The 64,619-nt window shown below is 59.4% G+C and overlaps 4 protein-coding genes across 7 annotated transcripts; 3 read left to right on the top strand and 1 right to left on the bottom strand.

Moving 5' to 3' along the window:
* Positions 1 to 4,312: 4,312 nt before the first annotated feature.
* On the top strand, positions 4,313 to 22,242 carry ALKBH5 (alkB homolog 5, RNA demethylase). Its single transcript, XM_019981363.2, has 4 exons — positions 4,313 to 5,823; positions 13,200 to 13,280; positions 19,727 to 19,882; positions 20,628 to 22,242. The coding sequence occupies exons 1-4, from the start codon at positions 5,054 to 5,056 to the stop codon at positions 20,803 to 20,805; spliced, it is 1,185 nt and encodes a 394-aa protein (XP_019836922.2). The 5' UTR covers positions 4,313 to 5,053; the 3' UTR covers positions 20,806 to 22,242.
* An 8,639-nt stretch (positions 22,243 to 30,881) lies between these two features.
* LLGL1 (LLGL scribble cell polarity complex component 1) lies at positions 30,882 to 45,746 on the top strand. Of its 2 annotated transcripts, none has more exons than XM_019981331.2 (23): positions 30,882 to 31,041; positions 34,195 to 34,292; positions 36,097 to 36,178; positions 36,269 to 36,399; positions 37,435 to 37,593; positions 37,687 to 37,849; positions 37,930 to 38,062; positions 38,352 to 38,406; positions 38,497 to 38,651; positions 38,726 to 38,949; positions 39,114 to 39,181; positions 40,103 to 40,256; positions 40,339 to 40,443; positions 40,817 to 41,109; positions 41,248 to 41,392; positions 41,468 to 41,621; positions 42,964 to 43,259; positions 43,650 to 43,914; positions 43,996 to 44,110; positions 44,315 to 44,424; positions 44,616 to 44,736; positions 44,880 to 44,966; positions 45,179 to 45,746. In XM_019981331.2, exons 1-22 carry the CDS (start codon positions 30,961 to 30,963, stop codon positions 44,956 to 44,958), a joined length of 3,186 nt encoding a protein of 1,061 aa, XP_019836890.2. In that variant the 5' UTR covers positions 30,882 to 30,960; the 3' UTR covers positions 44,959 to 44,966; positions 45,179 to 45,746. The 2 variants fall into 2 exon arrangements, with proteins under 2 accessions (XP_019836890.2, XP_019836889.2); XM_019981330.2 differs by having other exon boundaries at positions 37,927 to 38,062.
* On the bottom strand, positions 45,707 to 57,902 carry FLII (FLII actin remodeling protein). 3 transcript variants are annotated; one of them, XM_070773169.1, is made up of 30 exons: positions 57,694 to 57,902; positions 56,074 to 56,184; positions 55,614 to 55,685; positions 54,453 to 54,533; positions 54,051 to 54,136; positions 53,807 to 53,968; positions 53,551 to 53,654; positions 53,153 to 53,328; positions 52,910 to 53,067; positions 52,270 to 52,354; positions 51,650 to 51,797; positions 51,352 to 51,488; positions 50,999 to 51,211; positions 50,685 to 50,864; positions 50,001 to 50,083; positions 49,812 to 49,886; positions 49,530 to 49,613; positions 49,254 to 49,425; positions 48,655 to 48,759; positions 48,373 to 48,564; positions 47,917 to 48,105; positions 47,694 to 47,833; positions 47,371 to 47,602; positions 47,103 to 47,257; positions 46,950 to 47,010; positions 46,745 to 46,873; positions 46,509 to 46,615; positions 46,312 to 46,417; positions 46,140 to 46,205; positions 45,707 to 46,055 (listed from the first exon to the last, which is right to left on the bottom strand). In XM_070773169.1, the coding sequence occupies exons 1-30, from the start codon at positions 57,754 to 57,756 to the stop codon at positions 45,921 to 45,923; spliced, it is 3,807 nt and encodes a 1,268-aa protein (XP_070629270.1). In that variant the 5' UTR covers positions 57,757 to 57,902; the 3' UTR covers positions 45,707 to 45,920. The 3 variants fall into 3 exon arrangements, with proteins under 3 accessions (XP_070629270.1, XP_070629271.1, XP_070629272.1); XM_070773170.1 differs by having other exon boundaries at positions 51,352 to 51,485; XM_070773171.1 differs by having other exon boundaries at positions 55,614 to 55,723; positions 57,694 to 57,845.
* A 519-nt stretch (positions 57,903 to 58,421) lies between these two features.
* MIEF2 (mitochondrial elongation factor 2) lies at positions 58,422 to 62,667 on the top strand. Its single transcript, XM_019980838.2, has 4 exons — positions 58,422 to 58,570; positions 60,092 to 60,249; positions 60,404 to 60,584; positions 60,972 to 62,667. The coding sequence occupies exons 2-4, from the start codon at positions 60,103 to 60,105 to the stop codon at positions 62,024 to 62,026; spliced, it is 1,383 nt and encodes a 460-aa protein (XP_019836397.1). The 5' UTR covers positions 58,422 to 58,570; positions 60,092 to 60,102; the 3' UTR covers positions 62,027 to 62,667.
* The last annotated feature ends 1,952 nt before the right edge of the window (positions 62,668 to 64,619 follow it).

Here is a 64,619-nt window from a genome sequence, read left to right as displayed (position 1 = left end):
GGCTCAGCTGGTAAAGAATCCGCCTGCAATGCAGGAGACCTGGGTTCGATTCCTGGGTTGGGAAGATCCCCTGGAGAAGGGAAAGGTTACCTACTCCAGTATTCTGGCCTGGAGAATTCCATGGACTATACAGTTCATGTGGTCACAAAGAGTTGGACACGACTGAGCGACTTTCACTTCACTTCACTTTCTAGGTTGGTCATAGCTTTTCTTCCAAGGAGCAAGCATCTTTTAATTTCATGGCTGCAGTCACCATCTGCAGTGATGTTGGAGCCCCCGAAAATAAAGTCTGTCACTGTTTCCATTGTTTCCTCATCTGTTTGCCATGAAGTAATGGGACTGGATACCAAGATCTTAGTTTTCTGAATGTTGAGTTTAAGCCAACTTTTTCATTCTCCTCTTTCACTTTTATCAAGAGGCTCTTTAGTTCTTCACTTTCTGCCATAAGGTTGGTGTCATCTGCGTATCTGATGTTATTGATATTTCACCTGGCAATCTTGATTCCAGCTTGTGCTTCATCCAGCCTGGCATTTCACATGATGTACTCTGCATATACGTTAAATAAGCAGAGTGACAATATACAGACTTGACCTACTCCCTTCCCAATTTGGAACCAGTCTATTTTTCCATGTCTGGTTCTAACTGTTGCTTCTTGACCTGCATACAGATTTCTCATGGGGGAAGGTGGTCTGGTATTCCCATCTCTTGAAGAATTTTCCAGTTTGTTGTGATCCACACAGTCAGAGTCTTTGGGGTAGTCAATAAAGCAGAAGTAGATGTTTTTCTGGAACTCTCTTGCTTTTTCGATGATCCAACAGATGTTGGCAATTTGATCTCTGGTTCCTCTGCCTTTTCTAAATCCAGCTTGAACGTCTGGAAGTTCTCTGTTCAAGTACTGTTGAAGCGTAGCTTGGAGACTTTTGACATTACTTTGCTAGCGTGTGAGATGAGTGTTTCCCCATCTATTGGCCATGAAGTGATGGGACTGATGCCATGATCTTAGTTTTCTGAATGTTGAGTTTTAAGCTAGCTTTTTTACTCTCCTCTTTCACTTTCATCAAGACACTCTTTGGTTCTTCTTTGCTTTCTGCCATAACGGTGGTGTCATCTGCATATCTGAGGTTATTGATATTTCTCTTGGCAATCTTAATTCCAGCTTGTGCTTCATCCAGCCCAGCATTTTGCATGATGTACTCTGCACGTAAGTTAAATAAACAGGGTGACAATATACAGCCTTGACATACTCCTTTCCCAATGTGGAACCAGTTCATTGTTCCATGTCCAGTTCTAACTGTTGCTTCTTGACCTACATATAGATTTCTCAGGAGGCAGGTAAGGTGTTCTGGTATTGCCATCTCTTGAAGAATTTTCTACAGTTTGTTGTGATCCACACAGTCAAAGGTTTTAGCGTAGTCAATGAAGCAAATATTTTTCTGGAGTTCTCTGTATTCTTTTCTGGAATACAGTTGTTGAGTGACTGGAAGATGAGCCTGAGGGAGGCGGCAGGAGTTGGAAGCCCAGTTATGCTCCTGAACACAGCTGTCAGCAAAGATATCCATCCTTACCTCTCCCTGCAGGCCCCTGTCTCCCAACCTTCCCCCACTTTGGGTAGTCCCAACCCCAGGTCCTTGTCATGGGAAGGGCCACAAAAGACTTGAGAGTGGTAGAGAGAGAGGGATGTCCCACATGTCAGTGGCCGAGGAGGCAGAAGTCTGGGAAAAGGTTTCCCAGAGAATGGGATGTTGGGGTTGGGTTTTGAAGGATAAGTAGGAGTCTGCTAGGAATAGATGGAGGAGAGGAAAATGAACATTCTAAACAGAGAAAACAGTGTTTATTCCTTACTGTATCCTTCAAAGCCTAAGACAATGCCTAACACAGAGTAGGTGCTTACAAAACATTTGTCACGTGAATGAAAGAGTAACTGAATGAATGTTGATGGAGAGTGCTAGTGCTTTGAGGAACTTGTTGGGGAGTGGAGCACTAGGCTTGGGAGAGGAAGACTGGAGGGGTGTGTGGGGTCATAATCGGCTGGCGCCATAGTGTCAGAGGAAGGATTTATTTATTCATTCAGTACCTATTAAGCACCCACTGCATACCAGGCAAATGCCAGGCACTGGGAGTTGCTCACAGTCACTCATAGTTAGTGGCTCTGCCCAGGTGAGAGGCCTCTTGGCATGTGAGTGAGGCCCCAGCTGAAGTGCATGGGACAGGGAGGAGCCTCCGGGCCCAACCCTGGGCACACTGCAGATTTATGTGGTAGGTGGTGACAGGTCTGAGTTTTGAAAGGTTTGTCGCACAGAATCAGATAACCAGAACACCAGAACTTTGGAATTTCAGGATCTGGGTCTTAAGGGTGAGGCTCCTGTTTTTACAGCTCTTCTGGTGCTTCTGTGGCGGCAGCAGCAGGTCGACTCTTCGTCAGAGCTAACGACCCCAAGAGGTAGAGTGGGAAAACTCAGGGGTGGCAGGAGAGTCAGATCACTCTGTATCCCCCAGTCCCAGGAAGACAGGAATTCCAGGTGGTCGTGGGGAGAGCGAGAACCGAAGAAACCCAGCCCCTGGTGCCCGGCCTGGTGTGGGGTGAGAACAGGAGACATGTCTGGGAGGCGTGGAAGCCTGACACACTCTCATCCTGTCTTCCTGGGGTAACTGAGACCCCACAGGTGAAAGGGGCCACTAATTGGCCTGGCCTAGAGGCAAACACAGGCAGTCTTGTTCCAGAGCTTCTCCCTTTCCACTGAGGCTTAGATGGGAGAGAGAAGGGCCCTGACTGCAGAGCATGAGAAAGCCACCCAGAGGGGGTGTCTGGGAGCCCTGAAAGAGGAGGTGACTCCCACATTTGTCCAGTGAGTGAAGCACTGGGGGGCTCTGGCAGGACTTTCTGACGACTGAGGTAGTGAACTCCCTGCCACCAGGTGTGTGAGCAGAGTCCAATGCCCCTTCTTGGAGGGTGGTTGAGAGGTGGGTGCTGGGCTTCTGAAGGGCCTGAGCCCTTGCAGCCACACTGCCAGTATGTAGGTAAAGGGGCCCTACCCAAGCCTTCACCTAGAATGGCCCAGACACGACTAGAACCCGAGCCTAGCTCCCTGGCTCTGGCCTTGCCCACTGGCCACCTTCTCACCACGTGCATCTGCCTTCCTGCCACTACTACAAGTGATGCCCACCAGCTTGAGTCAGAAAAGGCCAGGAGCCATTCTCTACAGGCTCGGTGCCTGTCCCGTCTCCGTTACACCTGCTGCTGCTCTCAAGGGGGTTAGGGCCAGAGTCCCAGGTGTCCAGGCCTTCCCATCCCACTGGCCCTGCTGGCCTGGCCTTGCCAAGTTACCCCACGACAGGCCCCACTTCACAGCAGAGACCGTTAGGCCCTCAGTTTAGGACGTGGAAACAGGCCCCCAATGGAGGCCAGTGGTCCTCTCTGCTTAATGGACAGGATATGGGACTGCATCTCAGCCGCGCACCCACCGCACGTGTGGGCACTGATGTCATTCCCGCCTCCAGAGCTTGTCGGGGTCCTAAGCCGGAGGTAAAGGTCCAAAAACACGCCTGCCGGGTCGCAGGGTCCGGAGCTCAGGCCCTGACCAGAGGGGACGGTGGGTGGAGAGGGCGCAGGGACAATGGGGCGGGCGCACAACGGTCGGAAAGGAGAGACTACGAAAAAAAAAAAAAAAGAAAGGAGAGACTACGAAACCCAAGATGCATTTCATTCCAGAGAAAATCTGGGGATGCTGCTAGAGGAGTGAACCAAGCCTCCAAAAACTACAATGAAGGCGCGGGTGGGAGGGACTGGGCCCAGGAGCGTGACCACGCGAGTAGGCCTGCGGGTCTGGCGGGGCCTGGAGGGTCTGAACAAAGGGCTAGGCGCCCGGTAGAGCCCCGACTCCCGGGTCCGAGGTCCGTGCTCCAGTCCCGTCTCCCCGCCATCCCTGGGGCACCCTGCCCAGGAGGGCCGCGCACGCGCCGCCGCCTGGACGTGACTCGGGCAACGTCCACGCGGAGAGGCGGCGGGGGTGGGGGTGGCATCTGCGGCGGCGGCCGTCGGACAAGGGCACTCGGCCGGAGCTCTTGACCCAGCAATCCGAGTGTTCCCTTGCGCGCAAAGGGCTTCACTTCGGTCGCGTCTCCACTCAGGCACTCTTTTAGCCACCCGGTCATCCTTCAGGGGTCCTTGCATCCCGCTCGCGGCTAATTAGGGGGATGGACGCAGTAGCCAAGGCGACCGTCGGATGGACAGGCACGCGCGCCAACCGACTTCCGGAAGCTGCCGTCTGGTCCCGCCCGGCCCGTGGCGGGTGGCCCAATGACAGAATCAGAAGCGCCAAAGGGGCGGTGCCCGGGCAGCCTTGCTTGTGGCGGTTCCCCGGTGATTGCGCGCTGGGGTTTGAGGCGTTTTTGGTCGTTCGGACGATGCCGTGACGCAGCGCGGCGACAGCGTTGGTGGCGTGAGCGCATTCCTGTGGAGGGAGCCCTTCGGCCGCGTGGGTGGCGCGGCGAGGAGGCAGGCTGCTGTTTGGGGCGTTCGCGGACCCCTTCAGTGGGTGGGGGAGGGGCCGCGGACGGCAAGCGGCTTTCGTCTGCGCGTGCGCCTACCTCTCCGCTGACCCGGCCGCACGCACGCGCATGCTCTGTGCGCGCGGAGCCGCGGTGGCCGGCTGTACTGCGCGTGCGCTCGGAGCAGTCCGCTGAGGAGCGGCGCTGGCGGACGTCGGGCGGGCGGCCGTGACGTCGTGAGGAGCGCTTTAAAGTGCGGGCCGGGCTGGGCGTCTGAGGGTCCGGCCGGGAGTCGGGCCGAGCCTCCGCGGCCGCCCTGCGCGGCATGAGGCCCTGCCGGCGCTCCTGCCCCCCCAGACGCGGAGGAGGAGGGAGTCCCGTCGCCCCCGCCGCCGCATGACCCACAGCCCCTGAGGCCGACCCTCGACGCCCCAGCCGGGCCGCGCGGCCTCGCTCGCGGGCTTGGCGCTGAGGGCCCCGGCGGCCAGGGGCCCGGGCGCGTCCCCCAGAGCCATGCCCGGCCGCCCCGCCCGCAGCGGAGGGCCCTAGAGCAGCGGCGCGGGCCATGGCGGCCGCCAGCGGCTACACGGACCTGCGGGAGAAGCTCAAGTCCATGACGTCCCGGGACAACTACAAGGCGGGCAGTCGGGAGGCCGCGGCCGCCGCCGCCGCCGCCGTGGCTGCTGCCGCCGCCGCCGCCGCCGCGGCCGAGCCCTACGCGGCGCCCGGAGCCAAGCGCAAGTACCCGGAGGACTCGGACCCCGAGCGCAGCGACTTCGAGGAGCAGCAGCTGCAGAAGGAGGAGGAGGCACGCAAGGTGAAGAGCGGCATCCGTCAGATGCGCCTGTTCAGCCAGGACGAGTGCGCCAAGATCGAGGCCCGCATCGATGAGGTGGTGTCCCGCGCCGAAAAGGGCCTGTACAACGAGCACACGGTGGACCGGGCCCCGCTGCGCAACAAGTACTTCTTCGGCGAGGGCTACACGTACGGCGCGCAGCTGCAGAAGCGCGGGCCCGGCCAGGAGCGCCTCTACCCCCCCGGCGACGTGGACGAGATCCCCGAGTGGGTGCACCAGCTGGTCATCCAGAAGCTGGTGGAGCACCGCGTCATCCCCGAGGGCTTCGTCAACAGCGCCGTCATCAACGACTACCAGCCTGGCGGCTGCATCGTGTCCCACGTGGACCCCATCCACATCTTCGAGCGCCCCATCGTGTCCGTGTCCTTCTTCAGCGACTCCGCGCTCTGCTTCGGCTGCAAGTTCCAGTTCAAGCCTATCCGGGTGTCGGAGCCCGTGCTTTCCCTGCCGGTGCGCAGGGGGAGCGTGACTGTGCTCAGGTAACCGCCTGGGAGGAGGGGGCTGCCACGGGAGCCTCCGCTTTCCGCCTCTGACCCGGGCTTTTGTGTGCGGGGCGGGGGTGGGGGTGGGGAAATGGGGTCTGCGTATAAAACGCGGGCGGTAAGAGCCGCGGAGCTAGAAAACTATCCCCAGGGCACCTTTGTTGAGATCGAGGACTTGACCCGAGAACTAGTCTAAAGGCATTTTTCCAGAAGGCTAATTTTAAGAGTCTCTTAACGTTCCTCATTTGAACAAGTCACTTTTCCATTTGGGGTCTCCAGCTCCAAGTGTGTGTGTTTTTAAGAAAATTTGTTGGAATTACTGCCTAACAGTCAGCCCAAGTCTGCCGTTTCTGGTCTGTCAGAGAACGTGTTCGTGGATTCCTTAACAGAGGAGATCCTCACAGAGGAAGGCCCCAGGAGGATTTAACTGATGGTGCTCTCCATTCCCAGGAGGGGGAGTGGCTGCCCTGGAGCTGAACACATCAGTGGTTGGGCCAGGAGAACAGACTTAAAACGCAGCCCCCCTTGGCTGCAGAAGAGCCCACTGCTGCTTTGTAAGATGTGCCTGTAATCAGGACCAGATGAAACACAGTAAAGCTTGTCTTTTTGCGTGGTGTTCGGCTGTGTAGTTGTGTCAGCACAACTTGGGCTCTCGGCCTGTTTTCATTCCGGGATCCTGCTGAGAATTACCTCGTTCCCTGGTCCCCGGGAGGAGATTGCCTGCTGGAACACCTTTGCTGTTTCTATGAAGCAGAAAATGTATTTGAAAGCTGCCTCTTTCCGGTACTGAAACAAGCACATCTAGTGATGTACATAAGTAATCCCCAAAACCTCTTAGGAGATCTAGATTGCGGCTATTCAGAGCGGCTTGGTTGACCACCAGATTCTAGTACAGGATCAGGACACACTGTGGTTTTGTTGTGAGCCGTTTTACCTCTGAAGTTCAGTCAGTGCCATAAGCCACTGTCATAGGTAGAAACAGGGTCATTGGAGTTCTCTTAACATCATGAGGCAAGTCTTCTGTGTTCATTGAGGGGAGCAGCAGAGCCGAGTGATACCAAGGTCTCCCCAAGGGAAAGTTGGGAAAGTTAGCAGCAGAAGCAGTGCTTTGGCTTCATTGTGCATCAAAAAATAGAGGGCCACTTACCTCTCAGGTGCCCACTTGTCACCTGGACCCTGAGCTTCTTAGATCTGTGTGGTGCTTCCAGATTGAAGTCTTAGTGGAGCCCTGTAGGATGGGATTTCCAGGGCAGACTCTCCCAGGTGGCCTGCTGTGTGAGGCAGTTTGGTGCCTGACTTCACTGAAGGGCTCTCTGTCCTAAAAGGGTTTCACTCAAGGGCCATTTGGTCTCTTCATGGGATACTGGTGTCTCACATAATCACAGAATCTATGGGTTGTCAGCTCAAGGTCTCACAGTGGTCTGATGTGTAAAGGGTAGGGGCACAAGAGGCAGTTTGTGACTTTGAGAGTCCCTTTTCCTCCCACACACGCACTCCCTGTATTGAAGAGAAGTTTCAAGTTCTTAAAGTGCAGGTCTGTTAGTGATCAGCAGCAGGATTGCATCACCAGGAAAATTTTCTTCATCTTTTCCTTAGAAGAGTATACAGTCTTGAGGCTTTCCCAGTCCCTTCCTCCTGGGTTCTGACTTGGCTGAAGAGTCAGCGTGGGAGGCTCAGCCCTGTCCTGAAAAGTGCTGCCCCAGGGCTTTGAACCCAGCTGCCCTCTCATTTACTTTGGCATCTTGTGGGCGTTCTCCAAGCCGGCTTTTACGCCTGTGAGTGGGGTTGATGTCAACTTCCAAGGCCTGTTAGAACTAAATCTGGTGATTTAGTGTCTCCTAGAGGGCCCAGCACTGGGTGGGCCCTTACCTGGGTCCTTTCATACACAGGATGACAAGTGTTCCCCTGCTTCTTGTGGGAGAGCCTTTAACAGGGTTCTTCCCCTCATGGAGCTCTTGGCCCGGGGGAGGCCACAGACGGTTAGTGACCGCCCAGGAAAGTAACTGCAGGAATCTACTCTGGAGGGTGAAAGCTTTCAGGAGGAAGTAAGCGGCAGCTTGAAGAGTGACTTGGAGGTGACTGGGAGTAAGCCAAGCAGAGAAGGTTTGGGTGGAGTGAGCGGTTGGGAAGTAGCTGTAGGTGAGGAGCTATGGCTCGAGGCTGACTAGGGGCAGATGGCCCTCATTATAGTTCTCAGAACCAACCTGGACCTGAGGGCAGGGGCTTTGGTGCGGCTGCCTCGATGAAGCTCTTAAGTCCAAGCTTCTCGGCAGCACTGCTGTTGGCATCTGGGCTGGTTCGTTACTTGTTGCTGGGGGCTGTCCTTTGTGGTGTAGAATGTTTAGCAGGATCCCCGCCTTCTGTCCACTGGGGCTGGAAGCACCTTCTGTGACAGCGAAGAACATCTCTAGATGTTGCCCTATGTCTCCTGCGGGTAAAATGTTCCCCAGTGGAAAGCCACTACTCTTGGGCTCTGGACACCCCCACTAATTTAAGCCCTCCAGGCCCTGCTCGCTTAGCTTTCTCAGCTTGCTTGCTGTGCAGGTGGGTGAACACCTGCCTGTTGGTGGTGCCTCTTCAAGTCCTGCTTGGGCTCTTCCCCAGGTTGGTGGGAGAGGAGCTTGCATTCACTTCCCAGTGTATCCCAGCCCAGAGCTGTGAGCTGCCCATAGGAAGGGACTGGTGAAGACAGTGGTTCTGTACAGATGGGGAGGGTTCTAGTCACTCTCATCTGACTCAGACTTGTGTTGTTCATGGCAGTGGGGGGTGTACCCGTCCAAGGCAACGTGGCAGGAGTACAGTTTTGTATTTAACAGTTGTTGGCATGGATTTCAGTGTGTGGCAAACATTGATTCAGCAATGTCCAAATGTGGGTATTTAGAGCAACGCCTCACAGACCCTTCTGGAAGTGCTTTTGTAACCTTTCCATGTTGGGCCTCAATAGGTCCTCTCTTAATGTGGTTTTCTAGGGAAATAAATATCTTTTATATTTTCTTTTTATATATCAGTTCATCCCATATTCCTTCTCCTGTTCTCTGTATAGTAAATGGCAGATTAAAACAGATTTCAGTTGGATTAACTGGAATAATTACAAGCCTAATTGCTTACTTGCGCTATTTTTAATCACTGCTTCTTGGGTTGTGGTTGTGGTGGCCACGTGCCCAAAGACCCAGGCCTGTCTGAGGTGGCAGGGTCGCCCGGCCACAAGACATGCTGTGGTGAGCACAGCCTGTGACCTCTAGATAACAGTTGATGTTGGGTGGAGTGGGTACCCTGTCAGTTCTGGGCAGAGGACTGATTTTGTTAAGCTGGTTGAAAGTAAAATTTAGCTTTCTGGCTTAAAATAGTCAGGAATGTAGGGCAGATAGGTCTGGGCCACATCTCTTGTGTGGAGTCTTCTGATTCCATGAGAGGGGGAGGGACCTCAGGGGGAAGTCAGGGCTGTTTATTCTCAGGAGGAGTTCTGGGCCAGGTGTGTTGGCTGGCCTTGGTTCTCCCAGGCCTGACTAGAAGGCAGAGGGCAGCAAAGGGAAGGAAGCAGGTGGGCTGGTGACAGTCTCAGTCATGAAGCTCAGCGGAAGCTCTAGAGAGCCATTTTCAGCTGGGCAGTTGGTGTGTGGCTGATGCTAGCTACTCAGAGGCAGGGGTTCATCTTTGTGCACTTCTTCTCTGGGAGTGGTGGGAACACCTGTATCCTTTGCCGAGGTCGGTGAGGCCCACTCAGACAGACTGGACCTTGTCCCTGGGAAACACAGATGGGCTTTTCTTCCTCTCCCTCCTCACCGCGTTCCCACCCAAAAAGCAAAAACCGGCATAGTGGTGACACTGAAACCAAGAGTTTGATATGAGTTCCAGTGCCACCACTTTAGCTGTTGGCCTTTGGGCAGGTTACTTAATCTCTCTGGCCCTTAGTTTGCCTCCGCATTGTAGGGCTATTGACATCCTAGATCTGTTATGGAAGATTGACTCTCTTTCACACTACTGAAGCTTGAGGTTTTGGTAGAGAGTCTGGAGATGAGCTGCTTCTGTGCTCAGCTGTGTTCTATTTATACCTTGATGTGTACAGAATTGGGACTTGGAGCGGGTTGACTGCCTTCATTCTGGGTTCAGAAAGCCCCAGGACTGCTTCATCGTAGTGGCTGTGTGTCTTCTAGGGGTTCAGGTGTGGTTATAACTTGAGCCTGAGTTCACAGTTCTGCTTCTGTGCCCAGGAGGCTAGCCTGCTGCCCCTCCCCTCCCCCCTCCCTAAGCCTCAGGGAGGTCTTGTAGGCCTCTCACAGGTGAGGCAGGTTCATGAGGGCTGCCAAAGCAGCTAGCCCCCGTTGGAGGGAGGCTGTCATCAGGCAGTCCCTCCATCTCTGGTTCTGTCTGCCCTGAGCAAAACCGTAGTAGATGGGCAATGGCAGCCACCTTGGAACTGTGCCTTAATAAATCTGTGTGCAAGGCTATCCCCTTGAGGAGAGGCGTGCAGTCCTGCACAATCCCTTATAAAGAGTCTTCCAGACTCCTCTGACCTGCACCTAATCCTCTGAGGAAGGACTAACTTAGTGCAGTCTCTGAGTCTTCAAGGCAGCAGAAACATCGAGCTCAACACAGATGTCATTTACCATCTGCTGCAGGCAGAGATGTGGAAGGCCTTTGCAGAGCTTTGTCTTGTAGGGAAGACAATTGCCACAAGCCCGAACAGTAGTAGTTAAGAGACTTGGGTGAGCGGTTTGGGGAAACCCAGCCTAGAGGGTTGAGCAGAGCTTCCCAAGGGAGGAGAGACTCTTGAAGAATCACTCTAAGGTGCAGCGTGGTGGGTGGCAGCCAGGCTCTGGCTCTGTGTGCTGGTGATGCACTGGTCACTGCTGCGTAGAGAGGGCTGTGAAGGGCCCTGTCCAGGGGCATACCATCCCGAGGTGCTTCCTCCTCTCTCCCTGTGAAAACAAAAGGGTGGGAGGCGCCAGCACTTTTCTTCATGCCAAGGGTAGGACTGGACCCAGGGCATATTAAATTTCAAGTTGGTGGAATGGGACTTTCAAACAGTTTCTCTTGTAGCCAGTAGGTTCCTTGGCAGTAAATAATCTCCTTTGGTCTCTGCTGAACCATTTCTGCTGAAATTCAGACCGAAGAGCTTCCATTGATCAGGACTTTGAGCCTCCTACTTCCAGTGGAGCCTGATACTGAGGAGGGGTCAGTAGGTTGTGTCAGAAGTTCAGGAAAACCAGTGCTAGTGAGCTGTTGAGGTGGAGTCTGTGCAGTACCGCCTCTGTCCTAGTTCTGAGGTTGGGCTGGGTGGCAGGAACCTGGCCTGGCTTGCAGAAAGAATTTCTGCAGCCTTTGGGAGGTGGGGACAGGTAAAATTTGATCAGCATCTGGATTTGCAGCTTCTGTGTTATGGGATGCAATTCCTTGTTGAAGATGGGAAGTCAGGGCCCTTGGCAGCTCCTGTAGCCAAGTCAGACAGGTTAGTACCACTAACCTGTTAGCACAAGTTAGGTCCTTCCTATTAGCACAAGGAAGGTTGCCTGCAGGCAGTACTACAGATGTTGGCCATAGAGATGTGCCTTGGATTGCTTTTTGGAAAGTCCTGGATTTACATGGGACTGTCTCACAGCCCATACCTGTGCTTCCCCAAAGTGAAGTGACAAGAGAGCACAGGACAAGGTCTAGAGCTCCCAGCTCTGGGAGGGGCCCAGGAGGCCTCTGCTGCAGGCAGAGCCTGGATCTAGGCGGTCCAGGGCCCCTGGCTGGTGTCAGCTGCTTGGTAAATGTGGGGTGCCAGGCACCCCACATTGTCTAACTGAATTCTCACAGTCGTCCTGCAGGTGGACCTCCCACTACTCCTCTCCAGGGTGCCAACCAGGAAGACCTAGGACGTAATTCTCCTGGACGAGAGGAGGCACTGACCTCTTTTTAAAATCTTAGCATGAGTCACCACTAAGGAGTCATAAGTCATAGAACACAACCACACCAGCACCTGAGAACCTGCTGCTGTCCCTGCACATGGAGGCACTGAGGGTTCAACCCAGCATGCAGCTCAGCTGAGGTGACAGAGCTCAGGTTCTTCCCAGGTCCCTTCAGCTACGGCATCCTGTATGGCATTTCTCTCTGGGCCTCCAGATATTAATAGGTGTTATTTGAGAGAACGTTCTTTGGTCAGTGCTCAGTTAAATGAAGTCAGCAGATTCTTTTGCGGTAGTAATTCTCAGATCCTTTAACGTACCAATGCTTTTTTAAACTCATTAGTGTTTTCAGATTGATTTGACTGTGGATATTTGTCTGTAGTTTCTCCTGGGACTGTTATTTACAGAGAAAATGGAAAAACTGGCTGAGGAGCAGCTCAGAGGGGAAAATTCCTAACATAAGGGTCCTTTCCTCCCACCTTCAGCATGGCTTCAAATCAGATCTTCGTATCAGGCGTGGTTCTTTCTTGGACTTCATTTGCTCTTGCATCCAGTTCTTGCCCAAGTTGGGGGAGCCTGGCCATTTTGAGAAGTCCTTCAGAGACCTGCCGTGTTTCTGACAGCTGAGAAGGAGCTGACTGACTGCTGAACACAGGATTGGTGGGGGGGCAGGCCAGGGGACCCTGAGCAGGAGGAGGAGGCCTGTGGCTGAGTGTCTTTTTGGCTGTGGCACTCCTTGTGCTCAGTTGGGTAACTTGGGGTTGGGGGTGCCTTTTGGCTGCCGGGTCCCCAGTGAGGGCATGTGCTCAGGGAGCCGAGTTTGCTTCCAAAGTTCCAAGTTGGAGAGACATTAGCTGTGAAGAGGACAGCCATCTACCCACACTCACTGGTCTGAGCAGTTTTAAAAATCATGTAGCTTGATGAAAATAAATAGATACTTGAGTGTGATGGGAATTCTTAAAACATTCCAAATACAGCTGTCATCAGGATTTTGGATCCCCTAAAAAAAAGGCTGTGGAAAGCTTTTTTTTTCTAAGTAGACAAATTCTCTTTTTGCCGTAGTTCTCTCTGGTGACTCAGTGCTATCAGTGTCTGCTTTGGTCTCCTCTGCCAGCCCAGGGGTGGGGTGGGGGGAGGGGATGCGGTTCTTCTCCCCGTGGTCTGGCCTGAGTCATTCTGCCTGCCTCCAAAGCCACTCAAGGTGTGCCCTCTCGGGGGCCCTTTGAAAGGGCTTCTTGCTTGTGCAAGGAGATTTCCTTCTGGGCTTCTGCTTCAAGACCCACCTTTACCTCATCCCAGGTTTTCCCTTAATGATTTCTGGGCAGAAATATCATGAATCTTAACACATTATTTCCTTCTGTGTAGATCCTTGAACCTCTTAAGTAAGGGGGCAGAGGGTGGCCATAAGACCAGGACCCTATTTCTGCCCCCCCACCCGTGGGATCTTTGGTTCTCCATCCATGCTCACATGCTATTTCTTTTCAGTGGATACGCTGCTGATGAAATCACCCACTGCATCCGGCCTCAGGACATCAAGGAGCGCAGAGCGGTCATCATCCTCAGGAAGTGAGTGCCCTGGTGTCTGGCTCCCTCTGTCAGTAGCCCTCAGTGTGAGGGCTGAGCAAAAGCACACACTCCCAGGGTTTGTGACCTGGGTCTTGAGACAGGGTTTGGGGAGTATTCCTCCCGACCCTGCCTCTCCCACCTCTTCCTTTCCCTTCCTCCTTGGTTCCGATCTGTTGCGTGTGCGTTTCACTGAATATTTTTAGGTGTGCCTCAGCAGCTTGCTGTAAAGTTGCCTGAGTTTTCACTTCTGTGAGGAGAAGGGAGTGAGGAGAGGGGACGAAGGTAAGTGGCTGGCTGTGTGTTCAGCAGGTGCGTGCCTTGTGGCTGTCCCTACTCTTTGGCCGGGGGTCAGGGAAGCAATGATCAACATGGCCAATCCTGGCATCTCCAGCACTTTCGTGTGTGTGTTCACAAGCGGTGCTTGGACTGAGCTGTGCAGACACTGGGTCAAGACAGTCCTCCCTGGATGGAGGCTGGTATCTTGAGAGGCTGGCTGATTGCTCAGGTTGTGTGGAAATCAATGAGCAGGGCGGGGCCAGTGCCTAGACCCAGGCTGGAACAGAATGTCCTATAACTTGTCTTATTTTTTTAAAATTAACCTTATTTTTTAGAACAGATTTAGATTTATAGAGGCATGCAGACAGCAGAGTGCACTCTGTCCCCTCCTGGTAACGTCTCATGTCAGTGTGGCACTTTCATCACAGTCGGGAAACCAGTAATGACCTGGACGATTAACTCAAGTCCATCCTTTATTCACACGTCCCGGTTCCTCCTCACGTCCTCTTCTGTCCCAGAAGGACATTTGGTGGTCATGTCACTTCTGTGTCACACCTGCTGTGATACCTTTTCAGACTTGCCTAACTCGTAATAACACTGACCTTATTCGTGATAACAATGACCGGCCAGGTATATGGCAGAAGGCCCTCAGCGGGGGAGTATGCAGTGTTGCCTCATGCACACTGGTTGTGGGTTTGGCAAGGAGGCCGCAGAGGGGCAGTGCCCTTCTTGTCACATCACTACCCGGGCACAGGGCCTTCCATTGTCCACACTGACCTCAAGCGCCTGGCTAGGGTGATGATGTTGGGTTTCTACCTCTACAGTCACTGCTGCCCCCCTGTCCACGCTGTCCTCTCAGCAAGGACGTCGCTATAGGTGGCCCACACGTGAGGAGTGGGGGCTGAGTGCCACCTCCTTGAAGGCCACTCGGGATCTTCTGCAGGAGATTGTTCTGTCCCCCTTGTTTACTTCGTTCTCTCATTTCCTGATGGCAGCATGGACTCATGGTATCTATTCTGTGCTCAACTTGTTTCCCCTTTGGCCACTGTGCATCCTCACTTCCTGGCCTACCATCTTTCTCTCTAACTTGAGTTTGTGACTTCACCATCTTGGCCCTTTGGGTCCAGACTCCAGAATATTGTGATGGTGACGTCTTCAGCGTGGTTCTGCCACTTTGCCAGATCAGAACATTGAGTCTGTCATCTGTAGAATGGAGCTGTGGACGGTCCTGCGGTGCAGGTACAGCCCTGGGTGCCAAGGGGAGCACCAGACAGCGGTCAGCCTGGCAGCCTCTCTCCTCTGGCCTAAGGATATTCCCAGAATCCATCGGAAGAAGGTTTTTCATCTGTCTTTATGCTTGCATTTCCTGTGGTTCCCAGTGTATTCCAGAATCCATGACCTGAAAATGAGGCAGCTGAGTGTCGCTCCTCTCTGGCCTCCCTCCCCAGTGATTTCTTGTCAGATGTGCCTGGGACCTCCAAGAACAGCCGGAGATAGGTTTTGTTTGGGAACCGGGGGTGGGGGGGAGTGGAACCAACACGATGCCTCCCATTGTCCCTCCCAGCCCATCATGATAGCCTGTACAGGGAGCTCTTCACTGGAGGTGCGGGTGAAAGTGGCCAGAGTCCGAGTCATCCTTCCTTGGGTGGTGGCTCCCGTACCTGGCTGCCCGAGCTGTGTGCTCGGGCTCGGTGGGCTAGGAGTCTGCACTCTGGCCAGCTGAGCCCTTGCCAGTGTTCTGACCTTGGAGAATGGCTGCTGTGGGTAACTGGGGCTCTTTGACCTTCTGACCTGAGTGGGCCCAGGAGCCAGCCAGGGACTGGGCTGGAGGACAGAAGCACAGACCTTGGAAAGGGGGCAGAAAGGGATGGGTGGATGTGCAGGGCTGCTGAGGTATGCAGTGGCCAACTGTAAGCAGCTAACCTGGGGAGCAGAGAAGAGGAGGCCCGCGCTGTCACCTGCTGAGTGAGAGTCAGGTCCTCTCAGTGTCTGGGCTGTTGACTGCTCCTCGCTGCCATTAAAGGACCCGCAGCTCCAAGGATGGCCTGTGAGCTGATGTCCCAGGCTCTTGAAGCAGCGGCCTCTGTTGGGGTTACTTTCCCTTCGAACACGGTCACCTTCTGATCCACAGCCACCCCACTCCCCACGCAAATGATCCACATCTACACACTGAAAGTTGGTTAATCTAGCTGTCCTTCAAGACTCAAAGCTCAGCCATTTTGACACTCGGAAAGCAAAGGAGGCTGGAAGAGCCGTGTTCATCTGGGCCCTGGCACTGAGGTAGTCCAGAGGACAGCTCTTGGCAGTGAGGAGCAGCACCAACTGGAAAAGGACAAGGTGGCAACTTGATGGAGAGGGGAGCATCCTGGCTTAGGCGCTGCCAGGGGTCACAGATGTGGCCTTGTTGGGTGTCCTTGAGTAAGGTCCCCTCGGGTGGGCTCTGGGCACTGAGCCCCGCCCTGTTCCCTGTAGGTAGGTGGGGGAGCCAGCACTGCCTTCTCCTGGGTTTGGATAAAGATCACACAGGCTGCTGAGAGTGGGCCTGGGGGCTCTGTCACCACTTCAGGCTGCTCAGCACTGGGGTAGTCTTTCTAAAGCCCTCATGGGGGAGATGGGCAGATGGTGGCCAGGTGCTTTCTGATTCAGCAAAACACGGCTCCTTTGCAGGTGGGTAATGCTGAGTCTTCACTCAGGACGTGGTGTCGTAGTTTCTTGCCTGGAGGCTGGGAGTGACCTTAGGAGAGCCTCCCTGAGTGCATTCCTCAGGCTGCAGCTCAGTGTGATAATGTGTTGGGGTCACAACAAGTAAATGGCTGAGTGCGGCTTTGGACCCTGGTTTCCTGGTGCTGGCTCTTGTGGCCGGCGGTGGTTTGCATAGTGGAGCACCCTGAGCCCCACCCTGGGGTGGGTGCTGTGAGTTGAGAGAGTCTGGAGCCTCATACAGAAGGGCTTTCTTGCCTCTGCTGTACTAGTAGAGAACGGGGGGCTGAGGGTATTTTAAGTGGCAAGGGGGCTACCCTCCAGGATGTGGGGTAAGGTCACAGCTGCAGGTCAGTCAGCCCCTCAGTGCCCCCAGGCTCCTGGCATGTTGCTGTTTCCTAGCCCGCCCAGTGCAGGTTTCCCAGCTGATGGGTTGGGGTCATGGCAAGGATGTTGTGCTCAAGTCAGGTGCAGCGGGAGGAGGGAGAGCCCAGGCGCAGGGAGGCCTGTGTCTTTAGGAAGAGGGCAGGAAGCCCTTACCAGGGCTTCAACTAGGGGATCACTGCACGCCTGTCATCTGGGCCCTGTGGCATGGCTGGGCTCTGTGGAGCCCTGCCTCCTGGGGCTCTGGCTTAAGCTCGTGTGGTGTGGTGTGGTGGTTGCTAGGCTGCATGACTGGAGGAAGCTGCCCTCAGGGCCTGGATGTTCTATAGCCCTGGGTCCAGGGGCCAGTCTGCTGGAAGCCCAGGACCGTGTATGTGCTTGGGCTGCTTCTCTCTTTGGGGAACTGCTCAGGTATCCTTCTGGCCCCCTGACCACAGCAGGCTGCTGCAGCACCTGTCTGAGGACTGCTGGTGGTCCTGCTGGGGGAGGGACAGGGCATGGGCTAAGTCTGATGCTTAGAGCGGCCAGGGCACTCGAAGATGAGGAACACTCAAGACGTACCTGCCTTGGTACCCCAGTCTCCTTGCCCCCTTGGAAAGGCCAGGCTTTGTGGCACAGGTCACGTTGGGGCCAGAAGTCACAGGTGGTTGGCAGCGGGGCCTGAAGAGCAGACTGTTTCCCCGTCTCTGAGAAGCCGTGGTCCACCTCCAGGGACTGCTCTCAGCTCTACCACAGTGAGGAGGCCCACCTGGGCCTCAGAGGAACCCGGGATAGCAGCTGTGGACTGAGTCCACTGACTGGGTCTCTGATTTTGCGTTCTTCCCGAATCTGAGGGCAGTGCCTGGGACAGTCAGCCCTTTCCTTTCCTCTCAGGTCATGTGTTAACGTGTTCCATTAATGTTTGGCCATGCTCCGTTGGTTCTGGCTTCCCCCGTACCTACAACCAATCTATGCTTTGTCTTGGGAACTCTCCTGACACACCTGGGGTGCGTTGCTGTGACCCCTGGACGTTGACTCAGATCTATAAGGAAGATCTTTGTTTCTTCTACCACTGGAGGAGGCCCAGACCTCATAGCTAGAACTGGGCTTTCTGCCTCCAAGCTTGTGGCTCTGTCCACTGAATCCTGGCCTGTGCCCTGGCCTTGGCTGCCCTTTAAGAGGGGTGGGCTCTGAAGGTGGGCTCTGGGCTGGAGGTCTGGCTCTAGCCTGGCTTCCTGCAGCTTGGTGGCTGTTGGAAGTAGAGCTCCTCCATTGGTTGTGAGATGTACTTGTCATAGCCTCTAGGGAGTGTCAGGAGCCCTTCAGGGCCCCAAGCTCGTAGATCCCCAGAGTGGCTGGGGAGACTGGCTCCTGGTAGAGCCACCTCTGATCACCCCCTCCCTGTGGGCTGATGTGACAGTGGTGGAGTGCAGGTGTGGGAAGTTGCCCTTTCCTGTTCTTCTCTCAGGCAGCTAGAGAGAGAGCTGGCCCGTGGGCCCACAGTGAGGGCCGGCCGCCGTAGTCCCAGCAGCTCAGGAAGGTAGTGCCCACAGGCTCAGTGACTGCCAGCCCTGCCTGCGTGGCAGGGTGTGCCTTCTAGCCCCAGAGGTATGGGCCAGACTCTCCTCTGGCCGTCTGCACTCACCTGACGAAACTACCCAGTGGTTCTGGGCCCTCAATCCTGCCCACACAGGCTTTCCTGCCCGGGGGTGTGCTCCCAGCGCCACTTCTTCCCAGTGCCCCTGGCCCTGAAGGAGGCAGCTTGTCTTGGGTCTCTGGACCCTGAGAACTGAGAGAAGCCTTTGCTCAGAAGGGGAGGGATGTGACTAGCTTGACTCTGAGGGCAGCTTCAGGGTGCATCTTCCTCTTGCTACCAGGTCCTGTCGCCTGGGGTCCCCAGAGGGGAGGCTGAGACTGGTGGGCCAGTGTAGCCACGCTCCTCTGGCTTCTCCATCTAAGAGGCCAAAGCAAAGGGACAGGGACACTGGCCCTGCCTTCCTGTCCACCAGTTTGAGTCTGATGACATCAGAATACTGGTTCCCTGATGCAAAGGCGTCCCCTGCTGACCTCCAGAGAGTTACCCCAGCCCAGGTTTGGAGCCCTGTGGCTCCTACTTGCCAGGCCTGGAGTCACACCTAGACTAGCGCTCTCTCAGGACTTCCAGGACACATGACCTCCCTCCTCACCCAGTTTTCCTGTCTATTGTGAGGACTGGATGCAGTTGTTCCCAAGAACCCAAGGCAGCTCTCACGTTCCCTTCTGCTCTCTTTCCCCAGTGTTCTCGGGGAGGCTGTCCTTTGAGTCCTGCCTGGCCACAGCACCTTCTTCAGGACCCAGTTGCCTTTTGTGCCCAGCAGCCCATGGCAAAGGTGCCTTCAGGGCCTCCTGCCAGCTGCACCCCCGGCTTCTCTTGCCACCTGACTTGCTGGCTGTCTCTGATCACACAAAAGACCTCGGGCTTCTCAGAGGCTTCCCATACCAGCTTCCCCCTGGCCTGACATCATAAAGGACTCGATCGCTGCCCTGGGCTGCCCCCCACCCACCTTCTCCATCCTTTCTTCCTGCGTCTTTGACTAGGCAGTGTGTTCCAGTGCTTGGTGGAGGCTTTGCCTTCAGAATCCCTCTGACCTTGGCTTGGTCAGTGTTCAAGAACCAGCAAAGGCTACCAGGTGGCTGTGGTGGGACCAGAGCTATGAGTGAATGTGGAGCTGGGCCTAGGCCTCTTTGGGCTCTGCCTCTGTTCGCTTCCAGCCCTTCCACACGCTGGACCTGGGGACCTTCCTGTCGGGTCTCCAGGCAGGGGTAGGCATGTCTGGGAGTGTGGGATCCCCAGTCCTCTGGCAGGTGCAGCACACATCCCCAGAGGGTCTCTAGGCCTGAGAGGGGTGAGGTGGGGCCACCCTGTCCGGCTGAGAGAGCCTTGGGGTCCTTTCCCTGGGGCAGCAGAGTCTTTGCAAGTCAGCCAGACCAGTCCCTAGTTGACCCACGAGGAGACCAGAGCACAAAACAGAGAGTGCTGGCCTCACTTAGCCTGGCCAGAGTTGGTCTGATGGGGCCACGTCCTCCCCAGAGGCCCACGGGTGACCCCACGTACGTTTCCTTTGCAGGACGAGATTAGATGCACCCCGATTGGAAACCAAGTCCCTGAGCAGCTCCGTGCTGCCACCCAGCTATGCCTCAGATCGTCTGTCGGGAAACAACAGGGACCCCGCTCTGAAACCCAAGCGGTCTCACCGCAAGGCAGACCCCGATGCTGCCCACAGGTACTCAGCTGTGGTCCCTCAGTGCAGGCCAGCAGAGTGGTGCCACCGCCTGACTGCAGAGTGAGATGGGTGGGTGGTCTGGGGTAGGTGGTTCGGAGCCTGCCATCGCCCGTTTTTTCAGAGCCTTCTGTCCACTTTGCTGCAGTTGGTGGTGTTCCCAGCTAAGCCCTGACTACCTTCCTGTGGGGATGCTGCAGGCCTCCCCTTGCTCAGGACACGCTAAGGTGCTCCTGTGGGTTCTGTGGGAGTTCGAGGGGAAGTGAGGGACTTGGAAGTTTGCGGAGCAGGGTTTCCTCCCAGTAGGGTTCTGAGGAAGCTGTTTACACTGAGACTGGAGGATGGGATGGTATGTAGGAAGGGCAGTACGGTCAGAAGGTGTCATGTAGGCTGAAACCACAAGACAGGAAGAGCTTGGTAGTTCCTCGGGGAGTGGGGCTGGTGAGCAGAGAGGGAGAGTGGGCGTTGAGGAGGACTGAGAAGCCAGGGAGGCAGCAGGACCAGGCAGGGTGTCAAGGCTGCGATAGGAAGGCCACCTTGTGTCCGGCAACCTTCTCAGTGTCCTGGGGTACAGACTCAGAGCCCAGCAGACCCACAGGGTGATTGGGGAATGTCTTAGAAACCGGGTTTGGGGGCACTGGCACCTCGTGGGGCCAGGGCTCGGGGCAGTGCTTCTGCCAGTACTGCCCCCACAGAGAACTGGCCAGCTGGGGTGACTGGGTAACACATCCCCGACATTTCCCCACAGGCCTCGGATTCTGGAGATGGACAAGGAGGAGAACCGGCGGTCTGTGCTGTTGCCCGCACACCGGCGGGCAGGCCGCTTCAGCTCCGAGAACTACCGGCGCAAGTCCTACGAGCCCGGGGAGGACTGCTCGGAGGCGGCGGGCAGCCCCGCCCGCAAGGTGAAGATGCGGCGGCACTAAGGCCAGCGCCTCCGGACTCGCGTGATCCTCACTAGCTGCCCCTCCTTTTGTTCTGTTTTGAGGGTTCCCCCCCTTTTTTTATTATTCTATTTTTTTCCCCTTGGTTTGTTGCCTGTTAAGGCTGAAGAACGGGATTGGCCAGGACCTGGTTCTCTTGTTCTGGGTTTCCTCCTGGATGGAAAAGCTGTTGGCATCTGTAGGCACAAAAGCGCACACTGGAGGGGCCAGTAGAGGCATGGAGAGCTATGTCAGGCTGGGTTATTTAAAAACAGCGAAATGTTTTGGTTAAAATTCTTGTTGCTTTAAATGTAAATCTTCTCAGTGTTGTAAATGAAGTTCTGTCTCCCTCTTCTCCCACCTATGTCTGCACTGGGGTGAGGTCCTGCTGGCTCTGCAGGGGGCCTGCTGCCCTCCCACAGCTCACCTGCTCTCCAGGCCCAGCAGCTCACGTGGATACCCTTCCTGCCGCTGTTGGGGGGATGACGCGCAGAAGCCTGGATGGTGTCAGCCCCTGCTGCCCTAGAGCTGTTACTGGCTGAGACCTCGGGCTTCCTGCATGCCCTCTGGCCTGCTCTGCCCACGGGTCCCCGGCTGCCAAGGAACCGGCTGCAGTGGTCCTGACCTCTTGCTGGGAGCCCGCCTCTTTGCTGGTCGCTCCTTTGAAGCATATGCGTGCGATTGTACGGAATAGTTATAGACCTGCCATGTTAGGCAGTTTTAGGAGTTGTTTCTAGCTGGAGGGACTGGTGTCCTTCCAGGCCTAGCGTTTGGGGTATGGAAAGTTGTTGTGGTGTGTGGTAGGGTTTTGTTTTCTTTTGTTGTGAGTTTTCATTTTTTTTCCTTTGGCCTCCTGGCTTTTTCCTTTCCTTTTCTTTTCTCGTCCATCGACCAGCGTGGGCCTTCTCCCTATGTCATCCCCCTAGGAAGGGCCCTCCTGCAGCATGCATCCAGGGCCAGAGGTTGGGCCTACAGATGGGGTGGGAGCCTCCTCCACCTCAGGCATCAGACCTGGGGAAGGGGCTTTTAAAAAATAGTAACAAAAGGGGAAAAAAGTAAAGTTTTTGGCAGTTTTCCACCCACTCATCGTTTAGGGCTGCAAGGTTTTGCTGATCGCGGTTCCTTAGGAATGTTTGCCAGCAGGCCTAAGACCCAGGCTCACTGAGAGCGGAGCCCCTCCCAGTCCCTAGGCTGCCCCATGCAGGGGCTGGTCCAAGAGGAGGCTGCAGAGCGCTGGGCAGCCACCATCAAGAAGCCCCTTTTGGGGCCAGAACTCCTTTGCCAGCGTGGATTCCTCAAGTTGGGACTTCGTAACTAAAGCAGTTGCAGTTGTATTTTTTTTACAGCTTTTTTCCCAAAAATGATTTGTAGTTGTGTGTGCAGCACTTTGCCCTGATATGTGTGCTCTACAATAAAAACCAAATCTAATATATTTTGAAACAGTTGTCTGATGCTGTTGTAAGAGAGGATTTGCCTTTCTTCCTTAATCCCTTTGTTTTGCCCTGAAACCCTGAAGGGGGTGGGAGGGCAGAGTCCATTGCCCACCAGGACTCCAGAGGAGGTGAGCAGTTGCTGACCCAGGGCTGAGGACTGGCTCGCCCACTGTCTTTCTCGAACTGCTGTGAGGATGGACTTTGTAACCCATGTGTCTGGATGCTCGTTGTGGGCACCATGGACCAACAGGAGCCGGGATCCTGCTCTGCCAAGTTGCAGATGCCTGTCTTTTGGAGTGATCAGAGAGGCTGCAGGCCAGTGGAGGAGGAATAGCATGAGCAAAGGCAGGGAGAGCCTGGCCTTTGTAGCAAATGCACTAGTAGTTTCATTCAAAACTGTCAAGTTCCTGCGTGTGCTGGCCAAGCCCTCACTGTGGCCCCGTGGTGAGCACAGCCCTTTGAGCCCCTGCTTTCAGGGTGAGAGTGTAGAGCTGAGGGTGCAGATGCCAGGGCCCAGGAGCTTCTAGTCCCTTCAGATCCTGGACCTGGTTTCCAGGTTCTGGTCAGGGCTTTGGTCTAGTCTCCCTCATTCACTCCCAGTGCCCAGAGTCACTCTGCTTGGCCGAATTCTTGCTGTGAATACCTGGCAAGCCACGTAGTTCCTCATTTAACAGGGAGAGGAGAGTCTATAGGGAGCAAGTAAGTGGCCAGGGCTCAGGCCTGCAGATTGGTGACAGGATGTGAAATGAAGATGGGGTGAGCAGAGCTTCCCTGTGGTCTGTGGCCAGTTGAGCCTGCAGGGGTAGCTACTGGGCTGGGCAGATGGGCCCTGGCCGAGCTGTGGAGCTGAGAGGAAGGTCATCCAGAGCACATGGAAGGGGCAGCTCCCTGACTCTGCCTGGGCTTGACTCAGGGGTCACAGGATGGGTGCTTGTGTGGAGGACTGCGAGAGACTCCCCTCTGCCACTGCGACAAAGCCAGACCTGGGTCCTTCCCAGTCCCTGAGTAGTGAGGCCCTTTGCCTTGCAGGACTGAGGGATGAGGCTGGAGGATGGAGGGTTCAGCCCTCGGAGGTCCTGCTATGTCTCTGGCTCTGGTTTCTGGTTTCTGAAGTCTGGTTTCTGTCCCTGTACAGTGGTTCTGTGGCATGCCATCTCTGAGACTGTACCCAGGCAGGTTGGGGGCCTAAATCCGATTCCCTGAATCAGACTGTCCCCAGACCTCTGCTGGGGCACCAGTGTCTGGGCCATGTGCCGAGTCCCATCTCTGCCCCTGCCCAACCCTGTGTACAGTAGGTGCTCTAACAACATCTGACTCCAGCCTCTCCCATCTGGGCAGCCCATCCCATTTCCACAATCCTGTTGTGTGGTGAGGGAAACTGAGGCCTGAAGTCACATCCATTCATTCAGAAAACATCTGCTTGTCTGACTGCTGAGGGTATGAGACCATCTGATGTGTGTCACATACACGCGAGGTTTCTGTAGGTCGTGCCAATAGGTGTGTAGCACCTACATTACCAATAATAGAGCACACAGCACTTGTAAGCTCTGTTTAGCCAGTTGTTTCTCACAGGATGCTTGTATTTGTTGTTGCAGAACTCTTCTATCTGGAGCTCACCCGTGGTAATTCAGCCACAATATGGTGAATGGAGTTGTACTCCATCTGCCTGCATTGCTTTCCTGTGGCTGCAGGAACAGTCACAAACCTGGTAGCTTAAAACAACAGACATCGATTTCCTCACAGTTTGGAGGTCAGAAACCCAAAATCACTACCCCTGGGCTAGAATCTGCCCATTCACATTCAGCTGTCTCCAACAGCGCCTCATGGCTGTCGACATTGCTTAACTTGTGGGCACACAACTCCAGTCTCTGCCTCTGTGGTCACATGGCCACCTCCTCTTCTGTGTCCCACACTTCCTCTGCCTCTCCCTCATTAGAGCCCATCTGAATAACCAAAAATAATCTCCCCATGTAAAGAGCTATAATCACATTTGCAAGGTTAAAAGAAATGTAGAACAATTTACATTCTGGGGATTAAGGTCTGATCACCTATGGGGGCCATTGTTCAGCCTGCTACACCTCTCTTCCCAATAAGTGTGTCATTAAATTTGATATATGACCTATGACTTCTCATCATTGAACAAACTTATTTGGGTTGAAATGTTTGAGTCTCAACACTACATTCCAATTTAATCTGCATCATCAATACTTTCTTCATTGAAGTCTTAAGTTTAAACCTGTGCTGTCTAACATGGCAGCTGCTTGGCAGCCACTGGACAGCCTGGCTGCAGTGTGGCTGGTTTGAACTGAGAGGAACTTGAGATGTCAAATATACACCAGAATCTGAAGAGCTGGTGCAAAAAAAAAGATGTAAAAAAATATTAGTTACTTTCTACTGATTACATTGAAATGATAGTATTTTGGACCCACCTGGGTTAAATAAAAATATGCTATATAATTTTAACCTGTTTTTTAAGTCTGGCTGCTGCTGCTGCTGCTAAGTCGCTTCAGTCGTGTCTGACTCTGTGCGACCCCATAGACGGCAGCCCACCAGGCTCCCCCGTCCCTGAGATTCTCCAGGCAAGAACACTGGAGTGGGTTGCCATTTCCTTCTCCAATGCGTGAAAGTGAAAAGTGAAAGTGAAATCTCTCAGTCGTGTCTGACTCTTAGTGACCCCATGGACTGCAGACCACCAGGCTCCTCCACGGGATTTTCCAGGCAAGAGTACTGGAGTAGGGTGCCATTGCCTTCTCCATAAGTCTGGCTACCAGGGAATTTAAAATTATATATGTGGCTTGCATTGTGTTTCTATTGGATGGCACTGGTCTCGAAAATGAAAACCAGCCTGGCTGTGGTGGTGGCCCGTTTCTGTGGTGTGAAAGTGAAAGTCACTAAGTCATGTCCTACTCTGCAACCCCATGGACTATACAGTCCACGGAATCTTCCAGGCCAGAATACTGGAGTGGGTAGCCTATCTCTTCTCCAGGGGATCTTCCCAAACCAGGAATTGAACCAGGGTCTCCTGCATGGCAGGGGTAGTCTTTACCAGCTGAGCCACCAGTATGCCCTTCTGGCAGACTTCCAGCTGTCAGCGGGGTGGCTGTGAGCATTACTACAGTGTTCCCATCACACAGATGCAGTTAGTGAAGGAAGGGCAGCAGACGGGAAAAATTAATTAAGGAAGGAAGCACTTAGTTCTGAACTTTACCTTTGTTTTTAACTTTTAAGTAACAGCTGTGTTTGACAACTGACTCACAAAAATTCTTAAAATGTAACAATTGGCTGTTGGGAGCGGCTTCCCATGGAGAGTTTTGAGCAGAGGAGCATTTGGGCAGATCTGGGGTCCCGCGGGCTGCAGAGCTGAGTGGTAAGTAGGCGTGGATTAAGAGATTTCAGAGGCTGGGGCCCTCCAACTGGGTGCTCCCTGGCGCACTTCCCCTGGTGCCCACAGAGCGGCAGCAGAGCCCCAGTGTTGGTGCCTCCAGTGGTCAGGGGTGGGGGGGCAGCCCTCCCTTGGTGTAGAAGGAGAGCTGAGTCCCCAGGGGAACAACGAGGGCTCCCTGCTGCTGCTGCTGCCTGGCTCAGCCAAGGCCCCAGGGGTGGGTATGCAGGGTGGCCCAAGGTCTTGTGGGTCAGGGTTACCCCAGCTCCATGGACCTCCAGAGAGTTGTGTGACCCAGTGCTGCCACTCCAGGCTGAGACCCAGAACCTAACTCCCTACTCCCACCCTCTCTGGACTCATTGTGAGTGAGGCCCTTTATGATCTGCCTGATTTAATTCTCATCTCAACCTCTGATATATCTTATCTGGGGCCCAGGCTCAAATCCTGACATTGCCATGTACCTCTGGGCAAATTACTTAACCTCTCTGATCTTGGTTTTTTCCTACGTAAAACAGGCATAGGATGAAAGGAATGACCATGGTGCCTGGCACAGATCAAGTGTTCAGTGTTAATAAACGGTAGCAATTAACATTTGCCCCCATCTTGCAGATGAGCAAACTGAGGCCCAGAAAGATGAAGTGGCAGAGCAGGATTAGAACTTGGAGCCACAGAGACAAAGCACAGAACTCCACCTTCCAAAAGGTCTGTGACAGTCCCCTGGAACCTCAAACCTGACACCCCTACAGGGAGAGGGCTGCTGCTGCTAAGTCACTTCAGTCGTGTTCGACTCTGTGCGACCCCATAGATGGCAGCCCACCAGGACTCCCCTATCCGAGCTCAAACCCACCATGAAGGATGAGGGCTATCCCAGCTTGGGCTCCCAGTACTCTCAGTCAGCCCCCCAACCCTGCTAGAACCCTCGCCCACCCCACCCCCAGCCCAGATTCCACTCCTGGAATCCTGGGGCCTGCCAGGCCCCTGGGGGAGCCGCCAGGAAGAAGCTGCTTGTGTGGTTTGGGCAGAGGAGGAGGGTCGCGGCCTCAGCTGGGATCTGGGCCAGCTCCTGGAAGGCGGGCCTGCCTCCCGCAGCCAGGCTCTCCAGACCTTCCTCCCATCCTGGGCCGCCCCTGTTTGGCCTCCCTGGGGGGCTTTCTCACCATCCCTTCTCCTGCCGTCTCTCAGCAGGTGGCCTTGGACCTTAGCTTCCATTTCCTGTCTATAAAAAGGGTTGTCCTTGTGACTACCTCCAGTGTCACCGCAAAGATCTGAGCAGATAAAGCACAAATGCAGAGTCTATTGGGGTGCCTGCCTCTGAGGACACCCTGGATGCACGCCAGCCTGGCTCTGGGACACCCCTACTCTCCCTACATCCATCAACCACCAAGTCCTATGACCTTTGACTCCCAGTGTGGGTTGTTATTTGCATTTTATATTTTTAATGCAACATTTCAACCACACTGAAAAATACTTAAGCCACATTACCAACCACATGTGTTAACAGTTTGTCACACTTGCTTTCTGACTTTTTAAGATTAATTCATATATTTTATAAATGTGTTGAGTATCAGCTGTGTGCCAGGCACTGTTCTAGGCACTGGGGACACAGCTGTGAACAACAGCATTCAAAACCAAGCCCTCAGGGAGCTCATTCTTAAACTAGGAGACACATAATATATATAGATGGTGGGTAAGAAGAGGCAGGCAGAGAGGAAGAGGCAGGCAGAGAGGAACAGGCTGGGGAGGCGGTGGAAATCTAGAGGCCCTGGTGGCATGAGGCGGGGAGTGGGTTCCTTGAACAAGTGTCATCAAGTCAGGACTAAAAGGAGGAGAAAAGTAAAGTGAAAGTTGCTCAGTCGTGTCCAACTCTTTGCAGCCCCGTGGACTGTAGTCTGCTGAGTTTCTCTGTCTGTGGAATTCTCCAGGCAAGAATACTGGAGTGAGTTGCCATTCCCTTTTCCTGGGGATCTTCCCAACCCAGGACTAGAACCCAAGTGTCTTACACTGGAGGCAGATTCTTTACCATCTGAGCCACCAGGGAAGACTAAAAGGAGGGGAGGGATTTGGCAAAGCATCTCAGGCAAGGAAACAGCAACTGCAGGTCTTCTGAGGAAGAAGCCCACCTGGTACCTGTGAAGACTGGAGAGGCGGCCAGTTCTGAGCCGGCTTGCCAGGGACAGATCCTGCTCAGCCTTGGGCTCCACTCCTGCTTAAATCAACTCATTGAGTCCTTACTGCGTTTTACAGATGGGGAAACTGATGGCCAGGTAAGATGGCTTACCAGAGGGTACCCAGTTGGCAAGAGGATGTCTTGGGATCTGAAGCCAGACCTAGGTCCCACCTCAGAGCTGGGCGGGACCCTGGGGTGGCCGAGGAGAAGGAGGAGGAGGAGGAGGATGTAGGGAGAGGCCACCCCACCCAGGAAATGCCGAGAAGTCCCAGCCCGTCCCTGGCCCGAGGCTGACCTGAGGCTGGGAGGCTGCAGGATGGACCAGCTTTCCCTTCCGGTGCTGACTCAGGTGCCCTCCTGCTCCCCCACCTCCAGGACAGGTATGGGGGTCACCCAAGGTCAAGAAGACCCTGTGTGCAAGCCCTTGCCTGGGCTCCCCTGAGTCTGCTTCCTGCTCTGAGCAGGCTTGGCCCTGCTGCCCCGGGGCAACCGTGGTGATCACAGGCTGGGCCCAGGCTCTCGGGGTAGGGGAGGTACAAGCAGTCCTTGGTGCCCCAGACCTGCCCTGTGCCTCTCCTAACCCTGCCTCATGTCTCAGTTTACCCATTTAACTCCTTTCAACCTGATCCGATGGGGCCAAGCTGGGGCCTCAGAGTCACCTGGTAAAGGGCTGTTTTAAAGTCCAGACTCGGGCCCCATTCCACGGGCATTCACACAGGTGTCGGGAACCCCCTCTTGCCTGGGGCCCTCGTGTCTCTCCCTCCTGCCTTCTCTACTGTTGAACTGCCCCTTTCCACGACACCTACCCCAGGTCAGATGCCTCTTCTGGGTTCCCAATACCCCCGGCATTCCCAGTATAGCACAGCAAACTCCGGGTTGCTGTGGTCTTCACTCAGTTCTGTGTCCCTCTAGACTGTGTGGAGGGGGAGGCATGGCTGCCCTTTCAAAGACAGAAATGGAGACTGAGAAAGGGCAAGGACCAGGGTGACAGAGGGGCGGAGCTCAAACAGCAATTACCAAGAACTCTAATGACAGCTGACTCCCACATGACACTTCCTGTCTGCCTGGCACAGTCTGGTCTCAGGGCTTTACAAATACTAATTCACCTCTTGTTCATAATGACCCTCTAAGGCAGGTAGAGGCTGAGCACCACAGAGTTAATGCTTTTGAACTGTGGTGTCGAAGACTCGAGAGTCCCTTGGACAGCAAGGAGATCCAACCAGTCAATCCTAAAGGAAATCAACCTTGAATATTCATTGGAAGGACTGATGCTGAAGCTCCAATCCTTTGGCCACCTGATGTGAAGAGCCGTCTCATTAGAAAAGACCCTGATGCTGGGAAAGATTGAATGCAGGAGGAGAAGGGGACGACAGAGGACGAGATGGTTGGATGACATCACCAACTCAATGGACATGAGTTTGAGCAGGCTCCAGGAGATGGTGAAGGACAGGGCAGCCTGGCATGCTGCAGTCCATGGGGTCACAAAGAGTCGGACATGACAGCCACTGAACAACAAAAACAAAGGCAGGTACTAGGATTACCCACGTTTTTTACAAATGAGGAAACCTGAGACACAGTTTAAATGTCTTGCTCTAGGTCACACAGCTTCTAAAGGCAACTAAGGATGTGAATTAACACCTTCCTAACACTTCTCTATGTGAGGCCTTCACTTTGCAGAAGAGGCCACTTAGGGCTCAGGCAGTCAAAATCAGCCGAGAGTGGGAGGGCACGCACCAGAACCCAGGCCTCAGAGCACCCGAGTTGGGTGCGGGCAGGGTGCGGGCAGTGGCCGGAGAGGCCTGATGCTTCTCAGTGCAGCCAGCTTGCACCTTTGCCTGTGAGCATCTGTCTTAGCTTCCTCGTCTAGAACACTGGGCTTTCCTCCTTCCCAGGACTGTTGAGAGCACTTAATCAGCTGAAACCAGGAGAGGGTTGTGAACAGTGCTTGCCACACCTGCAGACACTCAAGCCTTGTTCTTATCATCTTCCCTCCTCTCACTTTCCTGCTCCCCGGCTCACCCTTTTTCCAGATCCAATCCCAAGGAAGGGCTGAGCAGGGCTGACATGGGTGGGGTGTGGGGGCTGGGCCTGTGGCTTGGCAGCTGCCTGGGGTCACAAGTCAGGCACGCCTCCCTTGACACAGCTGGTGGGGTCTGGGCCAAGTCTGTCAGCCCCACCTAAGCTTCTGGGACCCTGAGCCCAGAGCAGCCTATTCTCAGCCTTGGAAGGGAAGGTTCAGCCTTCAGGCCATTATCCAGATGAGAAAAGGAAGCCTGGGAGGTGGGTGGCGATAGGCCATCCTCTCTCAGAGTGGAGGGGTGCAGCTTTGTTTTAACAGTTCTCTGCGCAGGGAGGCCTTCCCTCCATCTTGGAGAAGGCCGGATCCAATCTCAGGACCAAATGCCAGCTCCCGAGGAAAGGTCTCTTCTCCCAACTGGGTCTCCATCCTTCTCTTCAGCTCGTGGTGCGCCTCGTGGTGGCCCCCGTGAGGCCACCAGAGCTTCTTAATGGAGGCCACCAGAGCTTCTTAATGTAGGATCCTGGAGATGCAGGAGTTCCCCAGGGGCTGGGGGCGGAGGAGGGCATTCCCGACCGACCACCCAGCTGGGACAGGAGCGTGGCGTGGGCGGTACTCTGGCCCGCTGGGGTATGGTCCACGTGGGGTCCCGGGAAATCCGTCAAACAATACAACTGAGCAATCACTGGGCCAATAGCGCAGATGGGGAAACTGAGGCTGGGGGCTAGGGAGTCACCCGGGTCAGAGCTTTCCTGGCTTTAGGGACGGGGCTGCCTCATAACCAGGGTGTGCTCATCGCTGGTTCCTGGCAGGAAGGGAAAAACCTTCTCCGCGTTAGGAAACACGCGCTGCCACTCAAAAACCAGTCCCCAGTCATCCACGCCGAAGCCCCGCTTTCGGACTACAAGTCCCGGCAGGCCCCGCGCCGCGGCGCACGCGCGGCGGGGCGTGCTCGCGGGCGCCCACTGAGTGCCAGGGAGGGGCGGGGGCGGGCGGTGTGAGGGTCGTCCATTGGCCGAGCGGCGCGTCCGTCGGACAGCCCCGCCCCGTGCAGGCCCTGCCCCGCCGCGCCCGCGCCTGGCTCCCGCCCGCCCGCGCCTCAGGACCGGCGGGGCCGCGCGGCGCATCCTGCGGGCGGCGGCGGGCGGCCGGGCGCAAGATGATGAAGTTTCGGTTCCGCAGGCAGGGCGCAGACCCGCAGCGCGAGAAGCTCAAGCAGGAGCTCTTCGCCTTCCATAAGGTGCGGCGGCGGGCCGGGGGCAGCTGGCTGGGGGCGGGGGCGGGGGCCTGGCCGGAGCCACGTCGGGCCGGGGGAGGGGGCGCACGCCGGGCCGGGCCGCCCAGCTCCGCTCCGCCCGAGCCGCGCGCCTGCATCCCTGCCCTCCGCTTCCTCCGCTCATGTCTCCGCGCCTCGGACTTCGCTGGCCTCTCCCCGAGGGGCCTCTCCGCCTCCGTGCGGCTCTCAACTCTCGCTCTGGTTCCACTCTCTGCCTCTTTATCTCTTTCTTGGGGACCTCGGCGCCCCTGCGCAGCCTTTGGGCCCGATTTGTTTTGCTTTCGCACCCAGGACGGTGGGGAGGAGTGCTGAGTTGGGGCAGATGTTGGGGGGTGGGGCTGGGAAATCCCTTCCCGGTTCCTCTCCTCCCTTCCCCCACTGCCTGGGACTCCCGCCTGAGCTGTGCCCGGCCTGCCCGGGGCTCCAGGGGGGATGCCTGGCCGTGTAACCCACTGCACTTCGAATCCTGGGGTCTCAGTTTCCCTTGCGATGAAATGGGGCCACGGTCTTCCCTGCTGCGGACTCTATCGCGGGGGCAGCCGACCCACCGCTTCTGGAGCCTTGGCGGAGGTGGGGGTGGAGGGCTGCTCCTTCCTTTCTTTCCTGGGTAGGGCCAGAGGGGCCACGGGAAAGGGGCTGCCTTCAGCCCCGCCTTCCTGCTCTGGTGTGTGGTTGAGAGAGGCCCGGCCTGCCGCTTGCTAACTCCCCCCAGGGGTGTCACTTCTGGCCTCAGTTTTACACCCAAGCCCTCTGATCACATGCCCCCTTGCTGCTCTTGGGGCTTCGAGTCGTTATGCTCACATGGGGGTGACAAAATTGAGGTTCACAGAACTGACGACCTGGCCAGAGACAGAGTGAGCGGGGGCTTGGTCTTTGTGTGCCCTTGTCAGTGGGGTTTGACTTCAGCTTGAGAGCCAGGGCCCCTTGCAGGGGCTGCTGTAGATTCCGAGAGGCTGGCAGGAGACCCTGGTCCAGGGAGACGCTCTTTGGGCACTGCTTCTGCACTGGCCAAGGCCGGGACGTTTCTCAGGGCAGGCAAGGTTTCCCAGGTGGCAATAGAGGGTGCCAGGATCCTCGGGCTTGATGGCCAAGGGGCCCAGAGGGGAGGCTAGTGCCCAGGGGTTCCCAGGTGGCCCCTTCCTATGCTGAGTGACTGAGGGTGAGCCCCTGGAGGTGAGAGGACAGCGTGGTGGGGCAGGCGTCATGCTAAAGTGTCACTTCCTCAGCCAGGGAGTCGAGGTGTGAAGTGGGGGCCCCAGAAAGGTGGAGGGGAGGCGCTCCCCCATCTGGCCCCTGGTGGCAGAAGCTGGGCTCCCTGCTAAGGCGGGCGAGGCCGCATTCTGAGTGGGCAGCAGTGGTAGGAGGCGGGTGGACTTAGGCTGAGGGTCACTAGAGGGACTGGCAATTGATCACTAGAAAATAGGTCCCCGGGACTTCCCTGGTGGGCCAGTGGTGAAGACTGTGCTTCCACTTCCTGGGGCTCAGGTTCGATCCCTGGTCCAGGAACTAAGATCCCACATGCCGCGTGGCAACACCAACAAGCAAAAACAAAAAGCCTCAGATTCCCAAGTGGCCGGGGGTGGAGGGTGGTCGGGTGAGTGTGGACTTTGGGCTGTCTTGGGTCCAAATCCCAGCCCCTGCCCCTGGTTGCCTGTTGTGTGTCCACTCTGTATCATCTTAACACATACTGCCTTGAGGGGCCAGTGTCCTAGCTGGGGAGACAGTGAGAAGACGAAACAGGGAGTGGGGTGTGCAGCTGGCAATGGCTGGGCTGGTGGTCAGTGCTGTGGAGGAAGTCAGGCCGGTGAGGGTGTAGAGGAGCAGCTGCTGAGCTGGGGGAAGGCTCCAAAGTGGGGAGGGCACATGCCAGGTAGAGGGATTGTGGTGGGTGTTCTGGTCCTGAGGCAGGAAGCTTCCATGGTGGACTGGAGGAGAGCGGAAGGCCAGCAGCCAGGGGTCCATGGAAGGGAGGTCGGAGAGGGCCAGGTGGTAAGGACTAGGCTTTTGACTTGGAGTGAGCTGGAGGTCCCCGAGGGTCCTGAACAGAGGAACAGGCTGCAGGACCTGGTCAGGTCCAGTGTGGGCACAGCGGTGCCAGTGTTTGCCCCCTCACCCTGGTCCAGTGGTCCACTCTGTCCTCAGGTGGGCTCCCTAGTGCCTGGATGGGAAGCTGAGGCTCGGACAGTGCTGTGACTTGCCCAGGGCCGAGCCAGCTGCTCAGACGACTCAGTCCTTGCCTGGATGGGCTGGGGCTGGAGAAGGACACAGGCCTCAGGGGACTAGGGGTTCTTATAAAACCTGTGTGTTGATGACGCAGTGGTCAGGAGGAACTGGCAGCCACGTGTGGTATCCCACCTTGGTACTGGGGGCTGGGGGCCCAGGGGTGCAGCTTCCCGGGGAGGGCTCCTAACCAGGCCTTGGGGTTGACTAGGGCTCCTTGTGCTGGTGGGCGGGTGGGGGAACTAGGGCTTTGCCAGGAGCAGGGAACCCGGTGGGAGCTGTTCCACTGACACCCCCAGTGTGCAGCACTGCCTACTGCCCTGACCAGGGATGGGTGGGAGCCATGTCCCCCAGTTTCCAGGTCGGAGCCTGAGTCTGGGAGGTGCGTGACACCTTCAGGGACTGGGCAGGAAGCACCCTCTGTCTGGGCCCCCCTCTTCCTGTCTCTGGGGCTGGGAGTGGGGAGCAGCCCTGGTTCAGGGGAGTTAAGAGCCTCTGCCTAGCCAACCTTGCGTGTTGGTCTCTGACTGCCATGCAGAGCCTATGTGGGGTACCAAGGACTGCACCCCACTTCAGTCTGCCTGGGCGAGTGGGGTGCAGAGCCCACCCCGTGGGGCAGCTGGGTTTGCGTCTGTGCCCGCGCATCCTCCCTTGCGAGCCGCATTCTGTTTGTTGTCATGGACCCAAGTGTCGAGTGGGACGGGCCTTGGCTGGGAAGGCCTGTGGTGGTGCCAGGGCTCAGGCCCTTCCTCACCTGCGGGAGGTGTGGTCATCCATTTCACAGCTGAGGACACTGAGGTCCGGGGGCCGGGCATGCAGCAGGGACAGAGCTGGAGACTGCCATGGGTGGGCCTCGGGTGGGGGCTGTGCCTTGCAGACACCCCCACCTCCCTGCAGACCGTGGAGCATGGCTTCCCCAACCAGCCCAGTGCGCTGGCCTTTGACCCTGAGCTTCGTATCATGGCCATCGGCACCCGGTCTGGGGCCGTCAAGATGTATCCTTTGGGGTCGTGGCTAATGTGTGGGGCGCCGGGCCGGGCCCCTGGTGGAGGTCGTGCAGCTGCTGCCCTGAGGCGGCGCCTCAGAGATGAAGGGGTCCACAGCTGCCCATCGCTGCAGCCAGTTACCTCGGCAACCCTCCTGTTGTCCCAGCAGCTGTGACTGGGGAGGTAGGCCGGGGCTGGCAGCACATGGTCCCCAGCAAGGGTGGTGGGAGGACCAGGGTCACAACAGGCCTTACCCTGGGAACTGGGTGCACACACGTGTGCCGGCCTGAAGACACGTGTGTCCAGCTGAGGGCTGGGGGCAGTGCCAGGCTCGGCGTGGTGAGCACGGCGCGGCCCCCACCTGGACGCTGGCCCCGCACAATGGGCCTGTGAGCCGCACAAAGGGCCATTCTCCTGAGAGCTCCAAGGGGAGGGGGTGGGGCGGGGGGAGGCTGGCAGCTGGATGCCTCCTTCCTGCTGTGGAGCAGCCCACCCCCACTGCACGAGGTGAGCCCCCCAGGTGGGGCCCAGGTGCAGGATGTGGCTGGCCACTACAGGGTGGGATGGGGTCTCCCCATCCGGGACTCAGGGCACTGGTCGGGCAGTTGTGAGTTTGCCAGCTCCAGGGACCAAGGGGAGGGGCTGGGTCTAGGTGCCCCCTCCTCTTCCGTGGACCCCGAGGCATTTGTGGGACAGGGAGGAGACGGTGCCCTGGTCGTCTGCCCCAGGCTGCTGCCTGCCCAGGAGTCCCCTCCCTGCCTGCTGCTCCTGCCTCCAACTGCTGCCTGCCTGTGGGAGCCGTGGTCCCATGGCCCCTTCTCCCCGGCACAGTGTGTCTCTGCTGGTGGCGGGGTCTTCCTTGCACACACACCAGCCCCTCATGCTGACAAAGGATGGGCGGCCAGACGGCCTCAGAGGAGGACGAGCCCCCGTCCCCCAGACCACTCCTACCCGTGTCCTGTGTTAGGAAACTGAGGCTGGTCACAGGGGCCATCCCACTCCCGAGTCTGGCCCGTCTCCCTGGCGACCTGGTTCCCGCCCAGCACTCCTGCCCCTCTTTTGTCCCCTTGTCTGTGTTCTCCCGGCTCCAGCTCCAAGCAACGGCTCCTGCCTTGTCTCCCAGCAACGTTGCTGACCCCAGCCTAGTCTTCCCCGCTGGGGCCCCTTGGCCCGCCGTCCACGGTGAAGCTTGAGGTTGCTGGGACGCTGGCGCTTACACTGGGCACTTGTAGCCAGGCATCCACCTCTCCAAGTCCCTGGGGCCTCTCCCCACTCAGTGAGGCTGCCAGCCCCATGAGGGCATGGATTTCCTGGCCTGCGGCTGGCAGCAGCCTGTGGTTGTGGAGAGGCAGCCTGGACTCTGCTCTGCCCCGGGCTTCCTGGGCCTGGCCTCGCATCTCTGCCCATGATGCCAATGTGCCAGGCCAGCTCTTGCGCCCACAGACCCGTGAGGCTGACTTAGAGCCGTGAACTGGGCCTGGGCCGGGTGTGCCTGGAGAACTTGCGTTCTTAGGTGTCCTGTGTCTGCCCCAGGAGGCAGGCGAGCAAGTCACTGGCCGGTTTTACAGATGAGGAAGGGAAGGCCATACGCAGCACTGACTTGCAGGACCGAATGGGTCTGCATCCTGAGCGTAGTGCTTCTTCCGTAGAGGAGCCCCCAGACCTGGGAGGGCCCCAGGACAGGGCTAGGTGACACCCCTCCCCGTGTCACCGGGGGCCTGATGCAGTGGTCCTGGGGAGGAGGGGCTAGGTGATCCCTGGTGTTGGTGTCCTGGCCTGTGCCTGCTTTCCACCCTTGACCCGTCACCCTCAGCTACGGTGCCCCTGGTGTGGAGTTCACGGGCCTGCACCGAGATGCGGCCACTGTCACCCAGATGCATTTCCTGCCTGGTCAGGTGAGCCTCGGCCCTGCTGCCGGCCCCCAGAAACCCCCTGCCCCGCCCCCGATCCCAGTCAGCTCAGTCCTGGTCTTACTCACCCGCCAGGGTCGAGTCCTGACCCTGCTGGATGACGACAGCCTCCACCTGTGGGAGATCGTCCACCATGATGGCTGCGCCCACCTGGAGGAAGCCATCCACTTCCAGGCGCCCAGTCGGCCTGGCTTTGACGGCGCCAGGTACCGAGGGGCTTGGCCGGCTGTGGCTGCCAGATGTAGTGGGGGGCCTGTGAAGGTGCAATGGGGACAGGAAGCTGCCCCAGGGCTGGGACTTGAGGTGGGGTGGTGCACTTCGGGCTGGGCCTGGGTCCAGAGAGCTGCTCTGTGGACTTTGTGGGCATCAGACGGGAGTCCCAGGTGAGCCCATGGTCAGTAGGGAGGGTCTGTGCCCTGGCACTGCCAGGGCCCAGGAGGCCCAGGGTGGGGAGGTTGTGTCCCAGAGCCTGGGGAGCGGCCCTGTGCCCCTGTAGCGAGAGGGGCATCTGGAGCAGGAACTGACCTCAGCACTGGTCCTCTGGACCCTTAGACAGGTGCGGGACAATGGGCCCTACTGTGCGGGGAGGAGAGGGCAGGTCAGAACAAGAAGGGTCTCCCTGGGTTGTGAGGTGCTGGCAGGACGCCCCGGGGGCAACAGCGTGGGGTTCCACCCTCACGGGGAGAGTAGGGGGCCTTGCGGTTCCTGGCCCACAAGCCCTTGTTGGAATGGCTGCAGCAAGTCTGACCAGGTCACAAGATGCCCATCCAGCTCAGAAACAGGCTTGTCCTGCTTGGGCTTGGACCCAGCGTGGATCGGAGGTGTTCCAGCTCCTGTGGGGGAGTGATTGGGGGCCCCCTTCAGGGTCAGGAGATGTCTGAGGGCATGGGGCTTCTTGGTGGGGCTTGGAGGCAGAGTCCTGGAGCTTGTGGTCCCTGCCCAGGCGGGACCTGGTTCCTGCCGCTATCCCCTCTGGGTAGGGGAAGGAGCTCCAGGGCCTGTCTCCAAGACCTGGGGACCTATTTTTATCCCTCTCCCTGCCGACGTCCTGGTGAATAATTGAGTGAGCTGGTTATGGTGTCTGCAGCCACCACCGTGGCCTTCCCGGGGGCCAGCCCCCTGCATGACCAGGGCCCAGCGAGACCAGAGGGGCTGTAGTGAGCTGACAGTCACGGGCCCCCATGCCCTCCCCAGCAGGTGTGTGGGCTCCCACCCTCACCTGCTTCCCCTCGGCCCCACAGCGGCCTGCCCAGCCTCGCCCACATCACAGTGGTCCTGCTGGTGGCTGCGGGTGACATGGCCGCCCTGGGCACCGAGGGCGGAAGCATCTTCTTCCTGGATGTTCCCACCCTGACGCTGCTTGAGGGGCAGACCCTGGGCCCAGACGAGGTTCTGCGAAGGTGAGAGGCCACCCAGCTTCCCTGTGCCCCCTCCACCAGCCCCCGCCCCCCCCACTGGCCACCCCGCCCGCTCACTCCCTCTGCTGCCTTCAGCGTGCCTGATGACTACCGGTGTGGGAAGGCGCTGGGCCCCGTGGAGTCACTCCAGGGACACCTGCGGGACCCCACCAAGATCCTCATTGGCTATAGCCGGGGCCTGCTGGTCATCTGGAACCAGGCTGCTCGCTGTGCTGAGCGCATCTTCCTGGGGAACCAGGTGTGTGGGTGAGGCTGGCAGCCACCTGGGGCCTCTGCTCACCGCCGCCAAGCTCACGCCTTTCCCTCACCCCACAGCAGCTGGAGAGCGTGTGCTGGGAGCGCAGTGGCCACACAGTGGTCAGCTCGCACAGCGACGGCAGCTACGCCATCTGGGCCGCGGACACCGGCGACTCCCCAACAGCGCAGCCCACAGTGGCCACCACACCCTATGGTGAGTGTGGGGGACCTGTGTAGGGTTGGCTGTGACCCCAAGCTCCGACTGGCCTCAGTTGGAGAACTTCAGGGGGGATGTGTGGAAGGTGGCAGGACCAGGCCAAAGGTGAGAGCACCCCCTCTGCCCCACGTTGGGTAGCATGCCTTCCCCTTGGGGTGCAAGGAACAGCCGCCCGGTGGGGATGATGGAGGCAGGAGGGGATGGGGCAGTGTTGAGAAATGCGATCCAGGGCCCTCAGGTCCCTGCCTGAAAGCCTGCAAGTGAGGCCAGTGCTGTCTCCCCACAGGCCCCTTCCCCTGCAAAGCCATCAACAAGGTCCTGTGGCGAAGCTGTGCGTCTGGGTAGGTGGGGCCTGCCTGGGGGTAGGGTCGTGGGGGTAGGCTCTCCTGGAGCCCCACCAGCTGCTCATGCGGCTTTCTCACCCTGAACAGCGAGCACTTCGTCATCTTTAGTGGTGGCATGCCCCGCGCCAGCTATGGCGACCGCCACTGCGTGAGCGTGCTCCAGGCTGAAACCTTGGTGACACTGGACTTCACCTCCCGCGTCATCGACTTCTTCACGGTGCACAGCACGCGGCCCGAGGATGGTGCGTACCCAGCCCCCCTCCCAAGACCTAGGCCCCGCGCATCTCTGGCTGCGCTCACCCGCCCCGTCCCGCAGAGTTCGATGAGCCCCAGGCCCTCGCCGTGCTGCTCGAAGAGGAACTGGTGGTGCTGGACCTGCAGACGCCTGGCTGGCCGGCCGTACCCGCCCCGTACCTGGCCCCCCTGCACTCGTCCGCCATCACCTGCTCGGCCCACGTTGCCAATGTCCCCGCCAAGCTTTGGGCCCGCATCGTGAGCGCTGGCGAGCAGCAGAGCCCCCAGCCGGCCTCTGGGGCCTCGGTGTGTGCCGGTGGGGAGGGTGGGGCAGGGGTCCCCCGGGGGTACACTGCAGGCTGGGCCCGAGGAGGGGATGTGGCAGGTGTAGGTGGGACACCTGCCGGGCCTTTGCGTCCTGCACGTGGTGCCTGGCATGACTTCAGCTTACACCCGATTCCATCCCCCAGAGCTGGCCCATCACTGGGGGCCGGAACCTGGCTCAGGAGCCATCCCAGCGAGGCCTGCTGCTGACCGGGTAGGTGATACCTCTCCAGCCTAGTTGTGACAGGTATGTGAGCGTGTGTGTGTGTAGGCGAGCAGGGTCTGGTGCCACCTGCGCAGGTGCGAGGCCTGTCCTGGGCCTGGCGGGTGCTGACCTGCCCGCTGACTCAGGCCTGGCCCCTGGTGGGACCAGGTCACCCTCTTCACTGGGTGCACCAGGTGAAGCCTCCCTAGACTCTGGTTTAAGGCCCGTCCCTCCTTGATGAAACTGAGCTCCACCCACTCAGCCTATCCCGGGACCGGAAAATCTGGGCCAGCCCACGCCGAGCTGCCCAGGGCAGGTGCCGGAGAGCCCGGCCTGGGCCTGGCGGGCGCCAACGTGCCCGGTGACTCAGGCCCCACCTTCTTGCCCAGCCCCTGCCGTCTGCCTGTGCCGGGACCCTCAGGCCTCTGGAGGTGTCCCAGCCAGCCCGCAGACTTTGAGCTTCTCCCTCCCTGGCTCTGGGCTGCCGCCGCCGCCCAGGGGCCCTGACCCGGGCTCTATGGCTATGTCCTGGGCTGCTTCCTTCTGGCCTCCCCAGGTTTCCTGCTCCTGCCCTAGCATACTCCTCTGCTTTGGGGGCATCTCTGTCACGTGTTCTGGAGGCCCCTGGGGGCAGAACCCCCATGGTCCTCTGTGCCCTGAGTCACTGCTCCGCACCTTTTCTCATTATTTCCAGTGATATTTCTGCACCTTCTCATCGTCTCTGCAGGGAAGGGCCAGGCAATGTGGCCTGGCATACAGTAGGTGCTCAGTACTTGCTTGCCCTATACAGTTGGTGCTTCCTGTTTGCTGTATGCAGTAGGAGTCCAGTCAGTGTTTGGCTTAGGTGCTGGGGGCCCAGTGAGCAGTTGCTGGCTGAACAGATGCGGAGTGGTGGGGTGGGGCCCTGGGCCTGACACCGCCTCTCCGCAGCCACGAGGACGGCACGGTGCGTTTCTGGGATGCCTCCGGCGTGGCCCTGCGACCGCTCTACAAGCTCTGCACCGCCGGCCTCTTCCAGACGGACTGCGAGCACGCTGACAGCCTGGCCCAGGCCGCCGAGGACGACTGGCCGCCCTTCCGCAAGGTGCGAGCCCCCCACCCCCTCCTGGCCCGGGGAGCCTGGTCTGGGCTCTGCCCTGTCACCAGTTCCCCTCCCATCCCCGCAGGTGGGCTGCTTCGACCCCTACAGCGATGACCCGCGGCTCGGCGTGCAGAAGGTGGCACTCTGCAAATACACGGCCCAGATGGTGGTGGCCGGCACCGCGGGTCAGGTGGGGCCGAGGTGTTGCCAGGGCTGCGGGGCTCGAGGGCTTCTAGCGGGTCCGCTAGGGTGCTAGAGGGGTTGGCCCGGCAGAAACCCAGAGGTGGGAACGGGGGAGGCCAGCTGGGGCCTTGGGGACCCTCACAGGGTTGGGGCCTGGGCGGGAGCAACCTGTTAAGTGAACCCTGGGAGGGCGGGGCCTGCAGGTCTTGGTCTCCATGGTGTTACTCAGTGAGGGCCCTGGTATACAGTAGGCACCAGTCAGTGCTTATTCAGAGGATGCTTTCCAGACAGACTCCTGGAAGCACCCTGGCAGTGGTGTCACTGGCTCGGGTGGGGTGGGGGTGTCCTGTCCTCCAAGCTGACTGTCCCCCGCCGCCCAGGTGCTGGTGCTGGAGTTGAGTGACACGCCGGCAGAGCAGACGGTGGGCGTGGCCAGCCTGGACCTGCTGCAGGACCGCGAGGGCTTCACATGGAAAGGCCATGAGCGGCTGAGCCCGCGCCTGGGACCACTGCCCTGGCCAGCCGGCTTCCAGCCCCGCGCTCTCGTCCAGTGCCTGCCACCAGCCGCCGTCACAGCCGTCACTCTCCATGCCGAGTGGGGCCTCGTGGCCTTTGGGACCAGTCACGGCTTTGGCCTTTTTGACTATCTGCGCAGGAGCCCCGTGCTGGCCAGGTGGGCGTGAGCAAGCCCCTCCTGAGGTTCATGGGGGTGCAGGTTGGGGTGCTGGAAGCCTCAGAGGGCCCCGCTGGGGGAGGTCTGCCCCTCGGCTGCTTGACTTGCGCTTCCCTGATGGCCGGCCTGCACCCCCAGGTGCACCCTGCACCCCAGCGACTCCCTGGCCATGGAGGGGCCGCTGTCCCGCGTGAAGTCGCTCAAGAAGTCGCTGCGCCAGTCCTTCCGGCGCATCCGCAAGAGCCGCGCATCGGGCAAGAAGCGCACGGTTGCCGGCAGCAAGGTGGGGCAGCAGGCAAGGTGGGCAGGGTGATGGGGGCGGGGGGCAGGATGGTGGCCCGACCTTGCGCCCCTGCAGTTGCAGGAGGCCAACGCGCAGCTGGCGGAGCAGGCCGGTCCCCAGGATGTGGAGGTGACACCCGTGCAGCGCCGCATTGAGCCCCGCTCAGCCGACGACTCCCTCTCGGGCGTTGTGCGCTGTCTATACTTTGCAGACACCTTCCTTCGAGATGGTGAGACTGGGCGGGGTGGGCAGCCAGGGGTGGTGTGTCCCTTGGTCTTCTGGGAAATGGGTGATGGGGTGGACCCGTGCCTTCTGGAAGGCTGGAAAATACTGTGTGCCTTCTGAGTGCCAGGCTGTACTGGCAACAGGGTACCCTGACCCCCAGCAGCCCCTGGAACAACCCGATGGTGAGGCTCGGTGAGTGGGTGGGGCGGCCTTAGACCTGGGCAGAGAAGGGAGCCCAGGATCTGGGGAAAGTACGGGCTGCAGCACCAAGGCCTAGGCGGATGTGAGTCGCCCCGGCAGTGTGACTGGAGCAGAGGGCAGGCCTGGGAGGAGCTGGTTTTGACCCCAAGTGGGCAGAGCTCCAGCAGGTCCTGCCCAGGGCAGTGGTGCGTTGAGGTTTATGGACAGAGCCGCTGATCAATTTAACTTGGCAATGGGGCATTTCAGCCCTGCACTGACTCCCGACCTGTTCTCCATACATCGTGTATCTTGTAAACACGTTTTAAACACAACTTAAAACGAAGGTTACTGGGCAGCTCAGGGTGTGTCTGGCGGACCTCACTTCTGGCACAGGGCCTGTGTTGAAGCCTGGAGCGTGGATACTGATGGCTGGGGTTGCCTGTCACCCTTGGCCCACAGGTGACCCCATTCACCTCAGAAACGCCTTCTCAGAGTTGGCATGGGGTCAGCGTCCAGCTCGTGTGCGCATGGTATCTCTGCATCTTTCCTCCTCCATCTGGGAGGGGAGCCCCCCACTTCTGATGTCATTTGTTGAGGGCCCCTTTGTCTGGGGGGTCTTCCCACTGTCTGCATGTGGCAGCCCGCGGCAGGGGGAGGGGGGCGTGACCTGGTTCCACTGTCTCCCTGAGAAGCGTGGCTTCCTGTTGCTCACCTATTGGTTGCTCGGGTATCCCCTCCTTCCCAGCTAAGATTGTTGCTGAGGTCACCAGGCCATTGAGGGTGCACAGTGTGACTGCCGGGTCCATCTGCACCCCAGTGTTTTTAGCTCACTGTCTACTCAAGAGCCTTCCCTTTCCTACAAGTTGGACTGTGTGGTGTGCATCCTGGATGGGCCCGGGACTTGGTGCCTGGGTGCCCTGCGGGTGGGGCCCAAGTCCAAGTCTTTGTTGGGACTGGTGATGGGCCGCGTCACTGGGATGCTAGGAGAGGTCTGAGAGCTCAGGGTCCAGTTTGATGTGCCTGTGGAGGGACCCTAGAGGGCACTCCTGTGCCTGCAGGGGGCTGGCCGGGGTCACCAGGGATGTAGGAGAGACCCAGTCCAGGGTCCTAGGGCACCAGAGGGGAGGGATGGCACACACCCGCCTCACCAGCCTGTCTCCCTGCAGCGGCCCACCATGGCCCCACCATGTGGGCAGGCACCAACTCGGGCTCCGTGTTTGCCTATGCACTGGAGGTGCCGGCGGCAGTGGCAGGTGGTGAGAAGCGGCCAGAGCGAGCGGTAGAGGCTGTGCTGGGCAAGGAGGTGCAGCTGATGCACCGTGCCCCCGTGGTGGCCATCGCGGTGCTGGACGGGCGCGGCCGTCCACTGCCAGAGCCCTACGAGGCCTCGCGGGACCTCGCACAGGCGCCCGACATGCAGGGCGGCCATGCTGTGCTTATCGCGTCCGAGGAGCAGTTCAAGGTGAGCAGTCTCCGAGACCCCTTGGGGTTCTCGCCTCCTGGATGCCGTCGGACCCTTGGCCTGCATCCACTCCTGCTCACTGGGACCTCCTGAGAGCCTCCAGCCATGGCAGAGGCACCTTGGGGAACCCTGGTGCCCCTCAGGACCCTTGGGTGGTCTGGCAGGAGCTTGTGGTGTGGGGTACTGGCTTCCAACTTGACCACCCAGCATGACTGGCTTTGCCACAGGTGGAGGGGCCTGGGAGGTTTCTGGGCTGTGGAGCTGGGGTCAGGGTGGCAGCTCAGGGTGGGTGGTTCTGGATGGAGGTGGTGGGGGCCGGGCTAGACTGGGGGCACTGGAGTGTGTACTGGCCCGGGCTCCGCTTAGCACCCACTCTACACCCACCTCCAGGTGTTCACGCTACCCAAGGTGAGCGCCAAGACCAAGTTCAAGCTGACAGCCCACGAGGGCTGCCGCGTGCGCAAGGTGGCTCTGGCTACCTTTGCCAGCGTGGCCTGCGAGGACTACACGGAGACCTGCCTGGCCTGCCTCACTAACCTGGGTGACGTGCACGTGTTCTCGGTGCCGGGCCTGCGGCCCCAGGTGCACTATGCCTGCATCCGCAAGGAGGACATCAGCGGCATCGCCTCCTGCGTGTTCACGCGGCACGGCCAGGGTGAGGCGGGCCGGCGGCTGCAGTCAGGGCTCCTGGGAGGCGGGGACGTGGCCCCTTACTGTGCTTCCTGCCCCCTCCTAGGGTTTTACCTGATTTCCCCCTCGGAGTTTGAGCGCTTCTCCTTGAGTGCCCGGAACATCACCGAGCCACTCTGCTCTCTGGACGTCCGCTGGCCCCGAGGTGCCACACACATCAGGTGCGTGAAGGGGTAGCCCCTGGCCAGGGGGTTGCAGCGCTGGGACCAAGGCTGGGCTTGTTCCATCCCCCAATTCAGCAAGCAGCAGGGTGGCCCTCCCCGGTCATCCCTCTGGCCCCAGGGCTCAGGAATGGGAGGGCGGGGGTCTGGCCCTCAAGCCACGAGATGCCTGCCGGGGGTCTGCAGCACAGCCCATCTGTGCAGCCACAGGTCCCGAGAGTCACCCAAGCTGAGCCAGGCTAATGGGACCCCGGGCATCATCCTGGCCCCACAGAGCTGTGATGGAAGCCCCGATCCCATCTGCAAGGAGGCTGGTGAGGAGGCCGCGCGTTAGCTGGGCAGCTTGTCTCGTGGCAGTGGGGGTGTTCTGCAGGAGGCAGCTGCCCAGAGGGTCTGGGGAGGGGTTGGTTGGTGCTATGGTCCACCGTAGGCTGGTCTGGGACCAGGTCAAGTGTGGACGGGGCCTTGGAGCCCTAGAAGGACCCTGTTCACTTCCTCCCTGCAGACACCCCAGAGCCACCTGAGGCCATGCTCTCACCTATGTCCATTGACTCGGCCACCAGTGCCGACACCACACTGGACACAACGGGGGACATGACGGTGGAGGACGTAAAGGATTTCCTGGGGTGAGGAGCTGGCTGGGTCCACAGGAGGGGCTGGTCGCTCCCAACTTCCCTCCCTGACCCTTCAGCCAACCTCATACCCCAGCTGGGCGAAGGACTGAGGAGGGCCTGACCCCAGATCTGCTGACCGCTGCCCCTCCCTGCAGCTCCTCAGAGGAATCTGAGAAGAACCTGCGGAACCTGTCCGAAGAGGAGGCTCGAGCCTGCACCATCCTGATCAAATGAGGCTGCAGGTGCGCGGCCTGGTCCCCTTGAGTCAGTTACCTCCCCCAGCCTCTCCCGACACAGACCTTGTGGCTCCTTCTGTGTGACCCCCTCCCTCGCCTTGGGGTTCAGGCTGTCACTGCAGGGCCCCCCATCCTGGAGACTGGTGGCACACGTGTGGCAGGCCGCCTGCCCCGTTGGACCTCCTTGGCCTTCTGCTGATCCTGTTTGTCTCTGCTAGGGAGGCCAGAACTGCCAGGTCGCCCCCGCCCTGCTCGGAGCTGGAGCCAGAGGTCCGGTCCTCCATGTAGACCTGCACCTGCTAACTTTGGGGTTCTGTGGGGCCTGCCAGCCTGGCCCTGAGCCTCAGGGACTCCACCGGGCCCTGCCTGCAGGCAGAGGCCACCCGGAAGGTCAGGCGCCACAGGGGAGGCAGCCGGGTCCACGGCTACCACCTCCCAGGCCATGTGCCGTCCCCTCTTCTTTTGCAAACAAAGAGTATTTTTCTAACGCCTGTGCCGGGCACCACAGTCATTTCTAAAACTATTTTGGTACTTGCTCCTGGGCCAGCACCCCCTCGACCACCGTGCTGCGTGCAAGTGTGTGTGTGAAAGCTCCACTCGGGAACCAGGACCAAGGCCTGGCCGTGTGTGCATGTGCTTGTGCGTGTGCGTGTGGGGGTCAGGATGGGTTTCCTGTAGATTGTACTCTGGGGGACTTTTTTTCTGTCATTTTTGTTAAATTAGCGTTTTAAAATTAAAAATACTGATTTTTAATATTGAAAATAAAAGCATTTAATATCTCTTAAAGGACAGCCACACCTGCTTTATCCCTGGCAGAAGGGGAGTCACACGTGAGCTCAGAGTGGAGGGAGATTGCTTTGCCAGACCCCTGGAGACACTGGTCAGGGTCACCCCACTGGTGGCGCTGGGGACGGTGGCAGGGGGGCACTTATCCCTCCACAGAGGTGGAGCGCGGTGGCCTTAGGCCAGGGCTTGGCGGAAGGTGCTCCAGGCGTGGAAGCAGCGGGTGAAGGCGTGCTGCTCATTGCCCTTGCGCACGAGGCGCAGGCGGCGGGGCCGCTCGTGCTCCTTGGAGCGCATGTGCTGGATGTACACCTGGGGGGCGGGCAAGGGGTTGGTGAGGGCAGCCCCAGCCTTGGCCCCTCCCCCAGGCCCATCCTCGGCCCCTCCCCCACTCACCTGGCAGGCCTTCAGGCTCAGCTTGATCTCCACCTGGCTGGTCTGGGACCCCACCCACATGTAGACCTGTGGGGACAGCAGGGGACGTGGTCTCCCAGCCTCAGAATGCCTCTTTAGGAACCGTCAGGCTCCCAGTGTGGGCAGAGTCGGGCGGAGGGGGGGCGGGTCTCACCTCTTGGCCATTGTCTAAAAGCATGATGTCATCGTCTGCCAGGTCATCTTGGCAGAAATCAGAGCACTTCTCAGTCACTGCGAAGTAGCCCTTCTCATTGGAGCATCTGGGGGAAGTCAAGGGTCAGGGAGAGGCTGAGGGTCATGGCAGCAGGGCCAGGACTGAGGACGCTGGGAGCGGTGGCGGGGCGACCTCACCGGAAGAGCCGCGTGTGCTTCATGTACTCAGCGTCGTCGTCGTAGGGCTTCTGTGCACCAATGCCCACCCAGAAAAAGTTCTCGGGCTCCTCGCCCTCGTTGATGACCTGGGGGGAGAAGGCTGGTCAGCTCAGGGCCCACTGCTTGCCCGCCCCCACCTGATCACCCCCCCGCCCCGCCTGGCCCCCCGAGCCCCGCCTCCCTGTCACCTGACCACCCGCCCCAACCCCGGTCACCTGCTTGCTGTAGGAGGCCTCAAACATGCTGTTCAGGATGTCCTCTGCCAGCTTGGCCTCGTCAGGGTCTGACGCCCGGCCCACCCACGCGTACACAATTCCTTGGTTGTCCTCGCTCTCAAAGGGAACCTGGGTGTGTTGGGGTCAGGTCAGGCCCACCCTGCTCCCCACCCTGCCCCTCGGTCCCAGCCACACGAGACCCCACCTTGAGGATGAAGCAGAACTCTGAGTTGAGGAGACTGGAGTCGGTGTTGATTTGGATGCACCTGGGGGAGGGGAGGGGAAAGTGAGGGAGGGGTCAGCAGGGAGCAGCCAGGCCCGACCTCTGTGCACCCACGGCCGCCCCGCAGCCAGGTACCGGGTGCAGAGGGCGCTGCCGTTGGTGCGGATCTGGTACAGGCTGGGCTGCAGGGCGCCCTGGGCAGCCTTCCTCTTGCCCCGGTGGATAATGAACTTTCTCTTGAAATGGGACAGGAACTTGGGGTTCTCCTGCTGCTGCGTCATGCGCACCACCTGCAGGTGTGGAAGCGTCAGGGGCAGTTCCCTGGACCCCCACCCTGCTCCCAGTGGGGCAAGCCTCCCCAGGAATGCCCCCCGCCCAGGGCTCTGGGGCAAGGCCCCCACACCTCCAGCTTGCCAGGGAAGAGGCTCTCGAACTTCTTCTGCAGGCTGAAGGTGAAGGTCAGCCAACCCATGTTGGAGGCCTCACGGCCCTGCCAGAAGTACACGATGCACTGGAAGTCCTCCTCAGGCTGCTTCTCCTCCGCCTCGGCTGCCGCCTCCTTGCCCTCCTTGTCCTCGGCCCCCGCCTTCTCCTCCTCCTTCTCCTCCTCCTCATACTCCACGGGGACCCAGTACCTGCAAGGTCATAGGGCGGTGGGCAGGGCTGAACCGAGGCCCCAGCACCGGGGGAGGGCCGGGTAAGGGGGGGGGGGGGGGTGCAGGGCACCTGCAGAGGAAGACATAGCAATCCTGCGTGTAGAAGTGGCCGAACTCCTCTTCTGGCAGCCGAGCGAACTTCTTGCCCTCCAGCACGAAGCCCTCCATGCCGTCCAGGTCCTCGTTCCATTCCTCCATCAGCTGCTCGGCCTGCGTACGACCCCACCTGTCACGGTAGGACCGGCACAGCCGGCCCTCCCGCCCCGCCCCCGCGTCCCGGGGCTTGCGCCCACCTCGGCCAGAGCCATGGGCGGCTGCCGCGGCAGGAAGAGCGCCGTGAGGTCTGCCTTCATCTGGTCCTTCTTCTCGGCGTCACGCTTCACCTTCCCCGCGAGCCCCGGGCCCTGCAGCATGGCCTCTGCATTGCGCGTGTAGTCCACACTCAACACGTCGTCCCAGTTCTTGAACTTGGCCTTGAACACCTGCGAAAGCACAGCCTAAGGAGGCGGGGTCCGCGGAGCAGGGTGGGGCCTGGGACCTGGAACGGGGCGGGGCCGGAAGGGGCGGGCTATAGGGGTGTGGCCTGGGAATGGGAGGGGCGGGTAGGAAAGGGGCTGGGCTGGCAGCAGTGCTGGAAGCTGTGTAGGGATGTTATGTAGTCTGTAACCCGTTCATGGGGCGTCAGGGCAAAAACGCGGTCACAGGACTTCGGGGAGGAAACCTCTGAGGGCAGCTGCATTCATCCGCACCTGCGCCTCGGTGCCCTCTAGGCTGCGGCTGACCATGGCGTGGCGTGGTCGGTGGAGCATCCCGCACAGTTCCTGGCCCAGCTTGAGGGCTGCGGCACGCACCAGGCGTGGGGACTTGCGGCCGAGCCAGATGAACACGTCGGACCAACAGTCCAGGATGTACACGCAGCGAGTGTCCAGCAGGCTCTGCAGCTGCGGGGCCCCAGAGGCTGGAGGTCAAGGCCAGGGTCAGCCAGCAGGGAGGGATCTCGGCCCAGGGGCCTAACTCCCTGTGAGTCTCACCAGTCGCATCCGAGGCATCAGTTCCACTTTGGGCCGCTTCTTATGTTCCACGGAGAGCTTGTAGTTGATCTGTGGCAGCTCCAGGTAGCCCAGGCCCAGGCCCACCTGGCAGGAGCAAGAGATGGGTTTAACTAGGGTGGGTCCAGGGAACACAAGACCAACCCACAGCAGCCCCTGGTTAGGCTGGCCACTGTGCTCAAGTCCACAGCCTGCTCCTCTCCAGACTAGTCTCCCTGTACCCCAACCTCCTTTCCAGGAAATCCTACCAGCAGAAGGGTTGTTAAACCTGCCTTCCCTCTCTGGGTCCTTACAGATTTTCTAACTGGTCCTTTTCCTGCCCACATCACCCCCATCTTCCTGTCACCCACAGAGTCAAGACCAGGTGCTCAGGCCAGGCACCCATGTACTTCTCGGCCTTTCTCTCCAGTCCCACCTTCCTGGAACCACAGAGCCTGATGCTAGTTTCCACGGCCCCACTCAGACCCTGGCATTTCCTGCCCAGGAGGTGGCACCCTCTCCCCACCAAAGTCCAGAATGAGCCCACAGCCACCACAGTGGTGCAAAGGCCCGCCCATATCCTGACCACTGATGAAGCTCACCTTATACAGCTTGGGCTGGGGTGGCCAAAAGTCATCAGGCACGTGCTTCTTGATCTCGGAGGGCTCCCCACCCAGCGTTTCCCAGAACTCTGGGGGCTCCTGGCCCTGTACCAGCAGCGAGATCTCTGCCTTCCCTTTTCGCTCATTCTTGTTAATTTTCTCTGCAAAGAGCCTGAGGGCAGATGCAAAGCCTTAGTGAGGCCCATACCTCCTCAGGTGACCATGTTCCTTTGCACAAAGCACCCAGGATGTCTGGGCAGGGTGCAGTCCTCTTACCTGGCCTTGGTAGTGCTGCTCAGCGTGGCCTGGGCCCCTCGCCACACGTAGATGTCCAGCCCTCTGTCCAGCAGGAAAACAAACCTGGACAGAAGTGGTGGGAGGGGCTGCAATGGGCCACATGCAATAACTGCCCCTGTGCCTCTGACCTCATCCCAAATCCCTCCTTGCAATGTGGGACAAGGGCTGGGCGGCTTCTTATCTAGAGCCCAGCTTTGTCCCCCTACACTTGTGGGGAGGAGGTACGGGGTTAAGCACACCACCTCACATCATGGGGCTCACCTTGGGTCCAAGGAGGCCCCCTTGAGAGGCACGGGCTCCAGCTTGATGTTCTTCTTCCCATACACGCGGTACATCCTGGGGGCCAGAGCGAGAGTGGCTTGGGGGGGCACCAAGGGCAGATTTACCCCAATGCCCTCCCCATCCTTCCCGACTGAGTCCAGGTCAGTGCCCCTCACACACAAGCCTCACCTGGTCACGTAGTGCGTGTCCTCCACAGTGTAGAAGCCACTGGCTGTTCCACCCTCAATGTAGGAGATGTCGTTGTCAAATACCTGTGAAAGGGTGTGTGACCTTTTACTGAACTGCCCCCCTACCCCCACCAAATACCACCTGTCAGGAGAAGCAGAGTTGTGTACAGATGGATCAGATGCTATGAATCCATGACAGTGTTAAAAAACAATATAAGATCTATGCCTGCAGACAAAAACACACTTGGGGTGTTAGTATACACACAACCATGAACCCGTTTGCTCCTGTACAAGACACAGCATGGTAAGATTCAAGCGTATCAGGGGACAGGACCAAGCACGTTTACAGAACATGGCAAACTTAGGTAAGTACCCAAAATCTTCTGTAGGTGTCTGCATGTAACCAGCTGGTGGCAGGCCAGCATCTCTCACTGACCCAGTTCACTGGATGACTCTGGCCCTGCCCTTGGCCCCACCTCCTTGGTAGCCAGTCCCTTTGCAACTCTTGCTTCAACTTCCCGTCTCTCCTGGCTACACCCCCACCAAGTGGACTCCCAAACTAGCCTGGCCATCTCATCTTCACCTGACCCAGCTCCCAACCAGTGGTCTCATCTCGCTCCTCTGACCTCACCCCATCTGTCCCCGCACTGGACACATCCCTGTCAGCCCCACCCAGCCCTCGCACCTGCAGGAACTCCTCGCTCTCGTCGCCCATCTCCTCGCGCACCGTGCGGCACTCGGCACCCAGGTAGTTGCGCAGATTGACGGCGTGGATGGCAGAGCAAGCCTTCTTGTCGAGTGTGGCCTCCCCGCCGATCCAGTAGTAGATCTCCCAGTTCAGAGAACCGCTGTCATCCAGAAAAGTCTGGAGGCCGGGGCAGCATCTGGGTCAGCCCCTGCCAGTGGCACCGCCATGCTCTGCAGAGCTCTCCCCTCCCACCCCATCCAGAGCGATCCAAGAGACGCCCCCACGGCCCCTCGCAGCATCCAGACTCGCACCTTGAGCACGATGTAGCAGTCTGCCTCATAGAACTTGCCGTGGAGGTCTTCCTCCACCAGCACAGGCACGAAGTTCTCGATCTGCCAGATGGTCAAGCCAGGCAGCTGGCCCACGTCCTCGGTGAAGAACTCCGAGTAGTCAAGGCGCGGCTTCTCCAGGCCCTGGTCCCAGCGCCGTACCTTGCCCCCAGGCGCTCCGGCCTCTGCGCTCTCCTGGTGGGGGCGGGCACAACACTGACTTGACTCTGCCCATGCCCAGCTCTGGCAGAACGGAGCCCTTCTGCCCTTGTCCCCTCTCCCACCCGGCCTGGGTCCCTGGCGAGCAGAGCCAAGCCCTGGTCTAGCCGGATTACCTCCTGCTTTCTGTTTTTCTCCTGGGCCACATCTGACATGCCCTTCAGCACCTGCTTGGCCTGGTCGTCCTGGGCCGAGTCCTTGCGCCTCCGAAGCCGCATCTTGCGAGCCAGGGGGTCCTTGGGCCCACTCCCTGCTGAAGGGAGGGGCACACGGCTGACCCGGCTGGCTCCGACCCCTTCATCCCCAGGGCATCCAGCCAACCAGGGGCCAACCCCACACCCCCTATCCAGAGAGAACATCCCACCCTGTTTACAGATGAGTAAGTTAAGGCCCAGAGAGGCATCCCATGCTCACCAGCGGCCGCCGCGGCCACCGTGGCAGGGGAGGCACCCGCCAGCCGCAGCTGATTCTGCAGCGAGAAGTCGATGTTGTACCACTCGGCAGCACGGTCCACAGGTTTGGGGGGCATGACCAGGCTGGGGTTCTCCCGCACATCCAGGACCTGCCTCATGGGTGAACAGAGCCAGTGCTGAGCCCCGGTTCTCCCTCAGTGCCCCCAAACCCCATCTCCACCTCTGCACCACCAGGGCCAAAGGGCCCAGGTCCCCACCCTGCCACCCCCGTGGGCCTGGCTTCCCCATCTGCGAAGAGCGGCCTCACAGGCTGGCTGTGAGGCTTAAGTGACAATGCCGAGTGTGATGTGGATGCCGGATAAGCGTCACCCCCTCCCCACCCTGGCACCAGCCAGCCCTCCAGGAGCCCCTGCTGCCCTCTCCCCAGGACCCCATTGCTTGGTCTTTCCTGGGGGTCTGTCCCCACCCCCAGTACCAGCTGCCTGCAGATAAGCATCACCTCCTCCCCACCCTGGCACCGGCCAGCCCTCCAGGAGCCCCTGCTGCCCTCTCCCCAGGACCCCATTGCTTGGTCTTTCCTGGGGGTCTGTCCCCACCCCCAGCGCCAGCTGCCCGCCAGACCTCAATCTCCGTCAGGAAGTGGATGGCCTCTGGGAGGGTCACCAGGCGGTTCTTGTTGAGGACCAGCTTCCTCAGCTTCGTGCACCTGTGAGGACATGGTCGGGCCTCAGGAGTGGGCAGACAGGGGCCTTCCAGTCCTGGCTTGGAGAGCCAGGTGGGACCAGAGGACCTGAGCAGCCCGGCCAGTTAAGAAACCAGCCAGCTCCAAAGAGCCCAGAAGGCTGGGGGCGGGGCGAGTTTCCTTGTGGCTGAGTGACTGGAGGCCCTTTCTGTGGCTCCTACAGGCAGCATCCTCCACTATGGCCTTCTGAGAACCAGCGACCCCTGGACACGAGCAAAAGGGCATCAAAAACCACACTCTGCCCTCAAATTAGCTCAGAAGCTGCCAGGGGTCTTCTGTTCTCAGGGCCGGGGACCATGCTAGTGGATGCTGTGACCTCGGGGAGCAAAGGCAGCACAGCGTCTCAAAGGGGGCAGCAGTGCAGTCCCTCTGGCCTTGCCCCTTGTCCCTGAAGGGCGCTTGGGGAACCCACTGGCATGAACCCAGTGTCTTTATCCACAAACTCAAGTCAACCCCTCGTGTTCTGTACAATGCACAGAGACCACGGGGCGCGGGGGAGGCCCCACTTCAGCCCAGCACCTGCAGAGGCTCTCGGGGATCAGCTCCAGCTTGTTGTTGGCAGCCATGAACTCCTCCAGGCTGGACAGCTTGCCGATGCCTGAGGGTAGCCCGTCAAAGTCCAGCTGGTTGGAATTCAGGTACAGCCTCTTCAGCTTGGTCAGTTTGCAGATGGCCGACTGTAGGGGACACAGCAGATGTGGGGTCTGAGGTGGGTGCCAAGATGGCCTATGGCCGCCCCACCCTCCCCAGACCTGCACACACGGGCAGCGAGGTCAGCTGGTTCCGGGATAGGTTCAAGGTCTCCAGGTGCACCCACTGGTCGATGCACAGGGATAGCTCCGCGATCTGGTTGCTGCTGAGGTTGAGGCGCCGCAAGCCAGGCAGGGCGTACAGGCACTCGGGTACGCGCGTCAGGTCGTTGCAGGACAGGTCCACATCTGGGCACAGGTGAGCATGTCAGCTGGGGCCCCTAGTGGCTCCAAGGCAGCTATGTGAAGCCTGGCTACCCCTCTGGCTCTGTGGCCTCAGGCACATGATGGGTGGGAACCACACCCCTTCCCCTGGAGGCACCCCTCCCCCTAGAGGCTTTTAGGGAAGTAGGGTCCAGCGGCCTCCTCCATGAGGAAGGAAGGGGCTGAGGGCTCCCGGGGACTGCCCACCTGCGAGGTGGCTCAGGCCCTCCAGGCTGGTGGGCAGGTTGCTCTGGGTGCGCTGTGTGTTCCGCAGGTGCAAGGTCTGCAAGGCTGTCAGTGCTGGGAGCTGCCTGTGGGGAGACGCAGGGAGACACTGCCTCAGGCCAGGGGCAGGGCCTGAGGGTGGGTGTGGGCGGGGTAGGCGGGATGCCTGGTGTTGACAGCTAGGCAGGCGGGTGTCGACCCAGCTAGGCCGGACCCAGTGGGGAGGGCGGGCGCCCACCGGAGCTGGGCATGCAGCAGCGGGTTCCCATTGAGCACAAGCGTCTGCAGGTGCACGAGCCGGCGCATCTGGGGGGGCAGGCTCTCCAGGCGGTTTTCGCTGAGGTCCAGGTACAGCAGGTCAGTGAGGTTGATGAAGAGCTGGTTGGGGATGCTGTCGATGCTGTGGGCAGAGGGCCAGTGGTCAGGGCTGCGCTCCGCTTCTGGGGTCAGCCATCTCCCCGGCCCAGCCCAGCACGCGGCACCTGTTGTGGCTGAGGTTCAGCACCAGCATGTTCTTGGCGTTCTCCAGCTCCCGCGGGCACTCTGTCAGCTGGTTGTAGCTCAAGTCCTGGGGAGGGAGTGAGGCTGGGTCAGGGGTAGCGGGGCTGACCCCACCCCGCCAAGCCTGCACACGCTCAAGGGTTGGGATGGGTGCTGAGAGGACAGCAGAGGAGGAGGTTTCCAGGCCAAAGGGAGACAGTGGGACCCTGGGAGGAAGGGGCCTAAGTCAGGGAACTGAGCAACCTTGGGCAAGGCACTGTCCATCGGACGTCTCCAGTTCCTTCATTTGTACAGTACGAAAACCATGGCCCCAGGGACCAGGGCAGTGGGGGGAGGGTCACTGAATAGTAGGGTTCACTGCCAGGTGGTGGGTGACCACTGACCAGGACTGAGAGATCGTCCAGCTTGAAGATATCATCAGGGACTCCTGAATTCTTCAGACTGTTGGCTCGAGCCACAATGGCCTGGGGATAAACCACGAGAGTCCATGAGCCCTGGCTTCCACTCCAAGGAGAAGCAGAGGTCAGGGAAGGCTACCTTCTCTGTCAGCCCACGGGAGACCAATCCTGAGTGCTCTCCCACTCTGGTCTTTGCTTGTAGTCCCTCTACTTGGCAAGCCCTTCCTACTCTACCAATGAGCTCCTATTCACACTTCAAAGCCCAACTCAAACGTGCCTCACAGCCCAGCACACAGAAACGCAGGGAACTTTTTCTGATGGAATAACCCCTCTCCTCCCAGTTCCACAGGGCAAGATAGGGATGGAGCTCTGAGTCAGAGTTTCTGGCACAGACGGAAGAAGGCTGGACCAAAAGCATCCGAGTGTAGACTCACAGCAAGCCTGCTTTCTGTGCCCTTAGGGCTGAAATCTGCTCAGGCTTTCATGGTGCAGGACGTTAGTGCAGGATGGCTGAGGAGGGGGGGACGGACCAGGGGATGGCACCATGGCCACAGGTGACAGAAGGAGAAACAGGAGCCGCCACTGTGGCTCCCTGTCTGCCCAGTGTCTGCATGGTGACACCCTGCCACTTCACGGCGGTCACTGAAGGGCCATCTCGGAAAATGCAGAGCTCAGCTTTAACCCGACTCCAGAGGTGTGCCCTTCGCATCTCAGGGCTCCAACCTAAAGGGAATGACCACTGGAATGGCCTGAAGATCTGGGACGGGAGGTTCCATGGAGAACAGCAGGAGGAATGACCCACCCAGACCACCTCCCCTGCCCTGCCCCAGCTTTATCACTGGGGATAAACCACAGGCAAGTGACCTGCCCCCGTGGTCAGTTTCCTCATCTGTGAACTTGGTGGAGGTTGGGATCACATGAAAGACCCTTGAGAAATAGCTGGAGTGCTGCTCGGCCAGGATCAGCTATCACAGCAGTTCAAAATGGATCAGACTTAGGTTTTTTCACCTTTTCTCCTACGTGTTACTCAACTCAGGTCATTACTGCATGCTCTCTCCCCCAACCCCCCTGACACCAGGGTGGACAGAGGGGCTGGCCTGGCCCCCAGGCCCCACCCTGAGTTCTGCAGTCTTGGGCGGCACTCACCCGCAGCGATGGTAGGCTGGACAGCTCCCCATGCAGAGTGGTTAGGTTGTTGTGGCTCACTGACAGGTGTTCCTGGGCCGGCACAGGGTGCAGAGGCTCAGCAGGGTGGGCTGGGCATCCACAGAGCACCCACTGGCACCACAGCCTTCCCCTGTCCAGGGACCCTCCCATAGAGCCCCCATCCACCACCAGGGCCTTGCCCCACCCAGGGATCTTCCCACAGAGCCCCTATCTGCTACCACAGCCTTGTCCTACCAGGCACCCTAGGCCATCCAGGTCCAGTCTACTCTTGCATCTTTCCTCTTTCGCACACCTAGCCTCTTCTTGCATACTTCCCAGGAAGGGTGCTCATCCCCTCTCCACCAGTTCTGCTTGTGACAGGCAATGTCCTGCACAGGCTCTGCCCACCTGGCTAGCCCCATCCACCAGGACCCTCCCCTGCCTGCCCAAAGCCTCTTACCAGCTTCTGCAGGGAGGCCAACTCCTCTGGCAAGTAGCAAAGGCCGGTGCGGTTTAGCTTCAGCCATCGCAGGCTGGTCATGGCCTTGACGTTCTCAGGGAAGTAGCCACCCTGGGGGAATGTCACAGGTCTGGGACATGGTACCCTTGCTCTGCCACCTTGTGGCCCCCACAGCCCGTGGGAGCCTTTGGGGGGCAGTAGTCACGTCTAGTTGGGTGTGTGACCCCAGACACATCACTTGGCCACTCTGTCTCAGTTTTCTCACCCGTAGAATAGGGCTGGTGAAAGCCCTCTGATGACAAAAGTCTCCTGAGAATCCACTGGTGATCAGGATGGCTGCTGACCTAAGACCCGCCTCTCCTGCTGGATTCTCGGCCCAGGAAGGCTTATTCTAGGTGCCACCCCACAGTCCGCTGTGCGGTCAGATCAACTCAATGTTTTCGCCTTGCATCCAGGCTGTGCCTGTTCAATTTGTTGAACTGTGCCTCTGCCAAGGCCCCACCTGTGCCCTGCCACCCACCCCCTGCATGAGGCCCCAGCTCCCCACCCTTTCCCACACAGGAATATTCATTAGTTCACTCACCCATTTGTCCCCCAGACTCAAATGCCCACCTCAGGACCCCAGCCCTGTGGCCAGAAGCCTGGGGAGGCTTATGCCTTCAGTGCTCTGGACTGGTGCCTCTTCTCCCTACATCCACATTCCCTGCTGGTGACTCACTCTCCTAGACTGGAGAGGACACTTGGTGACTCCAGGTGAGGACGGTGGGGATGGAGGCAGAGGAGTGTGCATGGTGTCAAGGGTGGGTAAATACAGGAAGAAAGGGCCTGTCTCCTCTGCCCTGACCCCAGCCACTGCCTGGACCACTGCACCCTGCAGACCCAGGCTGACGCTCCACTGACGCCAGCCGGGGTCGACCCACTCATCCACCCTGCAGCCCTAAGGACCATCCTGGAACCAAGCCATCTCTCAGGGCCTCCTCTCTGGTCACCAGCCCTGCGGCCTCATTCTCAGTTCTCAAGAACCACTGATCCGCCCCGAGGCTGGGCTGGTGTTCCCAGCGGCCCTGGTCTGCCAGTTCGGCAGCTGCTCAGACAACTGGCACCCAGGGCCTCGCCCACCTGCCCAACACGCCCTCCACAACTAATCCCTGCCTCCAGGGGTTTCAATGTAAGCCCCTCCACCAGTCGAGAAGACGAGGCTCCGAGAGGGGAAGTGACTTGCCTAAGACCACACAGGATGGGGGTGGCGGGTGCGGGTAGCGCAGAGCCGGCGGCGCAACCATGAGTCAGGGCCCGGCTTGGGCTATGACCTCACAGGGGCGGGGAGGGCTGGGGAGGCGCGAGCTCGAGCTCCGACCGGGACCCCCGGCCGGCCTGCCGGGGCCAGGCGCCAGTACCCTCCCCGGTGGGCAGACCCCGCGCGCCCCGCGCGCCCCGGCGCAGCTCCGGGACCCTGCGCGCGCCTGCCCGCCCCGCCCGGCCTGGGCTGTCTTCGCGGGCGCCGGGCGGAGGCCTGGGACATCGGCCCGGGGCGGGGTCCGGGCAAGCCCGTCTGCGGTACCGGGCGCGCAGGAAGCGGAGGGGCGGGCCTGGGGTCCCGGCTGCCGCCCGGAGGCTCACCTTGAAGTCGTTGCCGCTGAGGTCCACGCCGCGCACGAACGGCAGCACCCCGGTGCCCTCCATGGCGGCGCTGGGCTGAGGGGAGCGGACCGCGGGCGGGGCCTGGCGCTCGGGGCGGGGACCGCGGAGCCGGCGGGGCGGGGAGCGCGCCGGCCCCGCCCCTCAGCCCGGGGCCGCTCGGGGCCAGCTCTGGGGCGTGGGGCCTAGAGGAGCGCGGTGTTCCGGTACCCCGAAGGGCCTTCTCGGCCCGCGGCTGTCCCTGCGTTGGTCAAAGCCGGGGACCCAGGTGGTTCTGGCGGCAGTGGCAGTAGGACGCCCGGATCCTCGTCCGGAGCCACGAGCCTCAGGGAGACGCTCCGGGGCCAGTGCCCACACTCCTAGGCGTCCCGGGTCGTAGGCCAGCCCGGGTGCGCGGTTACGTGCCCGCTTGCCCCTCGAGGGAGGCCTCCCTGGGCCGGCACATGGCGGTCCCAGTAAGTGACAGGACCAGTATACCCTTCACTGGAGAGGCGGCCGCAGACTACAGTGACCAGGAGCTCCACCGGATGCTTCCTTTGCCGGGAAGGAGCTCACGTTCCCACCGACGAGTCCTGGGAGCACGGCCCTGCGCCTTTAAGGAGGTGCTCGCCGAGGAGCCCCGCCCCGAGGAGCGCTCGGCCGCCATTGGCCGAGGCCGCCTCAGGGCGGCACGTGGGCACGGCCTTGAGCGCTCTGATTGGAGTCAGGGCCCATCCGTCTGCGAGCCGGGGGCCCGCGCCCGCCCCAGGCTTCGGCGTTCCACTCCCGGGTCCTGCACGTTCCATTCCCAGGCGGCCCCGGGGCGCGGCCCGAGAGGCCCCCTGCGTCCCCGGGTCGGGGCGCCGAAGCCGCGACGCAGGTACGGCCGGGGCACGGGGCGTGGCCTCCACCGGCCGCGCGGTTCCGGCCGGGAGAGAGCCGGATCGGGCCGAGCTCTGGTCGCTTCTTGGGCCCATCCTGGCGTTCCCCGGGCTTCGGTGTCCTCGCGTCCGGGGCTTGGTGGAGGCTAGGGGAGGCCTGGCCTTTCCCTCTCCCCTTCCCTGGTTAGGGTCTGCGCGCCCCGGGTCAGACAGGCGGGGGCTTTGTGCGCTTTACAGTTTGGAGGCGGTTGGCAGTCCTGATGAAGGAAGCCGCCGCGGGGCCACGCTGGGTCAATCCCCTCCGCCGTCTTTCCTATTTTTAGCTTGGGAAAGGGGGGCGGGTGCGGGGCTGTAGGCCCCACCTGGCAACCGGGCTCCGGCACCCGCTGGGAGCAGGGCAGCCAAAAGTCCTTGGGGCTGAGTTGGCTCTGAGCTCAGCGTCATCTGTTCAGGCATCCTCAGGGTGACAGTTCTGCCTGGCCATCTGACTGGTCCCCTGGGCTTGTCCCTTGGTCACACACACTCTCAGTGCTCAGGACCTGAGGTCTGGGGCTCAGCTTGCTGGGCCTGGCAAAGATACCTGAGGTCCCAGCCATCTGTACTTCTGGGTTCCGCATGTCTAACGGTTTGTCGTGGCACCTGCTCCATCTTACAGACAAGCTAAGAGTATCTGGCACACTCAGGCCCTCAGCTCACCTGCCGTGGCCTGGGCTCTCAGCAGCTGAGACCCCTCTCCACCCACTATTGTCCCGAGCCTTAGAATCCCTTGTCCAGGGCACTGGACCGACCCTGCTGTGGTCTTTAGAGCCCCCTTACACCCTGTCCCCACAGCAGGGCCTTCAGCCTTGTCTGACACATACCTGTTGACAGCCAGCCCTTGCCCCCCAGGGTATCGTGGGCCATCTCACTTGTCCTGTTCTTTGACTTGGTAGCCCTGCCTCTGGGGCTGCCCTGCTGAGATTTGGGGGTAACTGTGGGCCCCTGAATTTCACTGAGGTTCCCTCAAAGGCCTGAGGCTGTCCAGTGCAGGCTGCCTGGGTCCCCAAGCCGTGGTCTTCTCTGGGCCTTGGTTTTCTCCTGCAGGGCCTGGTTAGGAACCAAGATAGACCTGCTCCTGGGATCATAGGTTGGGTCTGAGTCCCCACCACTCACTGTGTGATCCACAACCTATTTCTTTGTAAATGGGGATGGTGCTGATAAGACCCACCTCATGGTCTTTGGCGACATCAGGGGGCCTGGAAGGTGGGATCGGGGAGATCGTCTCCCTTCTCTGACCTGCCATGGGCCTTAGGGTCTTTCTCTGTGAGAAAGTCATACAGGTGGGTTGTTTGAGGGTTTTGGTGGGGGGAGGTCTCTGGGCCAGCTCTCAGTCTCCTCCCAAGAAAACCTGCAGGTGGCCCCTTTCTCATCGGAAATTCTCTGGAAGCCCCCTTGTGACCCCAACTCTGACTGTAGAGCACCTGCCTGGATGCCAGGCCGGCCCCTCACTGAGTGGCCCCTGCACCCTGGCTCCCTTACAGGCAGACTGACCATGGCGGAGTTCTCCCAGAATCGGAGCAAGCGGCGTGATGGCGAGGTGCTGGGAGGCGCTGTAGACTTCCTCCTGGCCAATGCCCGCCTGGTGCTGGGAGTGGGCGGAGCTGCAGTGCTGGGCATTGCTACCCTGGCCGTGAAGCGGGTAAGGCTGGGCTGGCCTGCTGACACGGACTCCACAGCAGGGCTGGGGAGGTGGGACTGCCTGAGATTGCACCTGCCTCCGCCTCTCCGCCTGGTTGGCTCTGCCGTGGCCACCCAGGCCTCAGATGCCCTCACCTGTGTCCCTCTGCCTGCAGCTCATTGACAGGGCCACCAGCCCCCGGGACGAGGACGACACCAAGGGGGACGCCCCATGCCTGGAGGACAGCTGGCAGGACCTGAGCCTGCTCAAGGCCACGCCACGCCTCCAGTCCCGGCCCCCGCCCGCCGCCCTCAGCCAGCCGGTGCCGCCTCCAGCCCCCTCACTCTCTGCTCCAGGTGAGCGGCACCCCTTCCCCTCTGACCTGGGTGGGTCCCATTTCGGTGATCACATTCGGGAGATGTAGCCCAGGCCCTGCCCTGGTGACCGTGTGACCTGCTCGGGTCCCTGCTCCCTGTGGGCTCCCTTGTGTGTTGGATGCCTTCTCCCTCCTGCGTGGTGCTGAGGCTCCAGCCACCAGGACGTGAGACCATGGGGGCTGGCACCAGAGCGAGGTGGCAGCATTGTGATGGCGGGGGCCCTCACCTGGGGAACTGAGACCTTGGGTTTCAGCCTCAGGGTGTTGGGAGGGGTCTCAGATGGTGAGAATGCGTCACTGAGCTCAGTGCCATCTCAGGTGGTCCCATCCCAGGCGGGTCTCTGACCCGTCCCCCTTCCCTCTTCAGAAGGGCCTGCTGACACAGGGCCCCAGACATCGCCTCTGCTTAGCTCGCCGGCACCGCCGCTGTGTCTGACGTTCCAGGAGAAACTGCTGGCTTTTGAGCGGGATCATGTGACCGTGCCAGGGGCTCACGTGTCTCTGGCCAAGCAGCTGGCGGGCGACATTGCCCTGGAACTACAGGCCTATCTGCGGAACAAGTTCCCAGACCTGCCCTTCGGGGCGCTTGTGCCCGGCGGGCCACTCTACGAGGGGCTGCAGGTGGGAGCTGCCGACCCTGTGCGGCTCTTGGTGCCCCTGGCACTGGAGCCAGGCCTGTGGAGCCTGGTGGCCGGCTCAGACACTGTAGCCCAAGACCCTCGCTGCTGGGCTGTGCGTAGGACTCAGCTGGAGTTCCGCCCCCGTGGGAGCAGCCCCTGGGACCGCTTCCTGGTGGGCGGCTACCTCTCCTCCCGGGTCCTGCTGGAGCTGCTCCGCAAGGCCCTGACTGCCTCCGTCAACTGGCCAGCCATCGGCAGCCTCCTCGGGTGTTTGATCCGGCCATGCGTGGCCTCAGATGAGCTGCTGCTGGAGGTGCAGCACGAGTGCCTGGAGCTCACCGTGGCCGTGCTGCTGGCCGTGGCCGGAGCCCAGGACGGAGACCTCTTGCTGGCCTGGCCCTTGGAGGGGCTGGCTGGGAACCTCTGGCTGCAGGACTGGTACCCGGCTGAGGCTGCCCGGCTGCGGGCCCTGGATGAGCAGGACGCTGGGACCCGTCGGCGGCTGCTGCTGCTGCTCTGCGCTGTCTGCCGCAGTCACCCAGCTCTATGGCGGCTGGGCCGGGACCGCCTGGCTCAGGTGGTTCTGCGCCTGGGCGAGCAGGAGGCTGACTGGGCCGAGGAGGCCCTGGGGGAGCACTTCCTGCAGGCTCTGGAGCTGCTGCTCAGCAGCCTGGAGCGGGCCAGCCTGCCCAGCCACTTCAACCGCAGTGTGAACCTCCTAGATGGCCTGCGGGAGGAAGAGATCGACGACTTGGGCTTTGCGCTGTACCATGGCCTACAGGCCCCCGAGGGGCTGCTCTAGAGGGTGGACGCAGCTGGGCAACAGACACCACTGCTTTTAGCTGGAATGAGGGGGTGTGGGCTGCCCTCTTGGCTTGCAGGAGCTGCCATGAGTCCCAGGCAGGGATGAGGCCACTGTCATTTTCTGTCTCGAGGGTATCATGCTTCCCTTGGGTGCGGGCATCTCCAGGTTGCTGGTGCTTGGGTGGACATTGTTTGGTCCCCCCCACCCCCGGGGCTGGAGTCACCTGGGATCCTCAGAACGTAGCTTTTGGCTGACCCTCAGGCCTGTTTTCCGTGCTGTATGCCTGGTTTGCTCTCTAGCCTTGACTAGCGGGGGCTAACCTGGGGGAAGGCCCTTCCCCTCTAGCCTCGGAGGCCCTGGGAGGGCTCTGTCGTCACTGGGGGAGCCAAGGCTCTCTCTGCTGCTCACCTGGCCCAGAGCCTAGGGTGCCCCTGGCTGCTGCCAGCCCAGCCCCCACTGTGCCAACACCAGCTGTCCTCGCTGACCCTGTGTTCTCCCTGGAGCTGGCGGGGGCTTGGGCGGGGGCGGGTGTTGTCTGCCTTCCCTCCCAGGCATCTCTCCTCTCTGGTATCCTTCCTGCCGAAGTAAAGCTATGCCGCAAGGACTGTGAATGAGAATAAAAAAAAAACTCAAATGTCCGTGAGACGCATATTGGGCTCTTACATGCAGCCATTTGAGGCTTTGTGAGCTTGGCCAGAGGGGCTTGGGCTCAACCTGGAAGCAGGAGACTGACCTGGAGTGGCATCTAGCTTTAGTAATAGGCACCAGCTGGTCAGGGTTTTCTTTCTTCCAAAAAGCCTGACCCCTGGAGCCCTGTAACCTGGATGGGCGGGGCTGCCAGGGGGCCCTTTGGCCAGCAGTGGTCCACATGCAGAGAGACATGGACCCTCAAGTGGAGGGCAGGCTCCCTGCTTTGTATAGACGGGGACGCAGGCGTGTCTAGGTGTCCCTGTGGGAGCTGTGGCTCCCATGTAACCCCGTGTGGCAAACGAGCCAGGGAGGAGGGCTTGGGGCCACATGGGCTTGGGGTGAGGCCGCCACAGCTGTGCCAGGCCCCTCCTTCTTGTCCCATGTCCTGAGGCGACCCCCTCCCACCTGGGACATGGGGACAAGGCTGGAGGAGGTGCTCTTGGGCACTCTGGTTGCAGGGCCAGTGGCCTCTGCGGATAAGGAGGGACCTGCCTCCCGGGTATTCCCATGGGCTCAGTGGCTCTGCAGAGGAGCAGAGGGCAGGAGACTGGTTTCCCCAAGGACTGTTAGGTCACATGGTCTCAGGAGCTGCTTGGCCTGAGTGCCTTCGGTGGTGAGCAGCTGTGATGGTTGCAAGGGGACAGGCTGGAGGTGGGGCAGCCTTGGCCTCCTCCCTGTAAGATGAGGGGTCCAGAATACCTACTTCACAGGTGGGGGTGGGGTGTTAACCCAGTGCTGGCACAGAGCAAGGCACTCCCGAACCAGTGACCGAGACAGATGGTCCAGTGTCCGTCAAAGTTGGGGGCCTCTGGAAAGTGTCCAGACTAGACAAGTCCTTTCATGGATTAACTCGCGAGCAGGACCCCTTAGGACAGTGCATCACATCCAGAGCCGACGCAGCCAGTGCTTTCAGGCTGTGCAATTACTAAACAGAAAAAGCCCTGATCAAAGTCTGCACAGGCACTCTCTCCCTGAGGCTGCAGACTGGGGCCTGCTGGGCACAGCCACACTCAGGTCCCTGGGGATCTCACCAAGCCTCCTGACCGGGTTGTAGTCAAGGTCCAAGGGCCCTGACGGGCCAGGCTGGAGCTGGATGGGAGAGGGAAGCCCTTGCCTCTAATCCAGGACCACTGCTGTCCCCAGCCTGGTCCCCTCCAGGATGAGCAGCCTTCAGCCTGGTTTAAGTCACATACATCTGACGCATTTGCATTTTTAAGCATATTCTTTTATAATCAGGATAGTCTTTTAAATACTGTCCAAATAAAAAAAATTAAAAAGTTAAAAACCCCAGTAACGTAACTGTTTGGTGGCACTCAGTTCACTAAGGACAGACACCAAAGCTGGTGTCACCAGCCCAGTGCTCCCAGGGCCACCACGGGGCCTGGACAGTGCTCTGGGTGTTCTCAGCAAAGCCACCCACTTCCTGAGCCAGCAGTTCAGCTCGTGGGCCTCAGGTTTGCCCGCCTGTATGACCTCAGGGAACTTTCCAGGCTGACCCTGCACCCCTGCCCAGCATGAATACTGGTGAAGACAGGATGGTGCACCCCTGCCCTGCGGAGCAGGCCCCTCCCACCTTTGAGCTGAACACGGAGGCAGCTCAGGAACCTGAGACAGAGGTCTGGGGGGAAAGGTGGCCGATGCACCCCGAGGGCAGCGGGGCCTCTGCCCAGCATCCTGGGAGGCCTGTGTGGAAATCTCCCTCACAGTGTCCACCCATCTGTGTGATGGTCTCACCACCTGTGCCGACAGCAACCCTGCCCCCAGAACCTGACACCCTGTGAAGGCCCAGCCCAGGACCCCCAGTCCCACTCGGCATTTCTGGTCCTGGTGGGCACGGGAGATCCCCGTGGAGAGATTGCAACCTACAGATGAGTTGAAGGTCGTATCCTTCAACTCAACA

This window comes from Bos indicus, chromosome 19 (assembly GCF_029378745.1).
Source record: "Bos indicus isolate NIAB-ARS_2022 breed Sahiwal x Tharparkar chromosome 19, NIAB-ARS_B.indTharparkar_mat_pri_1.0, whole genome shotgun sequence".
NCBI lineage: Eukaryota > Metazoa > Chordata > Mammalia > Artiodactyla > Bovidae > Bos > Bos indicus.
Note: the sequence above shows the minus strand (reverse complement) of the source record. Positions and strands in the feature narration are given on the sequence as shown.

Bases quoted from the DNA above. Each gene is read 5' to 3' on its own strand.
- ALKBH5 (XM_019981363.2), top strand. From the start codon at position 5,054: ATGGCGGCCGCCAGCGGCTACACGGACCTGCGGGAGAAGCTCAAGTCC. The intron at 13,281-19,726 runs GTGAGTGCCCTG...TTTCCTTTGCAG, and splicing joins GCGGTCATCATCCTCAGGAA to GACGAGATTAGATGCACCCC. The intron at 19,883-20,627 runs GTACTCAGCTGT...ATTTCCCCACAG, and splicing joins GACCCCGATGCTGCCCACAG to GCCTCGGATTCTGGAGATGG.
- LLGL1 (XM_019981330.2), top strand. From the start codon at position 30,961: ATGATGAAGTTTCGGTTCCGCAGGCAGGGCGCAGACCCGCAGCGCGAG. The intron at 36,179-36,268 runs GTGAGCCTCGGC...CTCACCCGCCAG, and splicing joins TGCATTTCCTGCCTGGTCAG to GGTCGAGTCCTGACCCTGCT. The intron at 44,111-44,314 runs GTGCGTGAAGGG...CCATCTGTGCAG, and splicing joins CGAGGTGCCACACACATCAG to CCACAGGTCCCGAGAGTCAC.
- FLII (XM_070773169.1), bottom strand. From the start codon at position 57,756: ATGGAGGGCACCGGGGTGCTGCCGTTCGTGCGCGGCGTGGACCTCAGC. The intron at 47,258-47,370 runs GTGTGGGGGCCT...CCACACCTGCAG, and splicing joins TCTTCCCTGGCAAGCTGGAG to GTGGTGCGCATGACGCAGCA. The intron at 47,011-47,102 runs GTACCTGGCTGC...CCCCTCCCCCAG, and splicing joins GGCAGCGCCCTCTGCACCCG to GTGCATCCAAATCAACACCG.
- MIEF2 (XM_019980838.2), top strand. From the start codon at position 60,103: ATGGCGGAGTTCTCCCAGAATCGGAGCAAGCGGCGTGATGGCGAGGTG. The intron at 60,250-60,403 runs GTAAGGCTGGGC...CTCTGCCTGCAG, and splicing joins CTACCCTGGCCGTGAAGCGG to CTCATTGACAGGGCCACCAG. The intron at 60,585-60,971 runs GTGAGCGGCACC...TTCCCTCTTCAG, and splicing joins CCCCTCACTCTCTGCTCCAG to AAGGGCCTGCTGACACAGGG.